Source organism: Hoplias malabaricus, chromosome Y, assembly GCF_029633855.1.
Source record: "Hoplias malabaricus isolate fHopMal1 chromosome Y, fHopMal1.hap1, whole genome shotgun sequence".
Taxonomy (NCBI): Eukaryota; Metazoa; Chordata; class Actinopteri; order Characiformes; family Erythrinidae; genus Hoplias; species Hoplias malabaricus.
The window spans coordinates 49345076-49417164 of NC_089820.1; the positions used below are offsets into that span (position 1 = coordinate 49345076).

At 37.2% G+C, this 72089-nt stretch overlaps 3 protein-coding genes across 4 annotated transcripts; 1 reads left to right on the forward strand and 2 right to left on the reverse strand.

Annotated features, from left to right (window-relative positions):
• Positions 1–1693: 1693 nt before the first annotated feature.
• On the forward strand, positions 1694–29377 carry LOC136679703 (solute carrier family 12 member 4-like). Its single transcript, XM_066658368.1, has 24 exons — positions 1694–1923; positions 13242–13333; positions 13687–13818; positions 14234–14380; positions 14756–14810; positions 15071–15201; positions 15982–16223; positions 18644–18858; positions 19857–20021; positions 20192–20290; positions 20860–20917; positions 21018–21192; positions 22074–22192; positions 22792–22890; positions 23462–23581; positions 23665–23769; positions 24290–24458; positions 24708–24903; positions 25153–25322; positions 25464–25595; positions 25710–25817; positions 25990–26177; positions 27976–28109; positions 28273–29377. Exons 1-24 carry the CDS (start codon positions 1785–1787, stop codon positions 28362–28364), a joined length of 3282 nt encoding a protein of 1093 aa, XP_066514465.1. The 5' UTR covers positions 1694–1784; the 3' UTR covers positions 28365–29377.
• A 1416-nt stretch (positions 29378–30793) lies between these two features.
• LOC136679704 (dipeptidase 2-like) lies at positions 30794–43289 on the reverse strand. The gene is made up of 11 exons (XM_066658369.1): positions 43219–43289; positions 42748–42951; positions 41429–41555; positions 40144–40273; positions 38467–38608; positions 37473–37545; positions 36280–36456; positions 35147–35231; positions 34975–35050; positions 34422–34557; positions 30794–33847 (listed from the first exon to the last, which is right to left on the reverse strand). The coding sequence occupies exons 2-11, from the start codon at positions 42885–42887 to the stop codon at positions 33641–33643; spliced, it is 1293 nt and encodes a 430-aa protein (XP_066514466.1). The 5' UTR covers positions 42888–42951; positions 43219–43289; the 3' UTR covers positions 30794–33640.
• Positions 43290–56331: 13042 nt separating this feature from the next.
• LOC136678776 (tubulin polymerization-promoting protein family member 3-like) lies at positions 56332–67701 on the reverse strand. 2 transcript variants are annotated; one of them, XM_066656913.1, is made up of 4 exons: positions 67536–67701; positions 61890–62082; positions 61264–61417; positions 56332–59194 (listed from the first exon to the last, which is right to left on the reverse strand). In XM_066656913.1, the coding sequence occupies exons 2-4, from the start codon at positions 62075–62077 to the stop codon at positions 59003–59005; spliced, it is 534 nt and encodes a 177-aa protein (XP_066513010.1). In that variant the 5' UTR covers positions 62078–62082; positions 67536–67701; the 3' UTR covers positions 56332–59002. The 2 variants fall into 2 exon arrangements, with proteins under 2 accessions (XP_066513010.1, XP_066513009.1); XM_066656912.1 differs by having other exon boundaries at positions 56334–59194; positions 61890–62087; positions 67536–67700.
• Between the last annotated feature and the right edge of the window lie 4388 nt (positions 67702–72089).

The window sequence follows — 72089 nt, forward strand, 5'->3', positions numbered from 1 at the left end:
AAAATCAATTTCACATAATTGTTTACAGTCAAAACAGCCATTAAGTACATGTTATTAATTTTTTATTAACAAACCATAATTAACAGACAATTACACAGTAACTGCAAATTAATAAATAATACAGCTTAATAAACCTTTTTACACATTTTAAACATTTTCTGCCTTACCTTAAACTCAGGAATCCCAATCCAATAATCACAACCCATTTAGTGATGCTGAGGTCTGGGGTGGCCAGACACTGGTTCTGGTAACATCAGCAACATCTTTAGCATAGCATAGGTTTTTTAGCATATGTAATGTATTTCATTTCTCAATAATGGGTTTGTGACACCTGCATGTGCTTAATAATGTATTACCATCTCACACCGGAAGTAAGAAATGCCTTTGGATCTTTTACAACTGAAGAAAGTATCATTTTCTCTAATCTTTTAAAGGAAGATGGTCTACTAGATGTTGTATTGTACAGCCATCAGTAATTTTCTTTTGAAAAAAAAAAAGCAAAATTACTTTGCAATGCATTTAAAGTATCTTATATGTGAAAGAACAGAACCAAGTGCATTATCCCAATTTTTCCCAAGGTGTGCAAGTCACAAACAGCAATTTTAGCTGCTATTAGTGAGGCATCATCCAAGCTGATGACATATTCTAAACTTGGAAAAACCTCCTTAATAAACAACAGTATTTAAAAAACAGAAACATGCTGACTTGGATGAGTGGGCATTTAAATGAAAGGTACTAAATATAATTAGAATGAACAGCACCAACCAGCACATATAATAGATTCCCAAAAGGTCTAAAGCTATTTTACAGTGCAGTGTTTTATTCTAGTCATACTCTGTGTGCAGAAGTCTAGAGAGGCCATGATAAATTAGTTTCTGTACGTTTGTTTTGAGCTTACAACTTCAGCTAAATTTTAAACAACAATCTCCTAGGGTTGTGAGGTGATACCTAGAATGAGTTCTTGAGAAAACATGAATTTGTTATCTTCAGAACAGAAATAATCACAATGAGATCAAGTAAAAAGCACCTTGAGTACTCAGCTAACATGGATGGTTGGCAGAACGTTGGCTAAATGTTCTAATAACATTTTTAAACAAAACACATTAGTCAAATGTTCAAAGAATTCTTTATTTAAAATGACTAACATTTTGTTTAAAATTGTTTTCTTTAAAACTTTATTAGAACTTTGGTGTAACATTAACCAACGTTGTGAGAACGTTCCCTACAATCTGGGAAACGTTTGTCACTCTGGAGAAAATTACGTTGGGATCTCAGTATAACAGAACAGCAGACGTATTTAACACACTGCCTCTCCTGAACTGTTAACTATTAGCAATTTGCTCCACTTACTTCAACCTTTCTGGAAATGACGTTGAATCAGCCAATAGATGACATACACAGTTGGGGGTAACTTTCGCTGGAGCAGCTTCTGTGTGAGGGGTGTCAGCCTGCCCTGCCCCTAGAATTGTTCCCTTGCCCTCCCTCTGTGTGATTCATGTATTCGCAGGCCCTGAAATGAGAAGGGCGAGAGTGAGGCAGGCCAGTGCGTCAGTGCCTGCTCTATTCACAGCTCTTGTAGACAAGGGCAGGGGGGCAGGGCTGGGGGAGAGACTGAGGGAGAGGGAGGGGAGTATGGTAATGTGGCAGCTCTGGAAGGAAGTGAGCGAAGAGCACAGGAATGCGCTTGGAAGTAGTGAAGTTCAGCTGAGTGCTCTAAGCCTACTGCTATCTGCTCAAGAAGAAGACACCGACAGAGAGCAGGCCAGTGCTGGACGCTTACAAACATGCCCCATTTCACTGTGGTGCCTGTCGAAGATAACCCGCCGTCCAACTATGACAGCCTGGAGGGAATTAACTGGGTGGATTACAGAGACACGGGACAAGGAGGATACCCCGGCCATGGAGACACGGTCAGCTCTGATGGTGAGTTTTCACATGAAAATCAACACTGCTGAAACTCTTCAGAACTCTTTTTTATCTTGGTGTTTACTCTCCAAACTATTATTAAGCAATCATAAAAAAACTTCTTGACAAATGGGTGTATCCACGGACTTAAACAAAAGAAATTGCGTAGGACAGCGTAACTATCAGCTCCATAGTAACCATGGCAATGCTCCAGATGTGGCAGACATGGGATTATTTTTTTTTCCTTTTTCTGACAGCTCACATTCCCAAATTTCCCAGAACTCCCTCCTCATTTGGGATAGTTCTGTTTCAGACATAAAAGGGAGGATTTGAGGAGAAACTGCTGCTGACGTTTTTGTGTGGTCAGTGGGCTTCCATGCCCAACATAAGTGTGGTGAAGAAAGGGAAAACAATTGGAGCGGGGGAGAGGGTAGAAATTGTGAGGTGAGAGGAGGAGGAGAAAAAAGAGGAGGTGGAGGGGCAGCACAATTAAAAGACAGGTCTCACACGTTCCCACACAAAAGATGTAACTCTCTCCCTCTTCCTTTCCTTCTTTCTTCCTTTCGCTCCCACTGCCTTGCTTGTCTGTCTTTTCTGACGACAGCTGTGTGGGCTAGCCTCTCACCCATCTCTCACTTTTTCCGTATTCTCTCTCTCTGTCTACACTATATGACCAAAGGTTTACAGACAACTGCTTACCCAGGATTCACTGGGAAATCAAGGGTATAAAATTGTGCGCAACATTACTCTCTTATGGAGACTTTACACTAGATATTGGGATATTGCTCTGAGGATTCATTCATTCATTCATTCATTGTCTGTAAATACTTATCCAGTTCAGGGTCGCGGTGGGTCCAGAGCCTACCCGGAATCACTGGGCACAAGGCAGGAACACACCCTGGAGGGGGCGCCGGTCCTACACAGGGTCACTTTATTCAACCACAAAAACATTATTAAAGTCAGGTAATGTTTGCTGGATAATTAGTTCTGAGCTACAAACACCACTTCATCTCACTCCAAAGTAACTGGATGGTACAAAATTTAATTGATACTACTTTCTTTTATACATCTCTAGCTCATGCATAGCACTGTAATAATAATGTTCCTTCTCCCATAAAGTCACTATTTTGAAGATACGTGTTTTTCATTGGACAGTGATGATATGCAAATGCTCCAGAGGATTCCACTCTACAGGCCGCAGCATTCATTCATTATTAGAGGCTGACAGCTACATATGTAGCTAAAAATGTAGCTGGACATGAATTTAGTCTCAGTCCTGTCTGTGACCATGTTCATCAAACTGTTCCAACTCCTTTATGCTTTCTAGATTTGGAAACATATTTTTTCTGTATGTGTAGGTGTGTTTTGTTTGAGGGGTAATTAGAGGCCTAGTTTGTGGTGTGTGTGAACGTTTGTATATTGATGCAGGGTATTGGTTGATGCAGGGGCTCGTCGAGTGCTGCTCTGGTCTGTCGTTAGGAAAGGGTGGGCAGTGAAGTGAACACAGTGCAGACTTTGTTCAAGTGAGTGCTGTTAAGGCCAACACAACACACACTGCATGCACTGTGTATACTCAGGGCTTCAGACGAATACATACATCAGCTGAACATGAGCTTATACCCTCCACACTCACTGCTCCAGCTTCTTAGTTCCGAGAGACTGCTACACTAATCGTTAACAGATCTTTGAGTTAAACAGAGAAAAACAAGAAAAACCTTCAATACTTTAGTCATCTCATCTCAAAGGTACTGGTAGATGCTGCAGAGCGTCCATGCTTTTTCACTTGATGCATTGTACAATTGAAAGTTTTGCCCCAACTATGAAGTACTTCACATAACCAACTATAAGATGTGTCTTTAATTATTTGGACATATAGTGCATACACTCAAAGATGAATCAGAGGTTTGTTTGCCTTGCATATCTTTATATGCTAAATGCATCAGAAGAACTGTAGCTATAGCTAATGGATTAAGAAAATCAAACCTGGTCAGAGCCTGATGCATACCACACAGGCAGCATAGCCAAGGAAAGATAAACACATACCAGGAGAGAAGGAGGGATGATGAAAAAGAGGTCTGTGTGTCTGCGCATGTGTGTTCAACAGCTGATTCAGAAAGCCAGCAAAAAGGAAGGAGAACTGGGCAACTTCTTTCAGTTCTGTTATTATTAATAGGATGAAGAAATCAGTGGTAATTATCTTGACCTTGCTGTTACTCATATGTGCCCTTGAAATGTGAAAGGATTAGTAAAATCTGTCATTTTTCCATAATATGATTCTAACTAAAGATCACAATAGAAATGTGCATTTATTGGGTACTGAGTTACACACGTCATGAAAGTCTCCCATTTGGGATTTTCCTGAAGACTAAGAAACTGTTTCATTTCACTGTTTTCTGGATCCATTTTCGTAATTATTTTAAGAGAATTCCTTCAGAATTAAAAAAGACTTTTTATTTTACTGTGAATTTAAGATTGATATAAACAAATAATGTCAGTTTTCATTGGCTGCACTATGATGTGCCAAACACAAAAAGTATAAACTGAACTACTCCTCATCATTTCAGCATGAATGGGCAGGGCAGAAGTTATGCATGAATGTTCTTTGAAAGCTAAGAAGAACATTAAGCTTTGAACTCGGTTCTGATATACCCCATGGTTTTCTATATATTTTTGGACTCCACATAAAGGGGGAAAAAAACTTAAGGGAAAAAAGAATACTTATTCTAGTACTCTGTCATGCTCTCAGCACAGGCAGGTTGAGCAGGCGGAAATGCAGAAGCAGCAGGCTGCCTCAGTCCCAGTGGGAAAGCCCTTTAAAAAGAGAAAAACAAGTTTGTTCTATTTTGGAGGAAGAGCTCCCTGGCAGTCCTGAGACTCAACAATGACTGTGTGCTTATGACATCCTTTCTGCTACAAATAATCCACTCATTGGATGAAGAGCATTATTAGTTTTTGCTGAAAGATAGCAGTCTGTCCCATTGGCTGAGCAGCTCACTACAAGCATGTTGCACTGAACTGTCTCACTGACTTCAGTTAAGAAGTGAGACTGGGCCAGTGAGCTCACATAAAAGTTATTTTTAATCCCCAAAAACACTCAAACCCCTGTGGATTCTTTCAGTCTATATACACAACATTATTCTTACTGAATATACAGTATAAACAGTGTTAGTTGTAATGCCAAGCAGTAATTAAAGTAGATTTTTCGTGCTTCAGTATCCTCCTCCTGTAACTTTTAAAAATGAGATTTAACTGCAGCTATGTTCTGTAACGAGTTACAATATGAAGCCTTAAGATAACTAAAAAATATTCTGGGAGTTTAAGATTTGGGCACATTAATACTTATTTTGTGGGTGCATCTGGTCATAAACAAGGCACTTTTAATCTATAGCATTGATTGTCAGCATAAGAAAACTTGATGGCCCTTTAATGTAGGTGTTCTTCCATAAGCTTAGTTATGACAACTGAATTATCTTTTCATGACAACTCATATAGAGCTACATATACTAATTTATAGGTATATTCCAACATGCCACTTGTCATAAGCCTTTATGGTTGTTACTGTAGGTTAATAACAGAAATTATGAAAGACTTATGCAGGTATCATGTAGCTCTATGAATGAACATGTACAGTAAATGGTTAAACATATTCTTGGAATCTTCTATACACTTAACTTGCCCCTTTGGACACACACACACACACACACATACACACACACACACACACACCAAAAGCTCTTAGTACTTCAAAGCCTGTTCATACAGTTCCCTCACAGCAGGCAACCAATCAACAAAGTTCATCTGTACATTCCTATTATTGTTTTATTAAATCTCTAAATGCTCTAGAAACTGTTTACTACTGATTATATACAGCTTTCAAACTAGCACACCTAAAAATATGGTTTCATTTCAGTTTTGTGTGGGTTGTTTATTAACCATAACCTTGTTATTTGCTGATATTACATTGAATATTACATATGTACACACTTATAATTATTCCAACCAGTTGGAATTAACTCCCCCTGACTCCTGTCAGTTTATTTATCTCATGTTAACTAGCTTTAAATCCTTACAGCACTGGATTTTGTTTTATTGTTTGTTTTATTTTAGAAAATATTATTTAAGCATGCAGTGTCTTATTTGAATCTAAAAATCATGTCACGTTGGTTCAGGATAATTAGGGTAGTTGGAGTAGTGTGTGGTTGTTGGTGTGAGTAAAATCTGATGACTATGGTTTGTGTAAAGAAGTAAGAACTTAAGATTTGATTCACTGGATCAATTAAAGCAAAAATCTGTAATCAGGTAAAGCACAGATGAGCAAGATTTGATGATTAGGGTTTAATTCCCTGTTCAGATAAAAAAAAAGTTGCAGACAATTAATAAATATTTAGTAAAAACTGATAAATCAATATTTAATTCAGAGGTAAATACAACTTCTATTGTTGTATTACTTTATCAAGAATGTCTTGTTTTATGGTAACCTAGAAATGGTTAAAAATATTAGCATGATGTTATTTATTTTTCTGCAGTCGAATTGGTTTTAAAATTAAACTGATACAGATACTTGAACAGTAATGTACTTGGAAATAATGAAAATCATGTTAATAATAATTATGCATGTTATATTCTTTTAAGTCATTGTTTGAAGTTCAAATAAACAGAGACTGCTATTTTAAAATAGTTTTTAAAATATGTCTGTCATTTTCCATTTTCAGAAGCTTAGATCATAAATTCACTCACCTGTTTGGACAGAGCACGTCTGACTGCCGTCTCTGTAATGTAAAATACACACCTTTGTGGTGGCCAGTTAGAGTTTGCTGTGGTCAGGAGACAGACAGCTGGTTAGACCAGGTGTACACAGCATTCTAAACAACAAGAAATGATGCCTTACATTCAGCTAAGTGATTAAACTGAAACAGTACTTACGACCACAGATGAACCCCTTAATTTGTACACACACACACCCACACCAACACACAAACACACACACACAAATACAGAAACACACACAGACACACACAATGTCAAGCCCCATATCCAGTGTCAAAACCATGACTATTACGTCAAACAAGTTATCAAGCTTCTAAATCCTGAAAGCTTTTCCTCAAACCAGTGGTTAATCAGCATAAGCAGCATGACTTCTACCTTTGTAAATTCTTTAAATATCAATTAAATGAGAATGTTGGCCTACAGGATTTCAAACATAAGCCTCTAATGTGGTGGTAAAATGTTTTCTGTGGTTAATCGGCTTTAGTGTATTCTAATATGCCCACCCACAAAAGTATTTTTAGCCCATGGGGTCTTAAGAGTATTATTGATATAATGATCTATTTAACCTTAAATACTCTGAAAATACACACACAAATACGTTAATGAGTACATGCAAGTGCCTTAACATATTTTTTGTTGTCAAAGAAGAGTTAAACTATATGTTCAGAAGTCTGCATATCAGCTCATCCAACATACTTTCAAATGAAGGGTAGTGTGTTCCTATTTGCTGGAGTAAAAGACTCTTTCAAGAAGTGAGGGTTTCTGTGAGGATTTTTCACTTCAGCAAACCCTCTTGTCAGTACTGTGCCTTCTGTGTGTTCTGTTAAACCACATCAGTGTTTTACTGAAAAGACAGAATAAGCAGATTTCCTTTATGCCTTACATTTAACTCCCTCTTCCTTAGCAGATTATGCAAACAGATGTCTGAAGAAAACAGTCAACAGCTGTATACCAAATGTGTTCAGACTTTCTCTTTTGTGTTTCAATAGCAGCTTGCACTTTCCAAATAATGACTTTTCAAACTGTTCTCATTACAAATTGTATTGCACTTATACACTACCAGTAGTTAATGAACATGATTAACTTCAGCAGTTGCATTTCATTTCAGTGTTTAAATCTTTACATGTTTTTTCTTGTCAACCTAATTATAGCCAGCTCACCCCATTAAGTATTCATAACTTTCAGCTTTTCTTATGTCGTCATTAACACTTACTGCATTGTTCTTAAGATCTAAATAATTTATTTCCAAGTGACTCTTCATTGACTTTCAAGTAGAATGGGAATCTTGAAAGTACAGTGTTCTAGTCACATATACTTTTAAATATTTGTCACATACGTAAGGAAATCACTCATGAAATATAACACAATAAATTAGGGTGACCAGATCTGAGATGGTGAAAAAGAGGACACGTCTAGCCCCTCGCTGCAATTGTATGCTGAACCTATTTGTGCTTTTAGGTCCTTTACACCTTTATTTGCTACACATGGGAAAACATGGGAATTTCTTTTTTAATTCATCCGAGAACTTACATTTACGTTTCGGCATAGCTGCTCGAGATGAGGGTAGGTACATGAGCTTTGCCTGACGTAAACAAGGACTAATGACGTGCAGACTGACCAATTAAATGTTACAGAGAGGGTTATCGACCAATAATGGTAGCCCTACAGTCAGACCGTCCAATCGGAAGATTTTAGGCTACTCCACCACGCCCCCTTCTCACTCAAGCGAACCAATCGGAGTAGGGGAGTGCGAGACTAGTTTGTGAACGAAACTTCTCGAAATTCTATGTAAGCTCTAGAAAAACAAAATCCCGGACATTTGAGAAATTCCGCCCGGACATTTTTTAGGTCTAGAATAAGAGGACATGTCCGGGTAAAAGAGGACGTCTGGTCACCCTAAATAAATAGCAGAGCATTATTCTATTTAGCACTAGCTGTTTACAGCTCCTGCCTCTCATATATAGATACCTCTCATAATATCTACAAGATATTTGACAGTGTGACAGCAAGCTGAAATTGTTCCAAACGGTTAGTGATAATGATTTTGCAACTATTCTAGCACATTTGATAACAGTATGGATTTCTTGGATTAACGTATTCATTGTTAAATCACGTTTGATGTTGTGTTATGACAAATCAAATCACAATTATTTTAATTTTAAGAACACAGTTTGATTGGTTGAGAAATGTCCTTTTTATATATATTTTTTAATTAACATTAGCAACTAACATCCTAAACTATGATTCAATTTGTACTGAAGCTAACCATTGCTAACTTTCCACTTTAGCAGTTGAAGATACAGATAATTAATACATTAGCTACAACACACACACACACACACACACATATACAGATGCACAAATGTGAGCAACTCTGAGCATTGGTCTACTGTTCGGTCTTTGATCTGAAAAGCTGCATGGAATGTTTCACACTGCACTGTTAATGCGTTCAGACTTGTCAACATAGTTTGTTCCACTCCCCCCAATGGCTGCACAGTCAGAGAGCCTGTTAAAAATACTCTTTGGTTTTAATCTTTATAAGGAGACTTCCAATATAAACTAACACCCTCCCTATTAAACATTATTAGCTAGGAGGCAGGACCAGGCAAGCCATTTTAGAATTCAAGGGTTCTGGAAAGTTATAGCTGTTCAGAGGTGAGACTGGCTGAAACATGACACGTAAAAACATTATCTGAAACCCCAGGTTTGTTATCTTACAGTTTATTAGCAGTAATGGTTAATGCACAATTTTTTCTCATTAATTCATTCATTGTCTGTTACCGCTTATCCAGTTCATGGTCACGGTGGATCTGGAGCCTACACTGAATCACTGTGTGCTAAACAGGAACACACCCTGGAAGGGGCACCAGTCCATCACAGGGCATCACACACTCATTCACTCACACACTCACACCTATGGACACTTTTGAATGGTCAGTCAACCTACCAATGTGTCTCTTTCAACTTTGGGAGGAAACTGTAGCACCTGGAGAAAACCCACGCAGACACGAGGAGAACACAACAAACTCCTCACAGAAATGTGCAAGCAGCAATTCTCTAGTTTAAAATAATAGATTCTGCTTTTCAAAAAGACGGTACACTTGACAGTTGTTGGGATGAATTGTTTGAATTAGTAGCTCAACCCATCCTCTATCAATCTAAAGAACATTATCACAGCTCCACAGCCATTTTGGGGTGTAATATATCCTTGACATTGGGCATGGTGACTTTCTATGGGCAGTGATACACTATGTGGATTATAACCTGTGTGAACACCTGTGTACATAATGGCTGAACCCCAAATAAGAAATATATCCCTCTGCTGTGAAAAAACCTTTACCTTAAGCACTGCTTTAAAACACTAATGCTGTCATTCCAGATGTATTATGTTTTGTTGTACTTGGCACTAGAGGGCAGCATTATACAAAATGTTACTTACAATCTCCCTCCATCCGCCTCTATTCCAGTCATCCGTGTTCAGTGAGAAATAACAACCCAACCACAACACTATAAAACCAGATTTCCACATTTTAATTCTGAACGGTTAACTGCTTAATGGACCTCCTCCCTTTCCATTTCCCAGCTGGCTTCAATGCAGCTACTTTAAGACAAACAGAGGCTGCTGTTAATGGCACTGCTCTCTAACAGAAAATGCCCTTATAACCTAATCTAAATCCTTCTTCTAAGAACTCCAACCACCAAGAGATGTATAGAGTACCAGTTTCTGCTCGTTATAAAAGGACCCACTTTATCTGATACTGCTGAATTGAACAGGATTCCTAGGAGCTGCTGGTAAAACAGGAACGACATGGAAAGATTGGTTGTAACAAATAATAAAACGTGTCATAAGGACATCAGAAAATAAGGAAAAATCCCTTCACAGACCACAGAACTGATCATAATTTAGTGACAGGCCTTACTACATATATAGTCTTGCAAATTCACATAAAAACCTGTTTGTGAGTTCCTGGGAACTGGGGCATGATTGTGATACATCAATACTTAGCTGAGCCCTAAGGGGTTGCAAGGGTGGGAATTGATGTATTAATTAATTATGTGGTATTTTTTCCTTTTATGTGCAGTTTTAAATATATTCTATTCATAAATATACTGTGAAATGGCATATTTGATTAGAATTTAAAGAAAGGATAAAGGCTCATGGCAACATATTATTAGGCCTCTTTGTGTGTGTGTGTGTGTGTTTGTGTGTGTGTGTGTGTGTGTGTGTGTGTGTGTGTGCGTGTGTTTGTGTGTGTTTGTGTGTTTGTGTGTGTGTGTGTGTGTGTGTGTTCACAGTGGCCTGGATAGAGGTCGATTATGCCCAAAGCTCATAACATTTCTAACACTGCATCATTCAGAGAGACATGCTGATCCACAGCAATGCTAATACTAACTCTAGCACTAACGGCACACTGTCCCAAGACAAAGGTGAGTGTGAAATAACCTTCAGTTTGCAGAATGTAAAAGAAAAAAAGTAAGATGGGTTAACATATTTTAAACCCAGTTAAGGTCTAAAGATTTCTTGGGATATTAGGTATAAAATATTCAGTTTCCAGCGTGCTGAGCTGGAGTTGGAACAGATCAGAAAGTCAGATGGAACACTTTATTTGGAGAGGATCAAACACTGAAACAAGTCTTTATCTCAGTGTTAATAATCAACTAATAAGACAAATGTAGATGTGTTAGTAGTGTGAGCTGTTGCTGTTTCAAATCTGATTTGGTACAAGAAACAAACGTGCTGCCAAAAAAAGGATATATAATATCTCCATCACCTCAGATTGTCAATGACCATACACAGATAGGCATCAAATATGATCAAATATGTTTATGTAATGTTTGGAATTTCTATAAACACACATTCTTGGTTGTTGTCTTGGAACTGTAGAGAAATAGCTCTAGGCTGGACTGATGCACTGGGGAAAAAGAGCATTGAGACTTCCTGATTTTATGTTTACTTGGCAGAAACCCTTTAAGTGTTTGCTGATGTTAGGTCAATGCTGATCAATAAATAGATGCATAAATAAATATATTCTTCATGTCCTTCATGTCATATAAAAATTTCATAATTAATTGACCAATAGAAATGCTCCAAAAATACTTGGAACAACATCTTTTTACATTCACTTCAACTGAAAGTGAAGAAGATTTTTTCCCTTCTCCTGTAAAGTTACCATTTTTCAAGATACATATTTTTTTTTTGGACACTGAAAGTATCTTAATGTTATATTTGCTTGTCCTATGTTTGCTGGTCTTTTTGTTATGAAATGTTTCTGCAGTATAAAATGTAGCTTGCAATAGCATTGTTTTGATATTGGAACTAAATGTATTCAACAACATTTTAAATTACATTTTTACAATAATATTTGTATATTTGCTACAGAAAAATTCAGGTGTTTGTCAATGGTCATTCAAAATAAAGGACAAAGGCTGAAATTAAACACTCGACACTTTACGTCCATTTCAGCATTTGTAACTTGTTTCCTTGAAAACGTGGTGATCAAGGCAAAGTTAATATTGACCTTCATGTTTTCTTGGACATTCAGGCATCCATTAAGATTTGTCATGTCTCCTTTAAGGTTTTACAGTCATGAAAAGACCTCCACACAACACATATAAACAACTTAATTATATGTTGTACCTAAGTTTGTGAGAGACATTTTCCAACAAACATGATTAAGACTACGTGAGCCCATAAATTTGTGTCTAACCAAATGCATATTTGTCAGAGAAGATGAACGCCAAAATTGTAAACACGTGCAGTTGTAAAAAACATAGTTCAGCACTTAAAGTCATTATTATATGGATATGGCATCAAAGCTTGTAGGAATGTCCTACAGCAGGGGTGTCCAATAAAAGTCTAAAAGCAAACCTAGAAATTCTTTCAGCATCCCTCAGACTTCTTCTGGGTTTCATTGTGTAGGACATTAAGCGCAAGGCTTTTGGTCTTTCCATTTCTCTGTGAGATACTGTATTATTTAAAACAATTACATAATGTGCAGTATATTAACAGTAAGTGACATGACAGAAACATTTGATTTAATACAAGTTGTTTATATGAACTTGACATGGTACATTCTGAAACTTTAATAATGTTAGTGTAAATCCTCATCTTGTTTTATTTTGTAACATCAAAGATATTTTTGGTTTCAGTGGTGTGTGCTGGATACTGAGTATATTTTTTGATTATTACCTGGTAGATCAATAATGGAATATTACAGATTCTTTTTTTTTTGGAGGCTGATGCTGTAAGGTGATGGGTGTTCAGTGAAGTTAAACTTATTTTAGCATATTTTTGTCTGTTGACTTTTTGCAAAATAAAGATTCGAACTCAAGCTGATTGAGGCATTTTGGCTGGATCTAAGAATTTAGGTGGTAAGTAGGGATTTTTGAGTAAGTTGAAAGCAGCATGATGTCATTGTTTCAGGTTGTTACCAATTAATATTTGGTAGCTAAATTTTCTCAACCCTTCATTACCCTACATTAGCATGCATAAATGGAGACTTTTGTGTGTGTGTGTGTGTGTATGCTTCATCAGCTAAATCTGATTTTCTCTTTCTCCAACTCTGCAGGACATGGCAATAAAGAAGACAGTCCTTTCCTCAGCAGGGCAGAATCCTCAAAGAGGAATGACTACTACGACAAGAACCTGGCCTTGTTTGAGGTTCTTTATTGTTTGTTTTACTAATTGTATTGTTGTATATGTTTTCTTCTTCCTAATATACTGAGTAATTATATGTTGTTAAGGCAGTTAAAATATTAATTGTCAGCCATTTTCGGTTTGACCGTGCCGCTATCTCTTTCTGAAGTATGTTTTTTCCATTTACAATGAATAATTGACCTTCCAGTTCTGAACAAGAAATGACCTCAGCTGATCTAATCATTCTGCCAAAAGCACAATTGTTTTCTACTCTATTTTTAAATGACTGAACTTTGAACGTATGTTCATCTCTAAAGTTTCTGTCCCATTTCCCCTCACCATTTGTTGTAATAATAATTCCTTTTATGGATGTACAGGAGGAGTTGGACATTCGACCCAAGGTTTCCTCCTTTCTCAGCCGCTTGGTCAACTATACAAATATCACTCAGGGGGCAAAGGAACACGAAGAGGCAGAAAGTGCTGATGCATCAAAAAGGAAACTCCCCAAGGTTAAAAAAAACTTTAAATTAAAGTTTTAAAAATATAAACATGTCACTGTGAAACAGTAGTATCCAGTACACAATGCTGTGCACAGACTTCCCTTTTCTGTTTCTAGTCAAAACAGCCATTGTATTCAAGTCCCTTTTCAGCAACGTGAAATATATTTATGCAGAAAACTCTACCGAAACTGTAATAAAAAAGCATTTTTGTACAGACTTGCTTTCAGTTTTTCAAAGATATCTATAGGGATAATTTCAACAGCTTCAATGTTCACTTGGTTAACTTTTCAACTTTTCAAAGTCCACATCAGATCCAAGTAGTAACTGTGTACTGAGGAATTCTTTTGTAAAATTCAAGCTCAGGTAAAAGTTGAAACCAAATCTGATCTTGCTTTTGCTGTCTCTCTCTTCTTTCTTTGTGTAGTCTCCAAACATGGGTACAATGATGGGAGTATACCTGCCTTGTTTGCAGAATATATTCGGTGTTATCCTCTTCCTGCGACTCACCTGGATTGTGGGCACAGCAGGAGTTGTGCAGTCTTTTCTTATAGTCCTTATGTGCTGTTCCTGTGTGAGTAGACTTGTGTTACATGTACACACTAAAACTTCCATGTTAGTGGTTTCAGTAAAGAACTTGTAAGTTCAAGTTGCATCTTGTACAAAAGTCAAGGCCTTATTGAATTTGATAAAAACATTCTGAGTGATTTTATATTCAAATGAGACATTAAACACAATATTCCAGTGTACTTGTCACCCATGTGCTTATCTTCTATTTGTGAAACACAAGGGAATTAACACTGCACCACATGCATGTATTTATTAATTTGCTGTTGTATTGCTGTATTAGTTTGCTGTAATGACTCTTGAATGAATCTTGGACTATCTTAAAATTCAAAAGTGTGTGAACCTCAGTGACCAATTATAATGTTCTTATATTGATTTACAGACAATGCTTACTGCAATATCGATGAGTGCAATTGCTACTAATGGCGTTGTTCCAGGTAATTTCTCAAGGAGCTGACTATGTTTAGAAAAGCCTAATTTCCCTAAACCCATACTGAGACATTGCAAGTACTGACATGAGAGATAATTTTTTTTCTGTTACTGGTGGGGCAAGTTGTAGCTAAACATTTTTAAAATCTGTGCAGGAAATTCACATATGTATACACACAAAAAAGCCTAATTGTTAGGTTATTTACTCTTTATTCGATGTAATTATCAGGGCTGACATTTGTGGTTTTGTTTTTCATATTTCCCACAGCTGGAGGAGCTTACTTTATGATATCGCGTTCATTGGGGCCTGAGTTTGGAGGTGCTGTGGGGCTTTGTTTCTACCTGGGCACAACCTTTGCTGCTGCCATGTATATTCTGGGTGCCATAGAAATATTTCTGGTGAGTCAGGCCTTTGTTTATTCTTTTAAATGTATTTATTATTTTTTTAATGTATTTATTTATTTAGTATTTATTTATTCATATAAACAGTTTACCAAAAGGGGTTTTAACATTTTTGCTGTTTTTGTCTATTTTAATATATTCAGATTCGTCATTCGTCACAGAGTTTTTAAACACTGTGTCCGCTCACTCACCACTATGTTAACCATACCTACCTCGTAGATCCACCTTATAGATGTAAAGTCAGAGAGTGTAGCTCATCTACTGATGCACAGTTTGTGTTGGCATCCCCTAGTCCTTCATCAGACACCCACAGGGCACAGTCTGGATATTTTTGGTTGGTGGGCTATTCTCAGTCCGGCAGTGACACTGAGGGCTTTAAAAACTCAAGCAGCCCTGCTGTGTCTGATCCACTTGTATCAGTGCAACACACAATAACAGACCCCCACCATGTCTGTGTCACCCAAATCATACTTGTCTTGTGGTGGTCCTATGGGGGTCCTGACCATTGAACAACAGGGTGGTAGGAGGCTAACAATTTATGTAGCACTCTAGATGGACTACTATCTGTAATTGTAGAACTACAAAGTGCTCCTGCATGGTCAGTGGAGTTGATATAATGCTTCATATATTTGTTAAGCACAGGGAGATTATACAAAAAAATTACATAAGGTTTCTAGTGTACTACCGTAAAGGTAATTCTGAGATGGCATTTAATATGGTATGATCTTAGAATTCAAATATATATATTTGTTAACAAAAGTAATTTCTCATTCACAGAAATATCTGGTCCCTCAGGCAGCTATATTCCACCCTGCAGATATCCATGCAGGAAGCAGTGCCATGTTGAACAATATGCGAGTCTACGGCACCATCTGCCTCAGTCTTATGGCTGTCGTGGTTTTTGTAGGGGTGAAGTATGTGAACAAGTTTGCCTCCCTTTTCCTAGCCTGTGTTATCATCTCTATTGTTTCCATCTACGCTGGGGCAGTCAAATCAATCTTCCACCCTCCAGATTTCCCGTAAGTACAAGCATACTGATAGTCCAAAGAGGTGTTTTGATTAACCATTGTTTTAGCATGGCAGCCAACTCGCACACACACTGAATGCGTTCATACACTGAATGAGTTAGCAAAAGTAAAATATGGCAATTAGTAGCCCTGATATTTTTGTTGATATTTAATTTCATAAAGTCAAATATCAGATGTATGAATACACATTTTCTTTAAGATTCTATAATGCTTAATGCAACTCAAATGTATGCATGTGGTACTCTGTATTAAGAAATTGGTTTTAACTATTTTAACTAAATATTGAATGTTGTCTAAACTTTGTACTTAAGATTTCTTCTCACTTAACCATAAATTATAAATTAATTCATTCAATAATTCATTGTCTATAAAACCACTTATCCAGTTCAGTGTCATAGTGGTTCCAGAGCCCTCACACACACTGGACAGGGTAGCAGAGCACAACACACTGGACAGGGTAGCAGTTCATCCCAGTGCACCACACACTCACACATATTGACACTTTTCATAGCCAGTCCACCTACCAACATGTGTTATTGGACAGTGTCTCCCACAACCTGAACCCTCAATACCAGGACTGTGAAGCTGTGTGGCAGTGATGCTACCTGTTGTGCCCACTGTGGCTCTCACACTGAAATAAGCACATGAACCTATCCACATGAAATTCACCAAAAGTAGTAACCCCAGACAATCTGCCATCTTGGCTGAAAAATGCTGCACACTGGTTCTAGGTCTGTGACTTCAGACGTCAATCTATCATATTGGGCTATTTTTAATAAAAAAAAAAACACAAACAGGACACTGCCAAATCAAAACTTAACTTTTACAAACTCAAAAGAAGAAAATGAACATTAGGGTTTACAATGTAGTTAATATCAAGACAGCAATTAAAAACATACTGGCACAATTTGTTATGGAGGAGTCTACTAATGTCCGAACTTTAATTTTTTACCCAGTAGACTCCTTAATTCCTCATGTTACAATGCTCCACATATGTATACAGTAATCCCATAATTCCTCGCTACGTCGCGGGTTTTTTCAAGGGGGCTTATGGCCGCTATATCGCGAATATTGAGGGAAAATCTAGGAAAAATGTAAGTATGTCTTACGTACAGTACATGTATTGTTCATGTCCACATCCGAGTGAAATTTACTTATGCTAAATCACAGTTTAGGAATTACTCTATTAAAGAAACTGGTAGGATATCACATGTAGTTCCAGCTGAAAAACATTATAGGATGACTGTTTAATGCAAAGGTTAACAGTACAGGAAGGGTTTTAAAAGTCCAAATACCTGTTAAATACATAAAAAATATATCTTTCCTCTACTTCGCGGAAACTCGTTTTCACGGGTGGTCTTGGAACGCATCCCCCGCGAAAACTAGGGATTAGTGTATACGTATACATATAACCTTACACGACAATATGCATATCTTATAATTAGGCATATAATCTATACATTTTAAGTTATAGAGAAATTCACAAATAAAATAGGGTGACCAGACGTCCTCTTTTTTAGACTTAAAATTGGAATTTCACAAACGTCCGGGATTTTGTTTTTCTAGAGCTTTTCGAGAAGTTTCGTTCACAAATTAGTCCCGCCCTCCCCTACTCCGTTTGGTTCGCTTGAGTGAGAAGGGGGCATGGTGAAGTAGCCTAGAATCTCCGGATTGGACGGTCTGACTGTAGAGCTACCGTTATTGGTCGATAACCTTCTCTGTAAACATTTAATTGGTCAGCCTGCACGTCAGTAGTGCCCCCCCCCCACCCGGAGACATGTCTTATTTTTCACCATCTCAGATCTGGTCACCCTATTAAAAACGAATCCCCCAGCAACACTCATAGTCCAGTAACGTATTCCCTTACCAGCTAGGGATATTTCAACCTACCCTCTACAGGTATATAACATGTAAACCTGGGGACCCTAAGCAGATTGGTTCTACAATATATATGCACAGAAACAAAGTAAAACTAAATTACATTCCAGCTGCTGCACATGCTCTTTAATCAATTAACACAGAATGGTTTGTGTGTATCTATCTCAGCTGCATTCAGGAAATTGCTACACATTATCGGAAAATTAATCTGCAGACATTTCCTAAATTGATAGATACTGGCTGATTTGCTATAAATGTTTGTCTCCTTCATATACTCTCCTGAGTGTCTGGCTCATATTTTCCAACACATATTACAACCCAGCCCCAAGGGTGATGTGGTAGGAATGAAACAGTAGCTCAATGGTTTGATTGTTGACAGTCAAATAGACAATTGAAAAGGAAAACTTGCAGAGCTGATATTATAATAGGATATGATGTGATATAATATGATATTCTAACACAATTGTTATGTATGTATGTTTTTTTGCTAATGTATTTTTCCCCATTCAGTGCTTTATGTGCTTCTTTTGCAGTATCTGTATGCTGGGGAACAGAACATTGGCGCGTGATCTTTTTGATGTGTGTGGGAAGATGGAAGTAAACGGGAATGAGACAGTCCCCACTAAGTTGTGGAGGAACTTCTGCACCTCAGAGAATGTCAGCAGTGCTCACTGTGATGAATATTTTGCCCAGAACAATGTAACAGAGATTCAAGGCATTCCTGGACTGGCCAGTGGAATTATCAGAGGTAGAGCAGTTAACACATTGTGACCAGAAATATGTGGGAGTCTGTCAAAATAAAAATGAGCAGCTACACAACTATTAAAACATGCAAAAGTTGAAGGCAAATTTCTTTAAAACGGGTCACAAATAGGTGGACCGCAGAACTCTTTAACTTTGAACAGATTGTTTGCTTTAAGTGGCGTAACTCTTCTAGTCATTGCAGATCAGTTTTAGCGCTCCAGGAAATTACTAGGCTATTTGCGTGCATCTCACGCATGAGGCTACTCAGCCTACTTGCTTTTTCTCTGTTTTTGCCTCTGGATTTAGTTCTTCTGGGCTCCGGAGTATGGATTTTTTAAATAATAAAATCCACATTGCTCACATCTGTCTCTAGCTTTTGCTTACTTCCATTAAGCAACTGAAAGTGGGCTTTCTTTACAGAAATTTCTCCAAAAACTGGGGGATATATTAATTAAGCAGTCATTTTTTCGAGGTCATTTGGCGTACCACCTCTTGCTGCTTCACGTACCACAGTTTTAGAACCACTGATTTAGAGTATTTGTTATTTATAATTGTTAGTAAATGTTGAAATATTCTGAAATGTAAATGAATGTTAATAATTAGATTTTTCAGTTGTTAACCACATAAAATAATGCTTTAATTATAAGTCAGTTTTAATGTACAGGCTATGGCACTGATCATAGTGCAAGTTATACATTATGTTCCGGTCCATTGCTTGAGAAATTTTTTCTCTGTCTGGACCTTAATGAATTTCAATGAATTACCCCTGCTTTAAAATGTGTAATTGGGTGGGGGTTTTTTTTGGACACAAATGGTAATAAAACAACTACCCTGATATTCAAAACTATTTTCATAGCCAAATAAAAATAAATACATACACTACAGTTTTTAATAAATACACACGCTACAGAATTGTGCACAGTATTGTAATTATAATTAAATGAATGTATTTGCTGTTGATTTTTATTGTATCAGAATTTATACAGAGTATTTTTTTTCCAGAGAACATGTGGAGTGATTACATGGAGAAAGGGCAAATTCTGGAAAAACCCAATCTGAAGTCTGTAGACGTCCACGGTTCCATGGAGTCCTTTGGGTTTTATGTATCTGCAGACATTGCCACTTCCTTCACTCTTCTCGTGGGGATATTCTTTCCCTCAGCAACAGGTACACCCTGTCAGGTGTTCATTCAAGCAAAACAAAATTCTGTCATTCATGCTAACAACTTGAGTGACTTAAGTGTCACCTAACGCTACACTGTAATTTTTCTTGAACAAATGTATTATTCTTGATTAACTTCCAAAGATTTGCTCTCATTTTCTGTTCTGTATCGTAAGGCATCATGGCTGGTTCCAACAGGTCAGGAGACCTGAGGGATGCTCAGAAGTCAATTCCTGTTGGGACAATACTGGCCATTACAACCACCTCCCTTGTCTGTATCCTTTGCACCAGCAAATTAAATGAATGAATGAATGAATTAATTTGTTCATTCATTCATTGTCTATAACTGCTTATCCAATTCAGGGTTACGGTGGATCCAGAGCCTACCCGGAATCAATGGGCGCAAGGCAGGAATACATCCTGGTGGGGGCGCCAGTCCTTCACAGGGCGACTCACACACTCACATCTACGGACACTTTTGAGTCGCCAATCCACCTACCAACGTGTGTTTTTGGACCGTGGGAGGAAACCGGAGCACCCGGAGGAAACCCACACAGACACGGGGAGAACACACCAAACTCCTCACAGACAGTCACCCGGAGCGGGACTCAAACCCGCAACCTCCAGGTCCCTGGAGCTGTGTCCCGCTCCAGGCAAAATAAATGCAAAAAATAAAAATAAATAATAATAATAATCTCATGCTGAAGTTTGTTCTTATTTGACCATTGAATTAACATTCATAAATAAGCCCAATTTGAACACCTTGTGATGTTGTAACAGCTTAAACAGCTCGAAACCAACTGCAACAGTCCTTCCTGTTTTTTTCCTGAATTATAGTTGTCAGATTTCAGTTCTGTGGTCCTATTTGGGGCCTGTATTGAGGGCGTGGTTCTCAGAGACAAGTAAGTGTTTATTATGTTATTATTACTTTATAAATGTTTGATGAGAAACTTAATTTTTAAAGTCTAAAATATAAATTGTCCTGTATGTGTCTTTGTGTAGATTTGGAGACGCAGTCAGTAAAAACCTGGTAGTTGGTACACTTTCGTGGCCTTCCCCTTGGGTCATTGTGATTGGCTCTTTCTTCTCCACAGTAGGGGCAGGGCTGCAGTCCCTGACTGGAGCTCCCCGCCTCCTGCAAGCTATTGCTAAAGACAACATTATTCCTTTCCTCCGAGTAAGACCACTACTTTCAACAAAAATCAACACATTCAACAGCATTTGTTTAGAGACAACACTGTAGTCAGAAATTGGCATTATATTCCATATGTTCTCTTAAACACTGATCATAACAATGTAAAAAATCTGCAGAGATGTACTTTACAACGTGTGCTGTTTCATTACATCAACCTTAATGAGGGCTAGACTCCATTCACTACCTGCACACTATAGTTATTTTGTTAAAATTACAGTGTATTGTTCTGAGGCCAAATTTTTACCTATATTTTCATAACCAACTTTTGCCATTAAAAATCAAAAACGTCAGCTTATAGAATTCCTAAATGTGTTCTGAATGATATCATAGATGAATTTACTCAGATTGCTAATATCTGGATTTATTATAGATTTTTAATTAAGTAATTAATAATGTTTTACTGTAACAGTGCACAATTGTTTCTTGATTAAGCAATAATTTGAGATTTCAGTTACATGATTTAAAAAGTATCCTGATGTCTCATTTGCATTTCTGTAAGTAATCAAAAAAAGAATAAAGTCAGTGTGAAATCTGTTGTGTACAAATGTCACCTACTCACATATACTGTCTTATTAAATGACATTTTTATTTTAACATGAAATAATTTCTGCAACCACAACCCTAATTGATTAAGCGGAAAAGATGATGATAATTTCTGCATGATTTCTATTCCTTATGGAAAATATTTGAATGTGCATGAGTAGTGTGTATTGTTTATATGAGGAAAGCTCTGGTCTTTTCGGAAATTGAAAATCCAATGGATATAGTTGGAAATGTTTGCATGCTGGCATGCAAAGTGTTGTTTTTTGAATATGATAATCTCCTTGTTCATCTATGCTTGTGTGTTTGTTTTGACCATCTAGGTGTTTGGACACGGTAAAGCAAACGGGGAGCCTACATGGGCACTACTGCTGACTGGGCTCATAGCAGAGCTTGGCATTCTGATTGCCTCCCTGGATATGGTGGCTCCCATTCTCTCTATGTGAGAACTTATATGCACACTCACACGCATTCAATCTAAATACTCACACATCCAGGACTGTACACATCACATGAAGAATGCTGATCATAAGGCTACCTTCCAATTTATGCTAGTACATACACTTTGCTTGTGTTCATGTTTAAGCTATTCTCAGAAGAAAAGTACAGTATTAAGTGTATTCCCGGTATAGTTAGGACCCAAGTATTTATATGTTTTAAAAAGTGTATCAAGCCCTCTATTTACAAACAAGTCCCAGTCTGAGAGATATTTCATTAGTCAGATTTGTTTGCAAGTGCAACAAAACATCTGACGTACATGGACTGGACTTAAGTGGGTCTCCACTTTAAACAAATTTTAAACTAATGGACTCTGATGTTCATGTCTTTGAAAGTTTATAAGTTGTGCAAGTACAGGGCTTAATGTATGTAGAAAAGCTATACTGTTTGTCTCCTTATGACCTGACAGAGGTTGCAATGTACTGTATTTATAAAAACAGCATTTTTGCAACATTTGATCATTTATCTTGTCATATTCTTCTGTTTTTGCTTTTGATATTCAGAGTGTTTTTACATTTTTCCCATCATTTGTGCTCCTACTAGGTTTTTCTTGATGTGTTACCTGTTTGTAAATTTGGCATGTGCTGTACAAACCCTCCTACGAACGCCAAACTGGAGACCTAGGTTTAAATACTATCACTGGTGAGTGTGCATGTATGTGCAAGCTGTGGTGTGTGGGTGGATGTCCCTGTGAGCTGTGTTTGAATTGTTTTTCCATTCTTCTGTCAGCATGTCGGGATGTGTTTGAATTAGATTGTGGTTCGATAAAATTGGAGCTTCCGAATGGTACAACTGTCTAAGCACTGTCAGTGATGACCCAAGGATGGTAGTTCAGGCCTTCCCTTCCTTCAACATATTTGCTAACATAACAGAGCTGTTCTCCAAGTCTGTTTACCTGTCCCTTGAGGAAACGATACATAAAGATATGGTAGCACAAGGCTCTGTTGATGCATGCTAGCCTTCACCTGCCTTGTTAGCACTGTGTACAGGTTGCAGGTATATTTGGCAATATCTAACTTAGGGAGAAATTTGGGTAGATTAACGTTCAAATGAGGATAAAGTTTGACTAAAATTCTGCTAAAAATAATAGCACTGTGAGTGTTTTTAAAGATTATAGATAAAAACACTGTACTTTTGATTCTTTATCAATACTTTATCACTTTATCATCATATGCTCTGTTAGTACTAAGAGCCCTCTATGTCTATCCCTTAGGGCTCTGTCTTTTCTGGGAATGAGTATGTGCTTGGCCCTTATGTTCATCTCTTCCTGGTATTATGCCATTGTAGCAATGGGGATTGCTGGCATGATCTATAAGTATATCGAGTATCAGGGGTGAGTATTGACCAACAGAAACTTTGAAAACATTTTGCTTAGCTTTCAGGAGTAGCATCACTAAATATGTTCTTGTCCCTTAGGGCAGAGAAGGAGTGGGGTGATGGGATCCGTGGTCTGTCTCTCAGTGCTGCTCGATATGCTCTGCTTCGTTTGGAGGCTGGGCCCCCCCACACGAAAAACTGGAGGTTTGTTTCTTGATTACCTCCAGTCAGACAGCGTTTTTAAAATTAAACATAAGATGCACTTTATGCTCCTTGAATCGTTTGTTTAATCTCCTTTTACACTTTTGTCTATGGTGTGTGTGAACTCTGTTGTTAAACAGATGATAACAGGTAACACATCCTTGTCTGCATACATTGTAGTAGAGCATAATTATGTTGGAAATACTTAAAGAAAAATAACCAAGTGAAGATAATTATTATATTATTATCAAACTGTTATTTTGTGAAATCTATAGAATTCTTTTTAAATTACCTTCCATTGTAAGTAAAGGATATTTTTCAGTTGACATTGGCAATATTCGTTTATTTCAGAAAAACACAACAGATGTGTTTTCCATTTGCTCTTTTTAAACACGGAAATTGATATTAGTTGTAATGAATGTAATGTTTTCTTATTTTTGTATTAATTTTTATTTATAGTGTGATGAAGTAGAAGTTAAAATATACTGAAGTGTTATAATGATGGGATTATTGTAAATTGTAGACCCCAGTTGCTTGTACTGCTGAAGTTGGATGAGGACCTACATGTCAAATACCCAAGAATGCTGACCTTTGCCTCACAGCTGAAGGCAGGAAAGGGTCTCACGATTGTGGGATCAGTAATCCAGGGCAACTTTTTGGACAGCTATGGAGAAACACAGGCCTCAGAACAGGTAAATCCATCATATTAGTACCAAGGCTGAACTATGCCTACTAAGCTTTGCAACAAAGAACAAATTACCACCTAATAAACAGAAAAAATGCTTAGGTGACTGGTTTGTTGTAAACATATATGGCTTTTTTTTGCAAGGACTCAATAAAAAATAATTTAATTATTAATTTGAGAATGAAGACATATTTACAAAAGTCCTAGTGGAATTCATGTAAATTGTAAACTGTTGTATGTGTCTCTCATCTTTCAGGCAATTAAGAACATGATGGAGATAGAGAGAGTGAAGGGCTTTTGCCAGGTGGTGGTGGCCTCAAAGGTGAGAGAAGGAATCTCCCACCTCATCCAGTCCTGTGGGCTGGGTGGGATGAAACACAACACAGTGGTGCTGGGCTGGCCATATGGCTGGAGGCAGAGCGAGGATCCTCGAGCATGGAAAACCTTCATTAGTGAGTTTCTATCTTTGTCTGTATGAATACGTTTAATAAGAATTTAGTTTCCAAAAAGACTCAGATGAACCCATGTTGTAATTTTTGATAATGTTAGAATTATGAACAAATATTTTATCATTACTCTTCCCACAAATGAGTGCCAAATTACATTCTACACTTGTATGAATATGCCTTCTACTTTCAAACAAATACCTAAACTCTTTCTAACTGATTGATTGAATTCCTCACTGTTGTTCATCATCACAGATACAGTCCGCTGTACCACAGCTGCTCACCTGGCTCTAATGGTGCCAAAGAATGTGTCATTTTACCCCAGCAACCACGAGCGCTTTACTGATGGGCACATTGACGTGTGGTGGATAGTACATGATGGAGGAATGCTCATGCTGTTACCTTTCCTCCTCAAACAACACAAGGTACACATTCAGAGACCCTTGATAGAGTTTCAGCACTACTGCTCACTGCTCGGAGGCTTCAATAAGGATTAGGTGCTCTTTAAATATGTATTAAAAAGTCTCATTTAACTCTGGTTCTCTTGTTATCTCAATGCTGTCCAGGTCTGGCGCAAGTGTAAGATGCGCATTTTCACCGTGGCTCAGATGGACGATAACAGTATTCAGATGAAGAAAGATCTTGCAACGTTCCTATATCAGCTCAGACTTGAGGCAGAAGTAGAGGTGGTGGAAATGGTATGTACCCCACACAAATTCTCCCAAACATTAAAGATTTGCATCAATCTTAGGGTGAAACTGCACTTACAACTTACCCCTAAAGATGTCTTGTTGTTTTGTTGCTGTCTGCAGCATGATAGTGACATATCTGCATACACGTATGAAAGGACACTAATGATGGAGCAGAGGTCGCAGATGTTGAGGCAAATGAGACTATCCAGTGCAGAGAGGAACAGAGAGGTGCGTGTAGTATATCTACTTGATTCATTACCTGCTTTATTTAATTTGTAGCCAAAAACCAATACATCAAGTTTTTGATATTAACGTTAACATTTGGTTCTGAGAAAGAGGACGGGGTGGGGGGTCAAAACCTTGAAAAGCGAGGCTTAATATTGTGGTAATGACCTGTTAGGCTCAGCTGGTGAAGGACAGACACTCTTTGGTGCGAATGGGCAGTTTGTACTCTGATGAAGAAGAAGAATCTCTAGATGTAGTGCCTGAGAAGATCCAGATGACATGGACTAAGGACAAGATGGATGCTGAGAGACGAAACCGAAACAACGCTCCAGAAAACTTTAGAGAACTGATTAGTATTAAGCCGTGAGTATTGTTAATATTTAAAGTAGTGCTTCTGGAGCTGTTGAAATTGGGATCATGTTTATATTTATGATTAGTGAAGGGTTTTTAGAAATGAACTCTTCCACTATTTAGCCATGTTTTATTCTAAGACTACTATTCTCTTTGACTCATTTAAGTTTTGCTGGGAGAAAAGTGTGGATGTGTCTGTAAGAGCACTGCAGTCTAGATGCCTTTACACTGTAGTTTATCAGATAGGTCTGCAGATTTGTTTTAATAATTCAACTTATAGAAGCAGGAGGATACTGATATGAGATCAGCTTGCCCCTTTACTTATATCCCTGAATAGTACAGATGCATCTCAATAAATTAGAATATCATCAAAAAATTCATTTATTTCAGTGTAAAAAAAAGTGAAACTTCATTACAAACAGAGCAATCTGTTTCAAGCATTTATTTATTTTAATGTTGATGATTATGGCTTACAGCCAATGAAAACCCAAAGGTCATTGTCTCAGAAAATTAGAATGATCAACACAAAATTCCTGCAAAAGTTTCCTTATATGGTCCTTTAAAATGATCTCTTAGTCTAGTTCAATAGGCTACTGGTTCATGGGGAAGACTGCTGACTTGACTTGACAGTCGTTGACACCCTCCTGCTGTATCCACCAATATTAACGAGTAGAATGAGTAGAAGGAAAAAGTGTGGTAGAAGAAGGTGCACAAGCAATACGGATAACCGCAGCCTCAAAAATTTCACAAGGAGTGGACTACTGGAGTCAGTGCTTCAAGAGCCACCACACATAGTCGTATATAGGACATGGGCCACAACTGTCGCAACCCTTGTGTCAAGACACTCGTAACTGAGAGACAACGCCAGAAGTATCTCTCAAAGTCTTGTTTTCAGATGAAAGATAATTTTGAATTTCATTTGGAAATAAAGGTCTCAGAATCTGGAGGAAGAGTGGAGAAGCACACAATCCAAGCTGCTTGAGTCTAGTGTGAGCACTTCATGCTTCCCTCTGTTGACAAGCTTTATGGAGATGTGGATTTAATTTTCCAGCAGGATTTGGCACCTGTCCACACTGGCAAAAGTACCAACATCTGGTTTAATAACCACAGTATCACTGTGCTTGATTGGCCAACATACCTGCCTGACCTAAACCCCAAAAAGAATCTTTATCAGACATGCTGAAGGCCGCTATCAAAGCAACCCGGTCTTCCATAACACCTCAGCAGTCCCACAGTCTGATCGCCTCCATGCCACGTCGCATTGATGCAGTAATTCATGGAAATGGAACCCTGACAGAGTATTGAGTGCATAAAGTGTACATACGTTTCAGTAGGCCAATATTTCTGTATTTATGTAAAAAAAATAATAATATTTAATCAGTCTTTTATAATATTTTAATTTTCTGAGGTAATCATTCAGCAGTCGTCCCCATGATTGTGTAGCCTATTGAACCAGACTAAGGGACCATTTTAAAGGACCATTTTAGGACACGTTTGCAGGAGTTTGTGTTGATCATTCTAATTTTATGAGATAATGACTTTTGGGTTTTCATTGGCTGTAAGTCATAATCATGAACATTAAAAGAAATAAACATCTGAAATAGATCACTCTGTTTGTAATGCATCTATATAATGAGTTTCAACATTTTGATGATATTCTAATTTATTGAGATGCACCTGTATATAACCTACAACAGATTAAATCTGAGATCAGTAGTTTTATTGAGATGAGTTGTTTTTGCATGTATGTATTTTACTTGTTTGCCATGAATTTGCTATTCTTATCAGTGTGTTGTTTATGTGGAGACAGAGACCAGTCTAATGTGCGAAGAATGCATACAGCAGTAAAGCTCAATGAGGTAATTGTGAACCGATCCCATGACGCCAGGCTGGTGCTCCTCAACATGCCTGGGCCTCCACGCAACGCTGAAGGCGATGAGAACTGTATCCTTTGCTCAGTAAATAACAGTGACTTGCACAAAAACTTAGCGCATATGCTGTCACAGAATTTGAACTAGACTAGGACTTTCAGATTTTTTTCTACAGAAAGATCCAGCATAATGTTGGTTTTATAGGGTTTGAATCTCCTTTAACTCAACATTTTCAGATATGGAATTCCTGGAAGTACTGACTGAAGGACTTGAGCGAGTGCTGCTTGTGAGGGGTGGAGGACGCGAGGTCATTACCATCTATTCTTAACAGGTTACCACCAGAACAAAACGAACCTTGCCACTAAATATTTGAGAATAGTGAAGCAAGGTATTACCTGAATATTAAAGGTATTACCTGAATACTAATCTAGATATCATATATCTATAGTGTTTCTAATAAAGGATTGCTACACTGAACTGTATCTGGAGATGCATTCGTAATAATTATGGGACCAGTCCATTGTAGCAAGTCATACAGTGTGTTAGAATACAGCCAAGTGTTAAAAAAAAAAAACACAAATACCACACACCATGGTCCAAACCAACAAATCAATCATGTAGGTGGCATATTATGCAGTGAAAGATATCTCTGATTACAGGAACCTGAATCTATGCCAGCACATATCTCAGTTGATGATTCAGTCACTTCCTCGTACTTCTTAGAAAGCTAAAGCCCATGTGCCAGACAGACAAACCACAGATCCTTATATTTATTTAATTTCCTGTCAAAACTGCTCATTACATACAAGTCAATAGTTATTAATTTACAAAGAAAAATCGACAACAAAATAACCATTTTTTTATGTTTTCTGCTTTGTCCACACTTTGCCTAAATTTCAGCTTCTGTATGTTCTAGTAACTTCCTTTCCTTTTTTATTTAAATAAATCAGTTTTGGTGGTTTAAAGGGTTTTACAAATTTGTTATTTTAATGAACTGAACTTTCCCCTTTGGTATTGTTACTTGTTTCTATTGGCTTTTTTGACTGGAAATGTAATAGTTTTGCACAGAACAATAGCTAATGTGACAATATATTATGTTGTCACATTACAACAGAAGGTTGTCAGTCTGCACAGAAACATTGTGTCTAAACAATGGATGCACATTGAAACTAATGTGTAAAAATAATGATAGTTAATGTTGACCCCATTCTCATTGGTTTCATGTGTGGATGTCTATATACTCTGATCAGCCATAGCATTACTACACCTCTTTTTTCTGCACTCACTATCCACTGAGTATATAAGTGCACTATTTCTACAGTTATAGACTGTAATCCATCTGTTTTCCCACCCCATTTTTCAATGGTCAGGACCCACACAGGGCCTGGTATTATTTGTGTTGTGGATATTTTTGGTTCTCTGACACTGGTGTTTAAAAACTTCAGCAGCACTACTGTGTCTAATCCAATCCTATTAGCACAACACACACTAACATACCACCACCAAGTCAGTGTCACTACAGCGCTGAGAATGATCCACCACCCAAAGTCTACCTGTTCTGTGAGTGTGGAAACAAGGAGGCTGTAGTAATGTTATGGCTGATTGGGGTGTATTACGCACACTGTATTCGCCTCTGTTGGACAATAGATTTTAGAAAACATGCCAAACACAAATTTTATTTAGAGTGGTTTGAAAAGTTGTACTTTATTTATTTTTCTTATTTATGTACATTTACTCCCCATTGTATTGAAGTTAAGTTGTAGATAATGATTCAAGAAGGTGCAGTGGGATTGTATTCAGATGTGGATATTGGGTGAAAAGATGCAATGATTTTATAAATTAAGGCTTTTGTACTGGATTTGTGAAAGAGATTTGATTTGTAATTTTTTTAAGTGAAATGTTTTCAGATTCCAAAATGCAATCACATAGGTATTACATATGGAAGTAAATATAAACAACTGCAGTGTAAACCATTTGTTTGTACTTGTAGAATGAAGTTTCTCTATAGGGAAGTAAATGCCTTTGTTACACAGTAAATATTAATAAATAATGTTCTATAAAATGAAAAGTGCCAGACCTGTGTGACTATATGACTTTGTACTATGAGCTAAAAACTCATTCGTTTTGCTGTGGATGCAAATCAGTCTAAAGGTCATATGCAAACACAGAAATAAAGTGGAACACTCCGGGACCTGACAGGCCTCTAACTGGGCCACATCATTAGCTGCATAATCTGAATTTTTTTGCCACAGTCATATTTGTGGGTTATATGTAAATTGTCTGAACACAATACACAGCCCCTGAGAAGGCACATTATTACATTATACAGGTATATTTCTTAGTATTAATGTCAAGTCATCATTAGTATTTGTTTTTTACATAAATACATTGTTTAATAATGCAGACTAAACATGAAGACTGATATGGAGTGTAGTCAATCTAGTTTACATTCACATTAAAATGAAGATGATAGATGAATATGTTAAAAAGGATTACAAATTCTTTGTTTAAGATGTAATATCATTCAGTGGTTTAACCTTATGTCGTGGTTTATACGTAAGGTACAACAATATCTTAACATTAAACATTTCAGAAAATGCATAAAACTGTTCCTCATTCATCACACAACTTATTCATAACCACAATTAAAGGTATCTTTCAGAGGCAGACATCTGCTTCCTATCACCACCACTGCCACTGTAAACCATTTGAATTTTAGACTTTTCTCTAGAATGGAGCATTTCTCATCAAACCACCTTCAATGATTGTTTGCATCCAAATTTCTAAATGATATTAAATATTTAGAATAACCCCTTTAAAGCCATAATTAGAAACCATTTCTTTCACAGGTTAACATTTCTGTAACAAACTATACCAACACTGCTGAGGTAGCATAGGTTTAGGATGCTATGCTTGCTATGCCACATTACCAGTATGATATCTCATGTCAGTCATGAAAATGATATGACTTTATATTTTTCACATAATACAGAAATCACAATAAAAAGAATATACCGTGTAAGAGATTATTAGAAATGTTTTTTTACAGTATAAAATTTAAATAGATTATAGGATAATTATTTTCTTTTAATCTTAAAGATCTCTAATTTTAAATGATTGTCAAAGAATTGACAGCACCGGATGAGATTTTCTCTCTAATGTTTTTTCTGTGTTACATTCCCCTCAGATGTTACTGAGGGCACAGCAGAAGTAACATGGTATTGGTTCACATTAAAGCAGTGAAACTTCATATTGTTTCTGACTAATAAAAACATGTATCTCCATTTTTGTTGATTTTTAGTTTACTACATCATTTAAACACATGTCCTTCACATTGTGTGGACATTACATGATGAATGTACCAATAGAAAGGCTCCAAAATTACTTGGAATAAAATCTTTTACAGCTTCCTTTGAAAGTTAAGAAGGTTTTTTCGTTCTTCTGTAAAGGTACTATTTTGGGAGATACATGTTTTTAATCGGACAGTGATGATGATTTCTGATTCACAAAAATCACACCTGTACATTTATTTGAGAAATAATTGAACCCTTGTTACCTTTTACATTAGAGTAGACTGTACACTTGCGTTAGAAGTATAAGTGCAAATGAAGCTGGCTTTGCATGTGATTTGTATGTATTTCTTGGAAACCCATCATACTTCCTGATCCATGTTACATATCTAAACTTATGTCCCAAAAGATTTAACTGGCCTCGTGTAATGAACACATACACGCTGGTTCGCATGTTGATGTATGTGCACACTCATCACTTTTTCTTCATTATGTAATAATTCTTCTAAAAGTAAAGGTAATAATAAGTTACATTTATATAATGCCTTTCACAAACCCAAGGAGTCGTTACAAAAATAAATAATCAAGGATGAAGAGAAGAGGATAGTTTTAAGCAGAGATTTAGAGGAAAACAGTCATGAACAGAGATGAAGAGATTGAGGCATAGTGATCCAAAGACTGGGAGCAGCTGCACTAAAGCATCTGCCACCCATGGTTGAGTGTCTGATATGAGGGACAGTAAGAGGTCCAGTGTTGTTAGATCCAAGTGTGCGAGAGTGACCGTAAGGGAGAAGCAGATCAGAAAGATAAACAGGAGCCAAGCCATGTAAAGCTTTAAAGGTTAGAAGAAGAATTTTATATTTTATCTGAGAAATAAAGAGGGAGCCAGTGCAGTTGCTGGAGGACAGGTGTAATATGTGAAGTGCGCTTGTTAGACATAAGAACTCTAGCTGCAGAGTTTTGGATGTACTGGAAATCTAATAACATTTGTGTCCCTTTGATGCTATGACAGCCTCTACATTTCTGGGGAGATGTTTGAACATTTCTTTGACTCTTTTATAGGATGTTAATATTTGTATCACAAATGTCTCTCCAGCTAATACAAAACATACTGGATGGAGCTCCATCACTCCAGAGAATGCAGTTCCACTGCTCTAGTGCTGGGTGGGCTTCATACTCCTTAAATGAATGCTTGGCATTGGACATTGCTATGCTAAACTCACCTGCAGCTGCTCCAGAATATTCCATTACATGCTTTTCTACATAAATTATACAATTTAAGCATGCACTACTGAACATCTGTGTCCATAGTGGGTACACCTTCAAGTACTAACGTGTCTACAAATATTTGATATATCTGTGACTATAACTAACTTCATTGTATTATATAGTTTGTAAAATGTATTTAAAAACTTTGCATTTGATAAATGCCTACCAATACTGTATGGACATATACCTGTCTTGTGTTCGGCACTGTGTGCAGGGACAGTACCTCAGATGGTACTATCCAGGCTAAGTTGGCTACATGTGTTTTGAGTTTAAAGCTACATATAAGCATATAACATCTATGATATACAATACAAGTAGTTTTACATGTATTTGTACACATACACAAGGTATTTTGTGGAACATCTACCCCGTGTTCAAAAAGAGCTCTTCCATAAAAGAAGCCTAAGGAAATTATTTAGTCAACAATGATACCCAAAGGAATAATGTTCTAGACATCACTAACATGGGAATAACTAGACACTTTATATGAATCCTCTGAAAACTGCTGAAAGCAGCTGAATATTCCAGTTGAGGTGTTTTGGAATTCTAAAAGTCCTGTACATTTACATATGTGTGTGTCATCATCTTCAGAAATAACATTTGCTTTGTTGTCCCTGGAGTTTTAACTCGAACTACAGTCTTCCATCAGTCCTAATGATAGGACTCATATTATGATATGATATGATAATTGATATTATATTCTACTATCAGTTTTTGATTGGTTAGGGTTTCTATACACAGATTTATGCAGAAATATTGGTAACCCTGCTCATGACAGTTTTCGGATTATTTTAACTGAATATTAATGCCCTACAAAATAAGCTTTCGCTCTAAAACAAACACATTTCTGAACATGCAAAACTATGATTCCCAGTGTTGCTGAACATGTGGCCTGTGACAGTGTAATACTTTTTAAATATATAAATATACCAGATTTATGTTTGTTCCCTGTAGGGGATATGTTTGTGTTGACCATGAGTGTTCATACTGTGATATAAGACATGTATATATGTTGTGTACATGTGTTGAAAAATACCTTGCTGCTCTAGCAATACAGCAGGAGACATTGAAATGGGACAATAGTCCAGCACAGAGCACTCATAAAAAGTAAAGGAAAACCTCCAGACACGCTGTACACGTTTCCAGTTTTGGGAATGACCGGAGGCTTCAGCTCCATACGGCAGGAGTTATTGGCCTCTATGAAAGGAATCTGAACCTCACTTGGACGAGTGTCACTTAGCTCATCACGTACCTGCAGAGTAGAGTAGCATGAGAGGAAAAAGATAAAGAAAGAGGGAAAAAATTTTATACTTCAAAATCAGGTATATCTATACCACTCAGTCCTTTAAAATTTCTATAACTTTAAATTTGCATGCAAGCAAATATTTATTGCCCACAGCGTATATAATACTGTTTTAATTTTAAATTTTCAATGTCCTTCTTTTGAACCCAAAGCTAAAATAAATGTCAAATGAAGGTCAAAAAATAAATAAATAAAAGTATTTGATGACATAACAGTGACATTCAGTAAACACCCTAGGACAAGGATATCAAACCTTTCCATCTTTTCCATTTTTTTTTTATATAATACTTCCAAAAGTGATATATATTCCCTCTAAATACACCCCACTCATTAGTTAACAAAATATAATTGCTTGATATCTTCTTTCACTAAATTATGTTCACTTTGTTGTGTCAGCTTAATTTTATTTGCATGAATAAAATCAATAATATTCAATAAAATAATTATAAATAAATAAATAAATAAATAAAATGAGTAATGCTTCATTACTTTCAATCTTCTAACAGAGGAAGAGCATACTGACCTTCTCTACATTTTCAAACACTCTGAGGAAGTTGAGTCTGAGCACACTGGCCAGTTCCGTCTCATTCCACCCCCTCCACAACAGCTCACCAATCAGAGCGGGGTATTTAGACACATCCTCCAGACCTTGAGGAAATCTAGACCCACACGCAAACACTAAAAATACTGCATATAGTTTCCTTTGTCTTGCACGACTGGAGGAAATATGTTCACCATTTAAAGAGTAATTACACGCCCTATCCTCAGGTCATTTTACTTCTAGCTGAAGTTGGAAAATTGCTCTGAAGTAAGAGGTGAACTATAGACTAAACCCATCAGTGGCCATGAACACACACACACACTAGAGCACTAGGTGCACTTTCTCACACACACTTGGAGCAGCCAGCATGCGAGGAGACCAATAGAGCAAGAAAATATTTAGCCCTGTACAAGTTATTTGCAAAGTTCAAGTTAGGTGAAATAAATAAATAAATACACAAAGCAGTACAATTCCACTGTTAATGTGAGAAAAGGACTAAAATGACATGGTTTCATCAGCACAAGCATTCACTTACCCATTTGCTCCATCATAGTCCCCTCCAATGCCAAGATGTTCATATCCTGCTATTTGCTTTAGATAGTCCAAATGATCTGCAATGCAAGTGAGTTTAAGAAAAGGCTGAACAATGAGCAGACCAATGCAATATGAAGATACCTGAGCAACATTTGTTTTGGTGCTGCACTCACTGGCTACAGTTGAGATGTTTGCTATTCCTTCACATGCTATGAAACCACTGTGGAAGTTCACCATGATGAGCCCTCCATTCTTTTTCTAACATAGAAAATGAGAATTCAGTTAATTATACTAAAACGTCAGATACTAATAACTTATATCTTATAATATGGACTGCTCAGAAATAGAGACTGGTTTTCAGTATATAATATAAAAGGAATGTTTGATGGGGAAAAAGATTTACACAATGTAGATAAAGTCAACCTTGTATACATACAGTCTTTTACAATCTTATAGAAAAGTGCTGTATATGACATAGTTGAGCCAAACTGCAAACTTTGGAAAGTCTTTGGAAATATAGAAATAGGGTTTTCTAGACTAATAAAGCTCCATAAAATACCACTGGGAGGAGTGGCTTTCATCATCTATAACTAATCATTCAACATCACAAACACCTTATAAAGATTAAGTTACTGAATGCAATCAAATCCTCACATCAATGTGCCAATGTCCAGTGTGAAGCCTTTTTAAAAGTGTAGAGACTGGTAATACATTAAATAGGGAACTTCTCAATAGATACTTTTGATTTTTGAAGTAACACAGGGAAAGCAATTGTCTATTAACTTTTAACCATATAATTTAGAAAGTAAGTGCTCCTAATAAACTTGCACAATAGCACATACTACTTCCAGGGTACGGGTACACTCTAGGAAAATAAGATATAATCAAGGATATTCAGTACCTTTATTTACTTATGTCTTTTTATTGTATTGCTTTATTTTAAACAATAACACAATGTGCCACAGCTGCAAAATGCAATAGCACCTGGAGAGGTTCCTAAATGTTGTACGTTTGTAAGAAATAGATGCAAGATGCCATGCATCTTAAATTTTATATGGTGAAAGACTTCAAACCTGCACAGTTCTCTTTAGAGAAGTGAATGTAGTATAGCTTTTAAGGTACATATTTGTACCTTTTTGAATTTACATGGCACATTTTCCTTGTTTGTACCTTTATACCTGATGAGCAAGAATGTACCTGTTATTTACCCTTATTTATGACAGGGCATAAGACCCATAAATCTAGTCTTCAAAAGCCCTATTTGTAGGACAGGTAATAATTAAGCAAGTGAATTATGTGGTATCACCAGCATCACAAGTAGATCATCAGGGACGTTGCGGCTGTGGTTGCAGATGGTGTAGGAAGACGAGTGGCTGAAGATGACGGGGGCTTTGGAACGCTGCAGCACTGCACGTGCTGTACCCCAGGATGTGTGAGAAAGATCAATCAGCATCCCCAATCTGTTCATCTCATCCACCACTGCCTAGGATTACACACACACACACACACACACACACACATGTATATGTATATTATTAGCAGATATACACTATTCATGTCACTGAGAGCCCCAGCCAACGAAAATGTAATTAATTAATATGGTAAACACAATTACCATGTCATACACAGTCAAATACAAAATTTGGGAACCCCTGTCCAAATGACACAATTTTTGTAAATTGAAAAGTTGAATATATTTTTGGCAAATGGACAGCTTTCCTATTTATATTTTAAAAAATAAAATTAAAGCAAATAAAGTCATTGCTTTATATTTTTTTCTGACACCTCAAACATTGTGCTAACACACTGCAGCCATGGGTTTCTCTGAGCAACTGTCTACAGATATGAAAATGGAAGTAATACACGAGTTTAAGCTTGTGTGAAACATTAAATAACGACAGTTCAGAGGAATTGTGGATGTTCTCATCAAGAAGAGATATAAAAGATCAAGAAAACTCTCAGAATTGCTTACACAAACATTCTTCAAGGAATAGTCATAAAAGGAAATGTTACCTTCAACCTCTTGACAAAACATAATTTATTACATCTAAATGGAACATCTAAGCGAACCAGATGAGTTCTCAAAACGAGTGCTGTGGACTTATGTATTCAAACTATGGTAAAAATCTATGGCAGTCGGCAAAGGAACTTGCCTACTTGACTACAATGAACACCTTGCTAGCTGTGAATCATGGCTGTGGATGTATCATGTTTTGGGTTTAAAGGGTGGTCTCTGACTGTGGCACATGTCTGTCTGTACATGTATATTCCTGTTTTGTGCACAGGAACTGTGTGTGTGTGTGTGTGTGTGTGTGTGTGTGTGTGTGTGTGTGTGTGTGTGAGAGTGTGTGTGTGTGTGTGTTTTTGTGTGTGTGTATGAAGCAATTCAGCATGTGACCAGACATTAAGGTAAAAACATATTGGTGTTTGTTTTAACTGCCTGTGGTAAACTTGTTTGCTTAGAGTTATTTTCACAAACAGAGAGAAAAATTCCATTACCTTACCGAAGTCTGTCAGGCCATTGATATTTCTTTTTTTATAGTAGGAGTAAATATCAGAGGAACTCTCTGCCCTGAGGAAAGGAAATTGTTGGAAAACGTGAACAGCCTGAAATGAGAACAGTCTGCTCTAGAAGAAACTGCTGTTAGACACATGTTCTTGCTGGCCACTTAATTAAAAACACCTGCTCTGAATGTTCACCTTGCTGGTATGCAGTTAGGGACTTTAGTGTAAACTCAACCTAGCCTTAATATTAACATATCTTCACTGTCCGCTAAAAAACACATTTTTTGTTCATTTTTAGTTTAGTACATCATTTGAACACAGCAGCGGTCCTTCACATTGTGTTACAATTTCATGATACACACCAAAATTTCTTGGAATAAAATATTTTTTAATTGACTTTCTCTTGAAAGTTTTATCCTTCTATTGTAAAGCTGCTATTTTGGAGATGCATGTTTGTCATCTGACAGTAATGATATGTAAGAAGCCCTGCAAATCCACTGTGCTTAATACATGCACACCAAATCTATGCACACCTATTACTATCATTACCAATATTGCATAAGTTCCATGGATGTACTGAGTATGATTCAGGTCAACACCTGTCCTGTGGTCATAAACTGGCAGATGATTTATAGGGTGGAGGGTGACTACATACAATCCCAAAATCCATAAACAAACATAGTGGAATCCAAAAGCAAGTGGATATATTTATGTGCTCATATTAAATACGCTGTAGGAGATACTGATAAAAAGGACAGTAACACAGGCTACATGATACATTAATTTAAACTAATTTACATTAATTACTTTAACCAAAAACAATGGTAAAGTCTTATCACAACAAGATCAATTTGTCATACAGGCTGCATTTCCAGCTCTGATATTATCTCCATCAGGTGACTCTGAATTAATGATTAAATTTATGTATGGGTGTACATACATACACAAGTGTGTGTGTGTGTGTGTACAAATAAGTGTGTGTGTTTACCAAGGTGTGTTGCAATTGTGTGTGAGGGACATCGAGCGCACTCCGAGGAGGTAGAACATGCGCAGTGCTGGAAGACTACTGTCAATTGCATGTCCTCCTTCTATGCTGATCAGACATGCGATCTTCTTTGTGTTTCTCATTTCTAAACAGAAACACACACACACACACACACACACACACACAAAACAACATGCACACACAATGTCCCTAGATGTCCCAAGATTATTTGTGATAACAGTTGTTCAAATGACAGCGTAACATAAGCCAATTTTCATGCTAGACGAACTGCAATGGATAAATGTGCCCTAATTAAGATGATTTTCTTCAGAATGATGCGGAAACCACTGTTGCCTATAATTGCCAATAATTACCCTGCCATTACATCTCCTTCACTTTGGGATTTCCATGGGAGCTGAAAATAATACAGTGTAATCCTTTGTCACTTCATAACTCAGGTCAATCAAATACATTCATAATCTAAATTCACTTATTCCTATTTCTTAATGTATTATAAATTATGCATCTGAAATGCAAGGGTTCCAGTAATGTTGCCCAGAACTTTAGCCTGTAACTATAACATACAGACAAGAGATGGGAGGAGCAAACCTAGTTCTGGACTAGTTTACTACATGTTTCAGTCCATATAAACTGCTCATTTCAAAGAAGAATGCACATCAAAAAGCTGAAAACAAATCCATAAACACTGGTCTAGATGAAAGTGGAATAAATTATATAGTCTAATAACTGTTTGTTATTATGTGAGTGAGTTTACAAGAGGGTGACAAGAGAGTGACACAGGGCTGAATTTTGGCCTTATAGGGATGGATGGTGTGTGATGACTCAGTGTCTGGTGAGTCAGTATGTGTGGGTGGGAGTTCTGAGGGGTGCCCTTTGCTGGGATGATCTGCACCAACTTGTTGTCATTCGCATCGTGTTGTGTTGTTCTTCATATTTGGCAGTGGTAAAGACCAACAAAACAGATGCATCTGTTTACCGTTTTTATTTTGAAATGGGCAAATGGTAAATTACCCATTATCCCATTTTAAATTTGAAAGAGAAGAGCTAGAAATGTGAAAAATAGAAAACTGCCTCGTGTGTTTTTTTTCTGGGGCTGTATTCAGCATGAGAGGACCAATGGCTACTTTTCTCTGATGTTCTCATTGTTCATAAGCTTAGCATGACAGCTCAGAACTCTGAATCGACTCCACATGTGTATCACATATCTCTATGATCTGAGCCTGCTCTAAACAGTAAAAAACAGCAGCTGTGAGTAGAGAGAGCAGAGGAGAAAAGTATAAAAAACATCAACTCCCCACTGATTACCAAGGTTCAAGAACCAGAGCTCATTTGGTTGAAAAGGGCTATTACAGGCAAGGGTCATCAGAAATCTAGACAATGTTGTTTTTGTTTCTTCCACATGTTCTGAGGGAGATCTTACTTTTCACTGTTGCCTCAGATAATTCCACTTGATGATGCAATTGGCCCGACAATTATTTATTTTTTTTTGTAATCTATCTTAATGTAACAGTACTGGTATTCAGCTTATCTCTTTGCTATAGGTAGATAATTACAATAATTTTAAAACCAAAATATGCATTTCCGGACTAAGAATTTACACATTATCTTACTCCCAACAAAGTGAGAAAACTAAACATATTTTCATTTTTGAGTTCATACCTTTGGCTGTGGTGGCCAGCTCTAAGTCAGTGTATTCAGTACAGATACGTCGTATCACATCAATCTGTTCCAGGGTCAGCCTGACTGCATCCATCTCTTGAGCAGTACACATCACATAGGCCGCAAAAATCTGACACAGAACAAACACGGTTATTAATTAATCTTTGTACTAAACATAAATGAGTATGTTTTCAGATTAATGAAACATATCACCCCTCCACTTAGTACAATTACTCAGCTCTATCATAAAAATCTCTGTTTGGAAAGGAAGCCAATCTGAAAGCAAATCTTTCATTAAAGTTAAGCCTTCTTTTTCAAATGCTGTTTTACGCTGTTTTAACATGAAAGCTGTTTCTGAGTCAATATAGAATAAACACATTAGATTTGCAAAATAATTAACTACCATTTACAATAACAACTGTATCTCCACTTTGGCGACTTTAGAAATAAAAAGGAAAAGTGTTTCTAAATTTTTATGTAAGTTAATATAATGATATTTTATTCAAAGCAATTTCAGAGCATTTGTTTTTGTTTTTATACATATGCCTGTGTCAATCTAAACTGCTATGAAATATTGATCAAACTCCTGGAGTACTGTTGATAACAGACACAGCTTCTGCTCAAAAAACAAAAGTACTAAAGTAAATAAGATTTTATTGTGATTGTTTCAGTATTAACTTTAAGAAATGCATTTTCTACTATTTTTTACATGACTTTGTATGTTGCCTACTAGGGCTGTGCCATATCATATAGTTCACAATAATATCTTCATAATTTTTAAAATAACATTAAAAAAAAATCACTATCGTGATAATCACGATATTCTGACTTGTTTAGGTAATGACTCAGCACAGCAACTATTCCGTGTTTGTTTGGTTTTTTAATGTGAAGTTTTAAGTGTATACATGTATAATTTGCTGTTTATATGCGGACACAATTTTCTGCAGTTTGGTTGTGTGGTATATTTATATGCTACATTAGTGTTTTATACAAAATCAGAATCGTGGTAAGTTACAGTTTCCAAAATAAGCAAATGTTTACAGATCACCAAAAAACCCTGAAATATTGTGATATTATTTTAAGGCCATATCGCCCACCTCTAATACCTACCACAACAATATCATTAAGCACCCTTATTTGACAAGGTTAGGATAGGAAGCAGAACCGTTAATGCAAGGTGAGATACATTTGACACAACTTACAAACTTCTATATCAAAATAAAATGAGTGTTTATAAGTGTTTAAAGAAAATGAATGAATGAATATTTAGAAGACGACAACCTACCTGTCCTCCAACATGACCAGCTTTGAGTTTGTTAATATTAGTTGCCGTTTTGCTGTAGTTGTAAAAATTAAATTGATCCAGTTTGTTGTTAAACATTATCCTGAGACGCAGAGCTAAGTCATTGTGTCTGTGGAATGAGAAAATAAGATTGTTTACTGGAAGGTCATTTTAAGATCTTCTGATTCCCCAAGGCTTTAGAGTTAAATTTAATATAATACTATTTGAACATAAGACCTCTTCTAATCACACACTGCTGATAGTGATACGATGTAGGAAAGATATAAGACCCAAATATAAAGTATTTTATAATTTTGCTAACCAATTAATATATTTAGACACGAGTGTATTGTCCTGAGGAAAATTTGTTCAATACTATTCAAAGCAAAATAAGTAGCTCATTCATTCATTCATTGTCTGTAACCGCTTATCCAATTCAGGGTCGTAGTGGGTCCGGAGCCTACCTGGAAATCACTGGGCGTAAGGCAGAAACACACCCTGGAGGGGACGCTAGTCTTTCACAGGGTGACACACACACACACACACATTCACCCGCACCTATGGACACTTCTGAGTCACCAATCCACCAACCAATGTGTGTTTTATTTGGACCGTGGGAGGAAACCCACGCGGCCACTGGGAGAACACACCAAACTCCTCACAGACAGTCACCCGGAGCGGGACTTGAACCAACAACCTCCAGGTCCCGGGAGGTGTGTGTAAGTAGCTTATATTTCTTAATATGGTCCTTATACAGCAGCTAAACTTAAAAAATGACTATGTGATTTTTTATGACTAATGACTAAATGATTATAAGGAAGTAAATAAAAAAAATTATTGTGGGCACATCTTGCAACAGTTTTGTTGAAGACTTGTCCTATTCATTCTTCACAAAACGTCTAAACGTTATCAGCAAATGTTGGAGCATCCCTGGTCAAAATACATTTCAGAAAGTGACATTAAAGAACGTATCCTATACAGAAAGCACACTACTGCATATTCTAACTCTCGATCACTTAAAATTTGATAAATTTGTACATTTTGCCTGTGTCAAAATGATGGTACATTTCATATTTTACCTTAAGGTTTTTACTAAAATCTTCAACTCAAAATCATGAATCATGAATTAAACTTAGCAGAAAAAATAGCATAATAAAGTGCATGTAGAGTATTAATATGTCAACGGTACCCACAGATATTAATTTCCACTGGGTTACACAACCGTCACCCGGTTTGTCCATAATATTATGGTAGATTAAGTTTCTGTATGGTTTAGCCCTAGGCATCTTTGCTTTTTGCCAGAAAGAAAAAGATATTGTTACCCATCTATCAGTGGATATTTGGACATCAGCTCCAAAGCTCTTGTGGAAAGGTTGGAAGCAGGTACAACTCCACAGAGAAGAAGGAGGATGTAAAAAGTTCCAAGGTATTGACAGATGCCTGATCCTTTTAAAGAGAACATGTTGTTCTCCTGTTCATCCCAGTGTTAAAGAGTCAAAACACAGAACAGTAGCAGTTCATTAAACCTGAATGACAGGAGAGAAAGAATAAGTACAGTTTACATTAGCTACAGTAGCTTCAATGAGAATGAATGTCATTTAGGTGAGCTCTTCACCAAGGCTCGTGTGACATGTAATATAAATCCAAAAACCTATGAAATGCCATAAACATCTGAAAGCTTATGCGTTTATGTACATTATGAACAACAGGTTTCAGTCCATGTAATGATTCTCTGACTATACTTAGACTATAAAACACACAATAAACACACAGAACAGATTTGGTTTACTCACCACGTTAAAGAAAGAGGTTTAAACCTCACGGGCGGAGAGTTCAACTTTGTTTCTGTGCAGCGCTCTTTGGATCCTCCCTAGAGTCGACTAAATATTTCCTCTCGATTTACAGCAAACTCTACACTGTTCTTCATTCAGCACTGATCTGACGCCACCTGCTGTTTCACTAATGAGAAACAAAACCCACAGCAGTAAAGAAAAATCAGAATACGCGTTAGATCTGTGAAGGCTTTGACCTTTCCCATTTCATAACCAAAACAAACAAAAAATTAATCAGTGTTTACAGCAGAAACTTTAAGGATAAATAAAATTAATAAATCTTTAACCACCCTAATACTACTACTACTAATAATAATAATAATAACAATAATAAACAATGCTTATATTATTTTTATCATTATTATATTATTATTTAACATTTAATAAATGAACATTAAAATGTTGCGTATAATTATTACTGCCATTTTACAAAAATCTTTAAATCAGTATACTATAAAGGCTATGGTCTGTTGTGGGGTTCGGAACTATATTGGGCTCAGGACAGCTGCCTTCTTTGATTTAACCCCCCCCCCCCCCCCCCCCCCCCCCCTTAATGTTTGGCACTGTTTTGGGGTTATTTGTGTACAGTTGTGCATATCTGGGGTTTAAGCTGTCGTATTAGTGTTGTTTGTTTTTGTGTGTATCACTGGGCGATACATTGTTTTGTTTTTTTTAGAGAATTGTGCCTTCATAGAGTTGCTCACTACACCCTAGCGTTACTGAAGCACCCTTAATATCCAAGCACACCTAAAAATAAGTGAATAAAATCTTTTTTAGGTAAGTTTATCTTTCTTAAACTGATTTTTAATCTAAAAAAGAATAATAGAAATTACATATGTTTTCAGCAAAATATTCTAACAAGGAAAATACGGCAATCACCCTCTCCGTGCCTCTTCACAAATGGTATAACCCACTCCCCCCCCCCCCCCCCCCCTCTCTTCCTGTGCGCGCGCAGGTTAGTTCAGTAAGTGCCTTTAGTTCTGATGAGGCTTTCTGTCGGTTAAAACACTCAGTCAGTACAAATACATTATCATTAACAGCACTCATCATATTTTAATCTGAACTGAATCACACGTCATTCCTCGTGTTATTAATGTTAGGTAGGGGTTAGATAGATATCTAGTTACTTTTTCTAGGAGGCTAATGTTCGTCAGTCAAGCACTGTCCACTCCTTGAACTGGACAGAGAAGAGAGCTAAGGTGCTAGACTAGTACTGTCGGGATGCGTTAGAATGAAAGCACAGACGACATGAGATAAACGATACCCACCCAACTCCTAACGTGACTTGTGTGTGTGTGTGTGTTGTCAGCTAGTCAAACATGGATATTCAACTGTTTTTCAAGAAAAAAAAGCCAGGTTCAAGTAAAAGAGAACGGGGAAAATTATGTGGCTTCATTGCCCAGTGCAGGATGACACCACCCCCCCTCCAAAAAAGGAAATAAATAATAGAGAAAATCATTTTGTTGTCTTAAATGCTAAACTATTCCTAAACAGTAACTGATTAGCTATAGAGTAGCTCATATGAACAGGCTAACAGGCTTCTGTTGTTAATTTTATAGAGAATATATTTGCTACTGTGGGAGGAAAAATGATCAAAATTATGTGTGTTGAGCAGTTTTATTACCATAGAATCTGCTGATGTTTAAAATGAATATAACACACTTGCCACCTGTGTTATAGTTTGGGTGTCTTATTATATCCTCAAAATCTGTAAATGATCTTCATATTATTGATAACAGATTATTAGATTTAATGTGTGATTTGAATCTGACTAGCCCAAAGCAGTTAAATGTTCTATGAAAAACATGCTATAAATTGATATTAATCTATTTGTCTGTGATTAGATTAAAATACTCATTATGTGTTGAATATATTTGCCAGTTGGTTGGCAGCACTAAGATGGAGAGAGGAGAATATAGAGAGAGGGGGGATGGACAGCTCGTAGCAGGTGAGAAAGCTGACAGTTAATGTTAGTAAAGAGCACATTAGTGATAATGCCATGACAGCTTTTGTTTTCCTGGGCTCATTGCAGTCCACAATAATTGAACATAACCAAACTGAGCTTATGATAACCTGTCATAAAATGAATCTCTTACATTTATTTATAAACTCAAACTTTGTTGGTTTGGCCTATTTATTAATATGTATATCTATTTATGTCATTTTGAGTCAAATTCAATGTATTTGTTTTGATCATCAGTGCAAGGGGGGTGGGGCAAGGATGGAGAATGACAGAGGAAGAACCAAGTGAAAAAACATATAATGACTAGTGGCAAATACATCAGTGACTGTCAGGCTGAGAGGGCAAAACTATGTTACTATGTTATCTTTTTATTTATGCTTACCTCATTATCTTTTCACCTTTAATATTTATTTTTGCAAGATTTAAGTGATGATTTTGCAACTCACATGCTCAGCATTAAAGGAAGCTATCTCAGAGTTGTTTGTGTTTTTGTGTTTCCTCAATCCAAACACTCGTGTTCCTCCTTCACCTGTATGGGAACAAATGTCATAAAAATGTTGGGGGAGGGTTCTGTGTAGAGTCTGTGGGGTTGCTAGTCTCACTCTTTACAGCCCTAGTTCTGTTCCTAGAATGTTCTGAAACTCAGCTATTATACTTGAGTGATCCCCCCCCCCCCCCCCCCCCCCTCAGAACGTCATAGTGAATGACGCAACAAGGGACATTGGCGTGTAGTGCAGAGAGAGTATGGGGAACTTTACTCATTGACTCACAACCCACAATGATTGCAGATAAACTCTTAACACAAACTCTCAAACAACTCCCCACAACCAAGTATCACCCAACGATGCATTCAGCACAGTCACAAAGAAAAATGTGAGAGAAAGTGAGACACCAGGGGAAAACAAGGAGACAAAAATTAACAAATGATGGTTAATAAACCAATACCTGTATGAAAGAAGAATTATGGTTATCAAAAGTGTATAGTGTGTATAGAGTGTGTTAATAGCTCTATTAATAAAGAACAGTCTGAAGCAGGTTAGAATTCAATTTTAATTAAAGCCCAGTCTCGGCAGTCAATTGCTAACATTAAAATGAGATATTCAGGCACTAGCTAGAGGTTCCATGAGTAGTGAGCATGAATCTGTAAATCTGGAACTATGTTCCCAAAAAACAAACAGGCTCAACTGGAATTAATTTTAAACAAATTGTACTTCACTCAAACCTTTAGATACATTTAGTATGAATACCTCTTTAAAACTTGCATTGATTATAAAGTAAGGAAATGCAAACACTTAAAAAATGAAGTTATATTAGTTCACCATGGACTAAACTAACAAGTCAAACTTCACCACTTACAGACAACACTCACGTGTTCTTCTTGAATAATTTCATCCTCTGCTTTCATTCTTCGAATCTGGTAAGCTTTCTGTTTTGCGCATCATGCTTCTTTAGCTTAGACAACTTAAAAATCCAGCCAACAGCGTTTCACCACCATCGACTTCCCCTTTAAATTACAATTCTGAACATTTTGAATTTCTTTTTTAATGTGACAACATGTCCAGACGGTAGATGGCGCTATAACCCAGATGATATTTTGATGCACTTTTCTCAGTGGCGGGAAGTGAGCTTTTTGCAAATTTTTATTCCATATAAAGTAGAACAGGCTTAGCTGTTAAAACAGTGATTAATAGGCATTTTGGTTGTTCTGATATCCACTATGCTGAGGACAAACTGCTGAAACAGAACACAATCACCCACACATTAAATGTATTTCTTTGATAAGTTTGACATACAGTGTTTAAAAGAGGGCACCATAGTGGCACAAATATAGTGTCACTGTAACAAAGCTCCAGGATCCTGGTGTTGTAGCTGTAATCCCATTTAAGGTCACGGAGTTTGAGGAGTATTTCTCCCCATGGCTGCATGCTAATTCACTTGCACAACACACAATAACATACCACCACCACGTTAATGTCACTGCAGTGCTGAGGATGATCCACTACCCAAATCATACCTGCTCTATGTTCGTATTGTTGGTGTCCTGACCATTTAAAGCAGGAAGAAATGGGAATAAGAGAGTATGCAGAGAAATAGATGGACTAAATTAGAACTACAGAGTGGTCCTGTATGGTCAACTGAGCTGATAAAATGGACTGAGTTTAGAAACCATATAGGTGTTTATAATCCAGTGATCATTCAATGTATTTCCTGAATTAATTCTGATTTTGGAGGATGAATTAATGTTACTATTTTTTTTAAAGTGGTGTGAAATGCTGAATGATGAACCTCTACACTGGATCTTACCACCCCTGCAAACAAGTAAACACTGGCCCATTTTAGCACCATAACAAGCTAAAAAATTAGCCACATTTGTGCTGTTCCCATGGGACATACTCTGGATTAAACATAAGAACATAATGGGCCCAAAGTGGTGGACCCATGAGGGTTGACATGTATTAAACCACAATTATGTGCATTTACCCAGTTTGAGCTATTTGAGTCTTTGCCAACTACTCAGCCCAGAGTTGCATATGCTAACTTGTCCAAATGTAACCCACACATCTGCATTTTTCATCCCACTGTTGCATGTACTTGTTAATCACAGTAATTGTTGATCACAGTTAATACCATAAATTGTCAAGAGTGGGCAATGTGACTAACTGTACATACTGGACTCCACAAGGGCCACTTTTTTGCCCACCACTGCCTACACTAGAAGCACATGTGCACAAATTTTATCAACAAATTATTTATTATTTAATTGTTTTGGTGCCTAAATTTACCTTACGTAGTTTATATATAAAACAAATCACCCATGTAAAAATGCAATTATTAATTCCACATTTATCTTCTGTAACTATGTAATCCTGATAATCATGAAAGTTGAGGCAGATCTGGAAGCTGCCTGGAAATATCAGGTGCTATGCAGGAAAACACCCTAAAACAGCACCAGTCAATCCTAGGGCATCACACTGTCTTTCAATCACTCACTCACTCATTTTGTCATTTAAACTAAATAAAAATATTACACTTTATAACATGCCCAGTGAATATACTGAACACATAAACAACATACATTCTTAAGAGCCATCAAACCAAAGCTAGTCTTTTAATGAGGTGATTAGTCTTTTCTTCAGTGATTCCTGCAACAGATACATTTCACTTGTATTAAAAAGCAAATGCTTTAAAAAAAAAAAAAAAAAAAAAAAAAAAAGCAATGTATGGGCCAGCTCATTTCGACTTTTGGCAAGTTGCCTCTTGAGGTAGTCAGCTTCACTGTGATTAAACGCTGAGCAAGAATCTGTCCCCTTCTTTTCCCAAAATCTTCTCTCCTGCACTCCAGTCTCTCCTTCCCCTTGTTCTGTCCTTTTGTGCTCCGAGTTCCACACATTCTCCTGCTCTCTGCTTTTCTCAGTTCTGTGCTGTATGCTTATTTTTTCCATGTTTCTAATCTTATTTTGGTGTTCTCCCCGTGTCCGCGTGGGTTTCCTCTGGGTGCTCCGGTTTCCTCCCACAGTCCAAAAACACACGTTGCAGGTGGATTGGTGACTCGAAAGTGTCCGTAGGTGAGAGTGTGTGAGTGAATGTGTCTGTGTTGCCCTGTGAAGGACTGGCGCCCCCTCCAGGGTGTATTCCCGCCTTGCGCCCAATGATTCCAGGAAGGCTCTGGACCCCCGCAACCTTAAATTGGATAAGCGGTTACAGATAATGGATGGATGGATGGATGGATAATCTTATTTTGCAAAGGAACAGGGCTTGTTAGAGGCATCAGAGGACGGATGGCTTTCGCTGTTAGTGACTTGGGCACAAACATACAATATTTTACATTACAGCTTTTGGTTTTACACACTCTAATAAAGTTACCAAATTCAATAAATGCATTAAATGTAAAATTACATGAAAAGATCCCCAGTGCTGTAGGAACACACAGTGTGAAACTTTTGCAGTATTCATATAAACCCATATAGGCACATGCTTTAAAGTTCATTTAACAGAACGGATTTTACTGTGCACCGTAATTTTTTACCACAACGGCTCATTATTCAGCTGGAAGTGAAACCTATAATGCCAAAGCTCACTTATTGCTTAACCAGCTGCTTCTATGTTTGAACACATAGCCATGAAGCTAGGACTGAGGTGGAGAGAGAATGGGCCTTTCCAATGCTTGTCCACAAGGTCGAGCAAAGTCCTCAACACAGTACAAAGATCAGCAGCCTCAGGATCTAAGGCTGGACTGAGGACTGGGCCAAGTAGCTTTCATACCTTCTGGCAGAAAAGTCTTAAAACACATCAAGTTCAGTCATGAGCTACTATTACCCATTTTGGAAAAAAAAAAAGGGGGCCAGTGACCTCACTGTAACGAATCATGAATCACGAATCAAGTGTCTCCTTCAAAAAACAAGTCCTTACAATAAAATAAAATAACATTCTACATTCAGATCCATTTTTCTTGCTGTCAGAACAATACATTTTGTATTTAAGTATTTTAATTTTAAAAGACCAGCAGCTCGTTACTTTGTGTGAAAGTTGTATGAATTATAAGAACATATTTTTCCTTCTACTCTGAAGTTTATGTTTTTGGAGGTACTTTTTTTTTGTTCTGTTAACAATATTTGTGGACTGCTCTACATGAAGCACAAACCTGTTTTTTGGTTTCCAGTCCTCCAGCAAGTCTTTCTTTCTCCCTCCAGGGGGCAGTGTGTGTGAACACTGTCATGTAGCTTGTGCTTGAAAGTTTGAAAGAAGGATTCTACAGAGAGAGTTGCCGCATGGTGACCTTTGCACTTTACATTCCTCAGAAATGCTATGCACAGGAATGGTAACAACCTTCAGAAGAGTCTATTTGTACAAATCTAAAAGATAAAGGAGTATTTGCATATAATTATTTTGGGTTTAAAGTGGTTCATAGTTTTGCAGACTTAATAATAATGACAATAACAGTAATAATAATATTAATAAAATTTGTAATGTATTTAAAATGTATTAAATGTATTTATAAATTGCATTTTATGATAATTAATATTACATTAGTCATAAATACAAATATATTAAAGTATTAATAAAATATAAAATAAACTATTATTATTATGTTCAATGGCATTTTTAACCAATTTTTATGTGCCAGCTTGGTCTCTTCATACACAGCTACTAAGCTGAGAAGGTGAAGGCTAGTGCATGCCCCTTGTAAGTCAATTGAAGCACCAGTTTAAACTCTTATTGGTACCACAGTTAAACACTAACTGCCAGTTCTGGTACATCAGTAGATCTCTGCATTGGCTACCTTCAAACTGACTGGCAGAAGAGGTGGAAGACCACATCTTCAAAGCAGAGACCTGTGTCTGAAAATTCACAAGTGTACTGAACTGCTTAATAACATAGAATGAGCTGCAGCTTAAAAAGGTGCAATGTGAGTCACATGATTCAGAGAAACCTATGAGCTTGGTAGTTTCATAAAATGGACGCCTAGATTGCAATAAAAACTGAACTTGAGTTACAATACAACAACACAAAGTGTTAGTTAAAATGTATGAGTATTCAACAGCAATTCCAGAACAGGAATCTGGTTTCTAGCCTGGGATTTTGTAATCGAAGTCCACCTACTGTTTCTCAGATGTTTACTACCCCAATCAAAACACCCTCACCTGTTTACCAGTGAATACAAATCCCAGAGCCTGAATAGAATAAAGTTGATTTACTTCCTGAGGTAAGTGGGAGCAATCTGTCACAGTGCGATTCCAACGCTGTGCCTTTTTTGAGGCAAGATCCTAGCCACTGATGATACACAGGATTCAGAAGAGGGCCAACAAGCATCTGCGAAACTTGTTCCTTTTAATGTGGGATTTTCTGTATGAATCAAATCCAAGTCTGAAGGCTCCATCTTCTGTTTCCTCTGGGCAGGAGTGTGCACTGGCTTTTGGGTTGTTTTCCAAGGCTCTGGAGAGGCAATGTTATTTAAAGCCTGACTTAAAGGCTTGTTCTGTAGAGATCTCTTAGATCTATCCTCCTTGAAGGTCACCCTTAATTCTTTTGATCGTGGAGGAGAGAAGGAAGAATGCAGGGAAGGAGAGGGTAGGGGCCTATACTCTGAAACATCCAATGAACATCCTATTGTTTATTCATAAAAGTTACAGTACATTCTCAAAATCTGTATTTTGTAGAACTGTAGAATCTCACACACGAGCATGATAAATTTTGTTGGAACTTCCTATGACCGAAGTCATGAACAGGTTTATGACTACAAAGTCTAACAACCCATAATTTTTGCACAAGTTGGCCTACATGGATTCTCACCAGTGTGCAGTCATGAGACTGTGTTGATTTTACAAATTTTTGGGGTCTTATAGGAAAAAATAAAATGGAGAACTTGTCCTTTTCAGTAACTTTTTTGTGTCCACAACATTTTGCACATATCGGCAAGGCATAAAACTGTGCCCACCCCTAATTGAAATTAAAATAGTCATAGTTACAAGTTATTTATTTTTTAGGAGCTGTACTTAGATCCACTGATACTACTACTGAATATTCAAATCAAATATATGAAATGTATACTTCAGAATAAATCTGACACACAATGCTCACCTGTTAGGGTCATGTTGATCATCTGATTTTTTCAGTTTTTTCCACACAATTTATCCATTCCTCAGGCATCCACCATCATTTGCAGACCTTCTTAATTTTCAAAATATTAAAAGATTCACACATTTTTGTTTCCCTACATTCTTGGTAGCCATGGAGACCTGTTCACTTTGTCAAACAGCGTCACAAGCTGCTCTGTTTGGACCTGCCCCTTCCCATACACCTTGTGGACATTTTACACTCAGGACTTGAGTTCAATTATAAACTGCTGCAGGTTTTATGATTAATATCACCAACAGCTCAAGGCCTGTGCAAACTCAGTGAATTCAACAACTTGTATATGTTCCAATTGTACACCCAGAGGTTCAGTTCCACACTCACATTATTCTTTGTAAGTAATCAACCAATTTCAGTATCCAAATTTACTGATGTTCATGTTTACTTCCTTACAGCAATTTAGTTTCATTTCGTTTAAGATAATAAATTGTTACAACAGTAAATCTCTAATTCCTTTTAGACTCTGTACAAACAAGCGTAAGGCTTTTGGCCATGTAGTGTGTATGATTTGAGGGTTCAAATTTTGGGCACTTATCTGTAACTGGGAACTGTGGGGGAGGGGGGGTGTTGTATGTTTACCTATGTAATAAACCTATGTGTGCTTTTAGGTCCTTTACACCTTTATTTGCTACACAAAACATGGGGATTTCTTTTTTAATTCACCCAAGAATTTACATTTACGTTTCGACATAGCTGCTCGAGATGAGGGTACATGAGCTTTTCCTGACGTAAACAAGGACTATTAACGTGCAGACTGACCAATTAAATGCTTACAGAGAAGGCTATAGACCAATAACGGTAGCGCTACAGTCAGACCGTCCAATCCGAAGATTTTAGTCTACTTCACCACTCCCCCTTCTCACTCAAACGAACCAAACGGAGTAGGGGAGGGCGGGACTAGTTTGTGAACGAAAACGCTTCTCGAAACTCGAAAAACCGCCTGGACATTTTTTAAGTCTAAAAGAGGACATGTCCGGGTAAAAGAGGACGTCTGGTCACCCTATGTAACCATGCTCAGGATGAAGGAGTTAGATTATTGAAGGAATGGATGGATGGGGTCTTTTTTTATTGTCTTTGTTTAGGGTGACCAGATGTCTTCTTTTACCCGGACATGTCTTCTTTTTTACACTTAAAAAATGTCCAGGCGGAATTTCACAAACGTCCGGGATTTTGTTTTTCTAGAACTTACATAGAATTTCGAGAAGCGTTTCTTACACAAACTAGTCTCGCACTCCCCTACTCCGATTGGTTCGCTTGAGTGAGAAGGGGGCGTGGTGAAGTAGCCTAAAATCTTCTGATTGGACGGTCTGACTGTAGAGCCACAGTTGTTTGTCAATAACCTTCTCTGTAAACATTTAATTGGTCAGTCTTCACGTCAGTAGTCCTTGTTTACGTCAAGCAAAGCTCGTGTACCTGCCCTCATCTCGAGCGGCTATGCCCCACCCCCAGAGTCCCGAGTCTGAATGTAAGCCTAGGCACAAGGCAGGAACACACCGTGGACATGGAGTCAGTGGTGAAACGGATCACAGAACTCCTAGTTCGGATCAGATCACGTTTTTTAGATTTTTTAAATTTAATTATATATTTTTGGATCATTTTTTTCGTTATACAAAGATAGAAAAAAAGGAGTCTAAAATATTCTAAATATTGTAGCGAGCGTCAAAGCAGAGTTCAGAATGGGCCTACCCCACGCTGAGAACTAGGGGACCTCAATCACACATAGCTACATCACAAGCATCTAATGTCAAGCGGAGCTTACAGTTGCTTTGTTCATCTAAGTGCACACATATTCCCAAACATTGCAGTGAACATGCATCAAACCCAAGAACAATCCCAAACAAAACCAGAACACTGAAAGGGGCTGAGCCGTGCAAATACACCGGTTTCCCTGAGTCCCAATTGTATTTTGCTTCATTTGTATTAGTGACTTTTATTTTGACGTGATATGTTTGTGAAGTAGACGCTCAGAGGTGCGACTGCTCCGTTTTGTTTTCCTTCGATACATTACACATTAAAATAGTGGAGTCCAGCGCTCTGATGTGGCTGCTATTTTTCTCCTTTTTACCCTCAGCCCGTGTCCGTATGAGACCCCTTGTCTCACACAGATAGTCTCCATTGACACCAGAGTGAGCGCCGTGCTCACTACGGTTTTATCCACATGCACTGTTCATTTGAAACACTCACAGCTCATGTTGTATACCTTCTGTATAGGCTCTGCGTCTAGAAAAATCAAACCTGGCATTAAAACTCTATTCCACGCAATTATAGTTAAACTTTGGTAATTGATCCGCGGTTCACGTGCGTCCAGAACCGTGGGAGGTGGTTCATACACTAATTTCAGTGCATCATGCACACAACCCATCACTGACACACACAGTCCATCCACCTACAACCATGTGTTTTTGACAGTTGGAGGAAATAGAAGCTCCCAGAGGGAAACCCATGCAGACAGAGGGCACACCTCTTGTCCTCACAGACAGTGCTCCAAACCCATGGCAAACATTACATCACAAAATCCTCTACAATTTAAAGGGATGTACTATACAAGTTTTAAAGAATAACAGTAAACATAAATTCATTCTATTAGACAAGTAGATGAGTTAAGTCCATCAGTAATATATTCAAAACTGTGCAGCCATTTCATTAACACCTAAACTGCTGATTTCTCCTTGAGCCAACTCATGTATGAATTCTTAATTAGTTCTGGGTGGCTTTTAACTGTATTTATGATTTAAGTCTTATAATCCAACACAGTCACTGTCCATCCATTGTAATTCCAATGAATTCTGCAAGGGCTTATTATATACCCTGTCCTTATGGGTGGCCTATATGACATGCTGGGATAATTAAAAAAAAATCTATTTCAATAGAAGCAGCCGCAGACAGCTCTGCTTCAAGGCTCTTAAGCTTCCTCTAAAACTTGTGGCCACTGTTTACTCATGACTTGATCTCAATTAGCTGTAAACTGCTGCTGGTACAGTGATAAATGACACCACCTTATCAAATATATATATATATATAAATATAAATGTGTTGAATCAAGAATGGCCAGTGCAGACCACTATAGGGCAAACATGGTACTAGAATCATATAGGAATGCTTACAAACAATTAGAATTAGAGCTGTGGTGTTTTTTTCCTCATTTGTTATCTAGTTTTGACATTTATGACCTGATAAAAGCCTGTCTCTAACAGATTAATTTCACTGGTGTCTTGTGAATCAGCTGATGCATCTCTCACATTTTTACCTTCCTGCAGGAATGGATCTAGTGACCAATGGAGCGGAGACAACTATTTCACTGATGCTAATGTGACTCCAGTCCACATGTGTGGCAAGAAATGTCAACAGCAAAGTGAGTTAACAGGCAATTCATCAACCACTTTATTGCAAGCAGCAGCAGCCACAGAGTTGGCCTGAGAAGAAATATGTGAACGCTCCTTCCTGCGGGCTGCCATTTGTCAAACCGTGATGGCAGGCAACAAAGGCTGGGTTACAGCGGATCGCTGGGCCTGGGCGAGATATGGTTTTGATTAGAGGCTTCCAAGGAGATGTCCCAAACAAACGTTGCCATGAACTGGTGTGTTTGGTTACAAACAGAGAGGGAGAGAGGCGGGCGAGAAGTGCCTGAGCCAGGTGCCGCTGTTATTTTGTGTACAGCCCTGCTGCCATGGCAACAGGGACCCGTGTCGGCATCCTGTTCTTCTCAGGGAAGGATGGGGCAGGACACACACAGAGCTCTGTCCACTGTAGAGACCAGTTCAGCAGAAGATAGGTCTATCTTAATGACACAGAGATGAGGTAGGTCAGTGGGGTGGGGTGGGGGCTTAGGACAGTTTTATTGGCTCATTTATTTTCTCTGGATTAACAAAGAATCAGCACCGTGAAAATACTTTGTGACTATGTAGTTTTATGATTGAAAACATTTCTGCAAGGGCCAGATTCCTTTTAATACTGCCTTTTCGAAGTGTTTTGATGAATAAAAATGTAGCCATTGACATATGAATGTGCTGACAGTAGATATTATAGGGACATTCTAGACAAAAAGAAAAATATAGCCTTTTGTATTCTATTGCATCTTTCAATAAGCTGCAATAATCTGTGGCACATCCTGGTTTAAAAGTGAAATATCCTGGTTTAAATATTTCCCTTCTGATGATTTATCTTTAATGTGAATATAAAGTGTGAAATATTAGTGCTGGGTGGTGAATAAATAGGGGTTTTAAAAAAAGGGAGATAGTATTCAATGGCCTGCAGTACAAATACATAATGCAAAAATAGCTGGCGTCCAAATAAAAATGTGTTAATTTAAAAATATGATGTACATTGATATACTCAAATTTAAAAAAACAAATAAGTATATGTTGTATATATATATATATATTTTTTTTTTATTTAACTACATGTTTTAATATGAGCAAATATTTCTACTTTTTCCCCATATGTGATGTCTTAGTCTTTCAGAAAGAAAGGAAAAATATGATTCAGATTTTATTATTAATTCAGATTCAGAATTCATTATTCATTTCACAATGTAGTCAATATGTCAATATAATTCCCTCACTAGCTGCCTTCTTTAACGAGAGAAGCCATGCAAGAATAAAAGAACAGCTGAAAATGTGATATTTTAGAAATTTTATGCAAATCCATCTACTGTAAATGCACTCATTTTCCAGTTTTTGCAGCACAACGGACAACAGACAATGACAGAAACAGTAGAAACTAAACCATGCTTTGAATATTCTGAAGACAAGTCTTCTGGGTAATATAAAGACAATAAACATGTTCATCAAAAGTAAATAAGAAAACAGGTAAGAAATAGAGATTCATATTCTGCCAAAGAAAAATTGTCAACATACGCACAACACATTTAGAGTTCAGAAGCACTTATTGGAGCACAGACTAAAAAATGCAAATATGCCAGTGTGCTTTACCATTTGTACCAAACAGAGAACAACATGCTATTTTCAATAGTTTACTTTTCAATAGTAGACTTTTCTTTATACACACATTGGCTTGCTGTCTGTGAAAACAAAGTATATAGATCTTTGTCATTTGGTTTAAACATAGGTTGTTCTCATCTGTGCATTTGTCCTGCTTTAATATAAAAATGTACACTTCCGTGTTATTGCCAGTACAGGTTTTCTCAGACAGTTTGGCACATTTCTAATTAGATCATATTTTGTACTGACGGCCAAAGTTATTGCAGATGCCATAACAAGACATAGCAAGCTCCAAGACGCTAAAGCAAAAGCCGTAAATATTCTTAAAGGACTGATCTCCCATAGTTGCCTTGTAGTATTATAATTTATTATTATTATTATTTTTACATTGGACAGGATTTTTATAACAGACATTATTTATTTTTTTATAATGATGATTGAATGATGATTATGTTTTAGTAACTCTACCTTTAAAATTCATACGGGGGCTCTGTTCTTATTGACTGCATTTTATTGTCCTTCAGTCAGAAAGCATTTCGCCTTTTATGGTTTGGGCTAAACTGCTGTACATTGAATAGTTGAATATATCATTGCTGTCTAAAGAAAAACATGTATCTCCAATATATTAACCTGCAGGAGAAGGAAAACACTTTCTTAACTTTCAATAGAATCAATGTAAAAAGATTTTTTTCAAAGTCATTTCCACACAATGTGAAGAAAAACTGCTGTTTTCAAAGGATATACAGGAGGTCCTCGGGTTACGTCAGTCCGGAGTTACGATGTTTCGTAGTTACGACACATCTCCCATTTACTGTATAAGGCCTTGTTTCGATTCAAGTGGTTTTGTGTCGTAAACGTCGTAACGTGAACTTCGTGTGTGGTGTGCGCGGCGGAAGAATACACGGTTACGCGGCTCGGGACCGAGGAGGATAGGTGTTAGGATAGGATAAGTGCTTATAGTATGTTATTTACGTACAGTATGTACGCATGTTCCGACTTACACCGAAAATCGGTTTACGACGCGACGTAGGAACGGATCAACGCCGTAAGTCGAGGACCCCCTGTAAATAAGTATTGACAAAAAGGTATTGTTCGTGTTTTTCTTTGGGCAGCAACGCCATATTTAAATGACATCGTACATTTTGTAACATCGTACATAGAGGGATATAAGAAAATATTTTAGATATAAGAAACTAATTTATTTTCAGCTAATTTCCCATATATAGATTGTATGGAATATACAAAGTATACATATTTAAACTGTAAAAATTACAGACTACATTATTTAATTTGACTAAAAACATGGAGAAACCTTCCACAATTTAGTGACATCACAATGTTGGTAATTTAACTTTAATATAATGACATATTATTGAACAACTTTAGGATTTTAGATCATTTTTATTGTCTTCTATTGCAACAGCAATAATACGGTTCAGCATAGATGCAGTTTTCTAGTGCATCAGCAAAGAGGCCTACTCTAAAACAGTTTATCCTTTTTTCTTTGTCTGTTGGATTTATTACTGTGACCTGTGTTTTATTGACCATATAAGGCTGTGAAAGATTGAAGAAAAGCTGATGAGCTCATGAGCTAATTTAGGTCTTTGCATTTAAAGCAGATACCTGGCAGCAGTGTACACTGTTATAATTAGCGTATGATCATTTTAACAGAGTAATGTGTACTCTGCTCACTTTGTTGACATCAACACAATGGAAACTGAAGGTGTGGTACCACAATGTAAGAAACACAGGCTTGACTATGATCAATGATGGTCTTACAAAAACAATATAACAATTACATTGTTTTTCATAACAAGGAAATAAACTTCAAAATTATAACAGAAGTAATATTCAAAAAGTGAATTACAACCAAATTGGACCATTTCTGTCGATTTCTTTCACACCATGTTTAGGGACCAATTAGATTTAAAAAATAAGTTTTGTTCTGGTACTTATATGAAAGATTAACATTGCATGGTTAAAGTTAATGTTAAAATTTGAAACTTGATTGCCTGCAGAAACATCTACTTGATCATCAACCCATCTGTTTAACTGCGTCCTGTGTCCTCAGAGACAATCCTTTGCATAATTTCCTGCCATTCACAGGCTTCCACCGTGCTTTAAGGGCCACAGTTCATGTTGGGCTTTGGTCCAGGTCTAAGTGCTGATGGGAACGGAGTTCTACATTCCTTACAGGCGCCACTGGCCTTTACTTGGCTTTGGTCTTCTCATCATAAGTTCCTGCATTCTTGTAGGCCGATACGTAGCCAGTGTTCTCCACAATCTCCTCTCGTCCACTCTTGCCTTTGCCTTTGCCACTCTCATCGAAGCGCTCTTTGTGAGAGCCCGTGTACTTGGAAGTGTCTGTCAGTCTGTCCACCGCCGCAGTCTTTGCCACTTTCTAGAAAGCAATCAGAATATACAAAACCTTAAAATGATGGTTTACCTTAAAAATATGAGTACAAAGGTTTCCCTTATGTCAGGGGTGCCCAACTCCAGTCCTGGAGGGCCGGTATCCAGCAAAGTTTGGTGATTGCTCTGCTAAAACACACCCCTTAAACCTGGCAATTAACAGATGAGTTGACTCAGGTGTGTGTGAGCAGAGGCATAACCAAAATTTGCTGGATACCGGCCCTCCAGGACTGGAGTTGGGCACCCCTGCCTTAAGTCATTCTCATCATCAACTCACATTTAGTGTAAAGTCTTCAAAGAGCAGAACCTATTAGTGCAGCAAAGGGAGACCAATGACCTGCCTCAGTGTCAGAATACGTTTTGTATGAGCAGATGTATACAAATATTTGGCCACATTATGTACTTAATTATTGGTACACTGGCCAATTTGTAGGGCGGTACGGTGGCGCAGCAGGTAGTGTCGCATCACACAGCTTCAGGGACCTGGAGGTTGTGTGTTTGAGTCCCGCTCCGGGTGACTGTCTGTGAGGAGCTTGGTATGTTCTCCCTGTGTCCGCATGGGTTTCCTCTGGGTGCTCCGGTTTCCTCCCACAGTCAAAAAACACATGTTGCTAGGTGGATTGGTGACTCAAACGTGTCCGTAGGTATGAATGTGTGTGTCGCCCTGTGAAGGACTGGCGCCCCCTCCAGGGTGTATTCCTGCCTTGCACCCAATGATTCCAGGTAGGCTCTGGACCCACCGCGACCCAGAACTGGATAAGCGGTTACCGATAATGAATGAATGTAGGTTAGGGGAAAATTGTCCCTGAATTACCATTTTGAACAGCATCAGGAAGCCAAGTATAACATGTCAAGGGATTGGCAGAGGCCATGAATGTTAAAGAATAAAAAAACATAAGCACACTGAGGCCTAAATTTGTTCAGTAGTTCAGCGGCATTCTTTTAGCTGCCTGTGTGAAATCAGTCTTGGCTAGCAGCATGTGTTGTGCTATGCAGCCTGCCTGAGCAAGTCCAGGTGTGTGAAGTAAATGCCAAAACTAGGCTAAGAGAACATTACATTGAAACGAACTCTTCTTGAACTGTGTTTAAGCTACATGATAATACAAGTGACATAGTCCACTCATTCATCACTCCTCATCACTTTGTACACACAGTTGTAACAACTACGTCATTCAACGCCCTACTGCCCTCCAGTGGCAGATATTATTATGAAAATTAGAGGATGTATCAAATAGTCGTAGCAGAACTATTTGATCATTGTAGACATCTCATGTTATTAGCAATAGCAAGCATTGGTTAGAGGAGTAAAATATTGGTATTGTTATTGTTATCATTATATCAAATATTGTTCAGCATTTGGCACTGCATTCTCCAGAGTGATGGAGCTCTTTGTAGTCCGTCTGCTGTATATTGAAGTGCTGCTTTTCATCCAGAATCTAATTTATATCATCAGTACCTGACCTTTCTAATTTTTTCATTTTATGGCTTTTTATGGTGGACTAACTTTTAGATCAGCAGGTGGAATTAATATTGCTGCAATATATATACACACTTCCTTATTGTGTCTTAAATAGGATGTATTAATTACATTTAATGACCACTCATATATGGGATTATTGCAATTTGTCTCACTTGGACCCCTGCCTGTTCACTGAGGTGAAATCATCTTCACATTTCAGTAACAACAATAACTTGCAGCAGGTCAAGTCTCAGCTGTAAATGATATACATGATGTCATGTGAGGTTCCTGTGGCTCCAGTGGTAAGTAGCTGGAAGAGAGAGCAGAGTAGTAGAAAACTATAATCCCTCTGATCCTCTGTGGAGGCTTGGCCTCAGTTCCTTCAGCAAATCCTACTCTGCACCATCTTTCATCAGACTTGTCTTTACACACCAAGTTTTTCAGGATTTATGCTTATGGGGTATGTGCACTTATTTTCAAATGATTTAAAGGGCCATGTCTACATGTTATACAAAGCAAAACCCCTGCTTATATATCCGGCATAATTTAAATATGTAAATATGATACTAAAAAGTTCAATTCTTTATTTATCATCTTACCGTAACGCCAACGTTAGCAGGCTCTTTGCCCTTGATCAGCTCATGGATGGACTGTAGAGCTTCATCCTTGCTAAGGCCTTTGAACTTCTTTGGAGCCAGATCTTCCAGAGCTTTCTGGAACTCCTCATAAGTGATGACACGAGATGACTTCCCTCTAAATTCCAATATACATCAGAAAATAGTTTCACTTATGGATAGTTTTTGGTTATGTTTTCTTTTAAATGAGTAAGCTTGGTAACTGCTAGGTTCATGCTGCACAAAATTTGTGGACACCTGCTCATCCACTATTTCTTCTAATACGAAATGTGTTAGCAGGTGCTTTAAAGTCTGGTGCCGGGGAGCATGTTATACCCTTCTAGCCAATTCTAGGCATTGGTCATGGTGACCTTATTTTCTTATGTAGCTTCTCCATAGCATACCATATAATTTCATGCTTTTTCGTAATGATTTTGAAAGAGTACCTTAACATAGATGAGTGTCCTAATGATAAAGAATGTCTACACATTTTAAACATGTATTGTAGCTTGTGAATTATTTTTTCAAAGTTCACTAGCTATTTTCTTATATCCTGTTAAAGCAAGTTCCCTAATATATGAGATAGCAGATATAAATTATGAGGAACTCACTTGACTTTAGTGAAGACAATGTCCACATCGGTGCTTGTGATGTTTTTGCCATCAGTGACTTTGCAGTCTTTACAGAGTTTGGCCCAGTTTTTACCGTTCATCTCTTTTCCCGTGGCTTTGGTGTCGCCATGGACAGCAAACCTCTTAAATGTACTCAGCAGCTCATCCAGATCAGTGCTCTCCGCCATCTTTACTGTACTGCAAAGAAACAAGAGGAATGAAAGCATATGCCTAATAAATTCATATGAACTGAAGTATGGTCACATGTAAGGTTTAAATTATTTAACCCCTATCATATCACAGTTTTTATAAAGGGTCCATGAATGTTAAAGATGCATTAACTGTAGCCATAAGTCCATTTGTTTCTTACACTATGTTAGCCTCATTTTTTACAGGTCAATATTATTTGGACGATAAATGATTCTTAACACTCTCATGACATTGAAGTTCTAGTGGCAGCACTGCTCTGTCTGAACACGCCACCACCTCATGGTGTTATGATCTTACAGACGCTTCCAACAAGCAGAAGAGCAAAGGTTTGTAAAGAAAAGCTAAATTTCCCAATTTAACTTCAAGAAATGTTACTACATTTAGCAAGCTTTATTTCACTGGAAGGGATTTTTAAACATCACAAGATATTATCCTGTCATTGGATGATGATACATTTGACAGTTTGGTTTACAATGCAGCTGTTCCAGAGACTTTTCATGGAGATTATACAAGCTGTGTCCACAGTGAATGCATGTATAGTAACTGAATTTTCTAATTTTAAAGGGTTTCTACATTCACTACATCAAGGCAATGTATGGCAAATAATCACCCAGGGAAACTACATTTCTCTCTAATGCATAGCTTCACATGAGAACAAAACTCACACTAAGGTTTTCTTAAGGATTTAATTACACCGTTTTTATTCTATGCCCAAGAAAGGACATACAGATGCTGTTCACTATGAACTATATGAACAAACAAATATTTATATTATCATAAACTTTAGACTAAATTTTAAACATTTCACACTGTCACTATAAAACTGTGAAAATCAGCATTAAAATCATTACAATCCTACAGCGCTGTAATAACTGCCGAAGAGATTAAGGAGCAAATATTTTTATAGAAAGTTGACAGATTATAAGATAAAAGGAAAGAGCCTTTCTCTCACACACACACATTTTCATTTTCTCTCACTCTCTCCATCTCCCTTTCTATCATTCGCGTTCTCTTTCTTTATCGTGCATATGTGTGTGTGTGTGTGTGTGTGTGAATAGATGAGGTCTAGGACCTCTGGCTTGGTATCCATGGTGCGTAGGTGATCTACATTAATGCTTTTCCTTATCTAATTTAACGTTATAATTTGCATTATTTTATCATATGTGTTTATTCAAGTTAGATATGTATAATAATTATTTTTAAGTTGAACGGAAGTATCATTTTTACAGTATTCTTTAATAAGGACTGAAATACACTTTTAATTCCTTGTTTGCAAAATCACACAAAAGTGGAGTGGTGAATTTTTGTCATTTATAATAACGTCAGATTCCAACACGAACTTCATCAACATCATCAGTAATATTTTGATTGCATTCATAGTTGCATAACATATATAATTTCGGCCGTAGATTTTTATTCTGTTCTGGCTTGGACACTCTATTAAGCAACCGTAAGCTTTTGAGAAGTGTTATATAAATAAAACCTGTTCCTATTATTGTCCTCAGCTGCTCCCACTCTCCCCTCAAGCCACTTTCTACTCCTTGTTATGGTCTGTGTGCGATTAGTTTAATTTGTCTGTTTTATAGAAGCCCATTCTCAAAATACTGACTCAGTTTCTCAAAACATTGACCTATCTACATCAAAATAATGACTTATTTTCTTACGATTTTGAGATACTGAGTTAAAATAATGAGTTACTATAGTTCAAATAAGTCAACAATCTATTTAGGTTCACAGTTCAGTTTCTTAATAATTTATTAGTTTTTGATACAACGTCCAGCTTTTGATTAAGTCATTGTTTGAGATGCAAAGTCAAGATTAAAAAGTACCAGCACCAGAAACTGGAATTTTTCACAATGCATTGTGTGAATTTTCCTCAGCCTGGCATAAAGTGCTTGTTCCATATCGTTCATGTTTGCATCCTGTTGGTGTAGTTTTTAATGCATTTGTCAGCCAGCCTTTTATTCATGATTGTAGTATTTTTGGGTATAGCTTAAAGCAACACTAGGTAAGATTTGGTATATTTTGCTCCTAGGATCCGGGGGGGAGTGTGAGTGACGGGCTGTGGTTTTCCTGCCAGCCTCCAAAAGTTATTTAATGCAGTTTCTGCAATGCTGAGCTCAAAGTAATGAAAATAGGGGCTCACAATGATTTTGAAGCTGTAATTTTAAGATTAAAATACTACATGGTTTTGTTGTAATAGTCCAAAATTCATTCATTCATTCATTATCTGTAACCGCTTATCAAATTCAGGATCGTGGTGGGTCCAGAGCCTACCTGGAATCATTGGGCACAAGGCAGGAATACACCCTGAAGGGGGCGCCAGTCCTTCACAGGGCAACACACACTCTCACACATTCACTCACACACTCACACCTACGGACACTTTTGAGTCGCCAATCCACCTACCAACGTGTGTTTTTGGACTGTGGGAGGAAACCGGAGCACCCGGAGGAAACCCACGTGGATACGGGGATAACACACCACCCGGAGCGGGAATCGAAACCACAATCTCCAGGTCCCTGGAGCTGTGTGACTGCGACACTACCTGCTGTGCCCAATAGTCCAAAATGTTTTTTTTTTTTTTTTTGGTGCCTCCTGGGTTTAAATCCTTGATGTTGGACAAAAAACATCCTTAAATTGTAACTTTTCAAGAGAAGGAATAAAAAAAAAAGTGTTTTGAAGATATGATTGTGGATAAATTTCATGAAATATTCACACAATATAAAAAATAAAATACAATAAAATATATTATTTTATATATTTATTAATTTATTAATTCAATTAAATAATAAAAAAATAAGTAATACTTTAAAATAAGGGTAGATAATTCATGATACTTAAGCCAGTAATAAGCCTTACTAAATAGTTTGGTAACATCGCAATCGAAATCCTAAAATATAGTTTGTTTTTTTATTATTTAATTATAATTTTCATTTTACTTTATTGTTTAGTAATGCTTACTACTGTCTTATAATTTTATACTGTCTTAAGTAGCGTTTTATTGTAAAGTGTTACTAAAAATGATGTAAAAGGTGAAATATGTCGAAACAAAAGTGAGAATATATAGTGTTGAAATAAAATCTTAAATCTTTGTGAAAAAAAATAGGTCTGTGATGAGGTGTTTGAGTGTGGAAACTTTTAGATGTATGACAGGTTTGGCTGAAGAGAGCTCCACACTGAGCTGATGAGTGGACAGTGATGGTGGGTGGGCTTGGACTGACCTCAATTCTCAGCCTCCCAAACCATCTGTAGTTTGTTTTTAGCACTAGCTCACAAACACCTCAACACACATGGTCAGCAATGCTTACCAATGTATATGACGTACTGCGAAAATTTCAACAACCAATTAATGTACGTAATGTCTAGTCAAAATGGTGATGAAAAAAGTGTCTCAGCAAGTGAAAGCTACACAAAAGCCTAAATGAATAGCAAAATGTAATCTTTTGTTTACATACATTGTCTCTATTTTAGCTTCCATTCTTCTTCTATTTTTTAGATGTAAACACCTTCAAAGTTAAGTTTGTTGTATTCTGCTTCTCCTTTTCCATGAAACACATTCAGTGATGCAGATGTATGGATTCTGATGGTCAGTTTGTAGTTGAAAACACATATTAAGCAAAGCTGAAGCTGGATTTTTTTTTCTCTTTCTCGGTGAGGAACTGTTTCACTTTCTTTTGCTTTTCTCACTCGTTCCTACTTGTTTTCTCAGAAATTGTTCTAAAAAAATGAATAATCAGATCTGACAAAAACTAAATGAAGTTCTCTAACTTTAATATTTGCGTAAATATCTTGGGGAAGGGAGAGACCTCTCAAATTCTGGGCATTTGTCAGTTTTCACATGTAATGTTTTATTTGTACAGATGAGGATGATTTTTTGACAATATTAAACCTCTGAATACATAATTGGCCATTGCTTGAGATATGTGTGTGTGTGTGTTTGTGTGTATGTGCGCATGTGCATTTGTGTTTTCAAGGAGCAGTTCCTCCTTAAACCCAGCCAAGCAGTGGAATAAAGACATCATTGTGTGTGAACCTCACCCCAAACACACACACACACCACACATTCACACATACGCATACTGTCCACTTCCTAAGAGAGTCCTTCACTCTGGCTCTACTGCTTGTCCAGCCTCAGGAAGTATCCATAGAAACCATTACATAAACCTGGGACCCACCTATCTACACATGCACGCGTGCACACAAACACACACACACCTTTGCACAAGGAAAACAACACTTTAATTTGTTGCATTATTATGATATGTGTTATTTCACTCTTATGTCTTGACTTGTCTAAATTTGCAGTTTGATGACCATCTGAAAATTTATGAGACTGATGTAAGCTGTCTGATAAAGAGATAAACTCCCTGTCATTTATCCACATGAGCTCACTGCACTAGGCAATTGTGGTGTGATGTGAATGGGCTGGCTTTATGCCAAGCTATTGCGGAGGTATAATTGCACTTAATTACAACCCCATCTACTTCAGCACTCCACATTTGTTATTCCCCACTACAGTCATGACATCACCTCTGGCATTTGGTGGCTCTTGGGTAATATCAGATGCTCTTTTGATGTATTTATTCAACAGGATTGGATTTGTTAACATTGCTTTGCTATGATAGCATAGTCATATTATTTTTCCTCAGCAAGAAGTTCTCTGGAAACAATACTGCATTGTGTCTAAATATGGTCTCCATCTGTCCTGGTATGTATGGACTTATAATACTATGTCCCATTCTTAATGAAAAAGTCTTGATTGGAAATATAAATGAACCGGTTTACATTATTAAGTTAAATGTGTTTTATATGGTAGGTTGCAATGCAATAAAACTGTAATAGCATGATCCATATGATTATGCAAAAATAATGCATTTACAAAAGTCTTTAACTATTTTTTTCATTATGTTTTCCAATATATAATTACTCAAATTACCCTTTAATCCTGGGTAAAGCTTAATCCTGGGTGCAATTAATATATTAATATATTTAAAGACTTCTAATTTAGTCAAATTTAAAATTGCATTGTTTTGCAAGAATATATACTGGCTGTCAAAGGAAATATTTAGTTTAAAGACATATATGTTTGCATTATTTGGCGACTATGGTTGGGTATGTACCAATAAATCTTGATTCAAATCATGCCACAGTCTCTGCAACAAATCATCTACTCATGCACTTTGCATTATAGAACGCAAATATAAGTGTACTGCCAGAATATTAGCAAAAATAATAGCAATAAAGCACTTATGTTTAAAGCTTTACATACTTACAGAACGCAGGGTATTTTGGAGACATGCAAAGCAAGCTGACCTCTGTGGAATATGTGAAGTTATGCTGCAGCGCTATATGTGCAGGTGTGCGTTTGGAAAGCTGTGTGTATGTGTATGTGTGTGCATGTGTATGGGAATAATAACAGTTTTGAGCTCTTACCTGTGCCACCCTGCTGCTTCCTGCACGGTTACTCCACACACATACACATACACAGATGCACTCACAAACACACACAGGCAGAAAAGCTTTCTATATACAGTGCTCCAGTCTCCTGCACCACCTGCTCTTTCTCTCTCTCTCTCTCTCTCTCTCTCTCTCTCTCTCTGTCCTGTTACTCTCTTCTCAATTGAACTTTAAAGGGCTGAGGGCTTGTTATCATCTGTTTATGCCTGTATCCATAGAGACATCCTGTTTAACATCAAGGGAGGGCAATAAAAAGAGAGAGAGAGAGAGAGAGAGAGAGAGAGAGAGAGAGAGAGAGAGAGAGTGTGTGTGTGTGTGTGTGTGTGAGAGAGAGAGAGAGAGAGAGAGAGAGAGAGAATTCTTGCACTGTAGTGACCAGTGTCATTTATCAATTGGTTTGAAATTGAGTTTAAATCTTGACAATGGACAAATTTAGTAGTTCACATATTACAGAAATGTGTGTGTGTTTGTGTATGTGTGTGTGAGCACATGTGAACGTGTTCAAAATCACACTGGAATCATGCAGACATGTGTGAGTGTGTGTGAGGTGGGGCATATTTTTGAGGTATGAACTCATATATTTGTGTATTCATAAATAGCAGTTTTGAGAAGTCGGGTGCATGTTTTATGTCTCATGAGCCAAATAATCCCAACACATTCAGTAATATTGAGGTCTGGACTCTGCAATGGTCAGTTCTTTGTTCTGAGTACAACAGCAGCAGCTTCTTTTTGTTTGTGATCTTTGCTTTTTCTGATTCCTCTTCACAGTAACAGTTTCTTGGCTGATCCACAGTGTTGCGTTTTCTACTCACAGTGGAAGGATGGACACAGAAATCTGCATTTTATCAGATCTGAAAACCAAGCGGAACATGTTCTTGTCCTGTCTTAAGTTCTTTACCATTGTGTCCATCCTCAATGAAGAGCAGCCTGAACAGATTGTTACCACAATGATTTCAGGCCTTCCTGTCTGGCCACTGTCTGCTACAATGGCATTACATTTTCCAGAGCTGTCCCCCCACTCCCCACCATATCCCACCCCATCCATTTCTGAACAAGATGAATAAACAGACGAGTCACGAGACCTCAGGAGAGCTCAGGGCCAAATATGATCCAGCACTGCCTGATGTCATTGAGAAATATATTTTTAATTATCTCTGCTTCGAATTAAGGAGGCAAAGCAGTCCATGCTGGAGCTGTTCCCACCAGTTAATGGGCCACAATGTTTTAAACAAATCCTTGATTTCACACAGCTTCACAGATTTTTCACCCACTGGTCCCTAACCCTCTCATATCACAGTGGTTCTATTTCTCCTTCTTCCTAATCCTTTCTTTCTTTCTTACAGCTCTTTTATACAAACCTCATTTCCAGAATTGAAACATTTCAAGATGTAAATGCATTTTGAAGTGAATGATTTTATATATATATATATATGTATATATATAATTTCAGTGATCCATTGCCAAATGCAACAATCCAAGAATAATGATAATGTTACTTGCCTTAAAAGATTCAAGAACTTCAGGATTTCATCATTTACAGGACATAATAGTAAACGTTTTATAAAACCTAGAGAAATCTCTAAGATCAAGGGATAAGGCCCCAACTCAATGTGGGCTTGCTGTGATGATTTGGCCCTATGACACTGCATTAAAAACAGACGTTTCTGTAGTGACCATATATAAACAGGATCCAGAAATGCTGCCACTTCCTCTGGGCCTGAGCTCGTTTAAGATGTGGTCAGACAAATCAAAATTTGAAATTCTTTTTATGTCTCCTAAGTTCCCAAATATTTACAGAGAGTTGTTAAAGTGAGAGGTAACGCAACACAGTGGTAAATTTGACCCTGTCCCAAAGTTTCCCTGCAACAAATTCAGTTTCAACACTCAAAATGTAGCTTTTTTAACTAAAGATAGGGTGTTGATAATAACAAGATTATTTCATATTGTTATTTTCCAGATAAAAGTTGGATAAATATATTTTCTACAGCATTCCAACTTCTTTGGAAATATAGTTTGTAACATAAATGCACAATGTACTAATGCAGAAACTGGGGTTAAGTAAGTCCTAGTCCAACGTTTTCCTGGGCAAATTAGAAAAAAATGTTTTTGTTTGTTTTAGTTACAATATAATTTTCAATTGGTTCCCAGAAGATCTCCATCCACAATCAAAAACAAAAACAATGGGAATGATGAAAATTAAGCAAGTTTGTAATCTATGACTCAAGTCAATGACTTAAGTCATTTCCACCAAGGGGCTTTGTCTTGTGAAATGTAGCAGCCAGCACCATGCGAAATGGTGAAAATAAGGCAGACAGCTTCTGACCATGTTTCTCAACATGCTAACACACAAACCATGGGAAATATAAGGAAGTCAAGGATACACGCTGAATTTGAATACACTTGGTTTATACATGCTTTAGAACCTACCTTCATTAGAATACTGTCTCTATAGACAGCATTAGAACTCTGATTATTAAATGTTACCATTGTATCATATCATAGGCATACATGGAAACTAAAGTGCCACAATAGCAAATTTTAAGGTAATAGCTTTTAGTGATGGAAGCACATTTCCTGAAAGAAATGTTTATGTTAAATATAAGTATTGGGCTTTCTTTTAAACTAATTTTTAAAAAGTACATTTTTTAAGTGATAATAATTACACATCCAAAGGCGGTACGGTGGCGCAGCAGGTAGTGTCGCAGTCACACAGCTCCAGGCACCTGGAGGTTGTGGGTTCGATTCCCCGCTCCGGGTGACTGTCTGTGAGGAGTTTGGTGTGTTCTCCCCGTGTCCGCGTGGGTTTCCTCCGGGTGCTCCGGTTTCCTCCCACAGTCCAAAAACACACGTTGGTAGGTTGCTTGACGACTCAAAAGTGTAGGTGTGAGTGAATATGTGAGTGTGTGTTGCCCTGTGAAGGACTGGCGCCCCCTCCAGGGTGTATTTCCACCTTGCGCCCAATGATTCCAGGTAGGCTCTGGACCTACCGAGACCCTGAACTGGATAAGCCCTTACAGATAATGATTGAATGAATGAAGTACACATCCAGAGCACTTTTACACATTTTATAGAACAATCTCTAATTAATCAGTTTGTATTGCAGCCAATTGCTGGGAAATATATGATAATGCTCCATTTGCAAAAAATGATCTTTGTTTCATTTTCTTAATTTGTTTTGTCCAACAAATAGATAGAAATATTTGTTTCCTGTATAGCACATGTTATGACCAAGGTTTTAGGTATTCTGTATAATGCAATCAAACACTCCATCTGTGATACTACAGTTAAAATATGCATGGAAGCTATGTGCAGTGTACTGAAAAAAATATGTAGTTCTACTTGTGTATGTGTGGGTGTGCATGTGTACCGACATGTGTATTGGTGTAGTACATATACACCCTCAAAAATAAAAGGCAATCTGATGCAGCTTTGTTTGTTTTGTTGCCACTGAACTTAAGGAGCTAATGATGTGATTACTCTCAATCCAGTTCCCATAACAGCTCATATTACTGAGTTAGACATCCTGATATGAGACACCAAAACCACAGGCCACTTCAAAAGACTTAGCCTAGTTTTGTGTGTGTGTGTGTATGCGTCTGTTTGTATGTGTGAGAGTGTCTGACAGAAAGAGAGATAGAGGCAAATAGAGAGAGACTAAAAAAACCACAGGCAGAAGCTGAAAACCATGTCAATGAGTTTTACATATTCCTTGGAAGTCTATGTCATTTATGTCTTAGGTTTCTATTGCCTAGCAGCACAACCATTTTCATCCAGCACAAAAAACACTCATTTTCAGCCTTAAGGCACAAATATGAGCACATTATTCTAGTCATAATTTTTCTTTGATGAAGAAATAATTTCATTTTAAGACTTTTATAAAAGTTTACATATTTTTTAATTAAGGGAATATCTATGATGATTGGAAACCAGTTATCTCTGGTTGTTTACAATCAGACTCTAATTTAAGGTGGATCGGTGGGTTTGGGGGTGGGGTATTGTCTTTAAATAGCTGAAGCTTTACTGGTCAGTAAGTTATTTTTCACCATTTGAATTACCACAGAAACTCATTTGTAAATCAAGTTAATTAGTTTTGGAGCACTTTTAGTAATGCAGTTAGCCATCTTCAGAGTTTGGAGACATTTCCACCTTAAGTGGTCAGAAACAGCAAAATAATCAATATTGCCCACCTATGGAAGGAATAAAGCAATATCCTCATTTAGGTTCATGCTTTTCAACATTTGGAGTTCTCACCATGGCAGAGAAAAAGAGAGAGAGAGAGAGTGAGTTTGTTTTGTACTCATTTATGGACACTGGGGCTTCATAAACACATTAGACCTGTTTCATCCGTGTAAACAGACTGGAGAGCTAGCGAATGGTTATAAAAAGTGTTTTTTGATTAGAATCATGTATGTCGCCTTAAGGAGCAAATCAGATTGCTCTGTAGGCCATAACTGAACTAGTTTATGCTCCATAAAGTGGGCTCCTCACATGAGTTTTGCCATGTTATAAAGGTTTATTACAGAATCTCTG

What these genes read in the sequence shown, in the direction of transcription:
- LOC136678776 (XM_066656913.1), bottom strand. Translation starts at nt 62,077, where the DNA reads ATGGCGGAGAGCACTGATCTGGATGAGCTGCTGAGTACATTTAAGAGG. An exon ending in ATTGTCTTCACTAAAGTCAA is followed by an intron (nt 61,418 to 61,889) that starts GTGAGTTCCTCA and finishes ATTGGAATTTAG; the next exon opens with AGGGAAGTCATCTCGTGTCA. An exon ending in CTGCTAACGTTGGCGTTACG is followed by an intron (nt 59,195 to 61,263) that starts GTAAGATGATAA and finishes ATTGCTTTCTAG; the next exon opens with AAAGTGGCAAAGACTGCGGC.
- LOC136679703 (XM_066658368.1), top strand. Translation starts at nt 1,785, where the DNA reads ATGCCCCATTTCACTGTGGTGCCTGTCGAAGATAACCCGCCGTCCAAC. An exon ending in AAGTATATCGAGTATCAGGG is followed by an intron (nt 23,582 to 23,664) that starts GTGAGTATTGAC and finishes CTTGTCCCTTAG; the next exon opens with GGCAGAGAAGGAGTGGGGTG. An exon ending in AAGTAGAGGTGGTGGAAATG is followed by an intron (nt 25,596 to 25,709) that starts GTATGTACCCCA and finishes TGCTGTCTGCAG; the next exon opens with CATGATAGTGACATATCTGC.
- LOC136679704 (XM_066658369.1), bottom strand. Translation starts at nt 42,887, where the DNA reads ATGTTCTCTTTAAAAGGATCAGGCATCTGTCAATACCTTGGAACTTTT. An exon ending in CTGGTCATGTTGGAGGACAG is followed by an intron (nt 40,274 to 41,428) that starts GTAGGTTGTCGT and finishes GTTCTGTGTCAG; the next exon opens with ATTTTTGCGGCCTATGTGAT. An exon ending in GACTATGATGGAGCAAATGG is followed by an intron (nt 34,558 to 34,974) that starts GTAAGTGAATGC and finishes GTGTGGGTCTAG; the next exon opens with ATTTCCTCAAGGTCTGGAGG.